The following is a 60,948-nucleotide window of genomic DNA, read 5'->3' on the forward strand; positions in this document are numbered from 1 at the left end:
TGTCTCTACAGGAAAACACTCATCTTTGAAAAATTCAAAGGACCCTGGATGTTTGAATACTGACAGATGGAAAAATAACTACCCAATATGGATTATCAAGAAAACTGAATAGGTTCTGTGAGTATGAAGCTCTGGAATATATTAAATCATATTTCTGAATTTACAGAGCTGGTTTTGGAGTTGGACTCTTGGCTCGGTCCCTCTCTAATTCCAAACCTGTTGTTAAGAGAAAAAAACCAGAGTTTCTGGAGTTTCTGTCTTATGTCAAGAGCCATGATATGAGACAGAAAGAAATAGGAGTTTAGAAAACATCTTTGCTTTTCTTCATATCTATCATACTTTTCATTGAATATGTCTATCATACCTTTCATTGAATATATGTTTGTATATGTCTATATAATTAATGTTTAAGTTTTCCACAATGAACAATGAGTTTTTCGTGCACTGACATTTGAAGTTTCCAGGAAGAAGATGGGACCCCCATAACAACAACTCCACTCGGTTGATATGATGTCATGATACTGATAGTGCTACTACAAGTCCTCTTTCGGGTATCAGCTGCACAGATGGTTCCAACTTGGTTAGCTGAAATGGTGCAAATCTTGAACAACATTCTGGCCAGACCTCCACAAAATACTCAGAGACTGTTTGCAATTTTAAAAGACATTGATCTTGAAATTTAACCATCATTTTACTTTCACAGGATCCTCCAGAAAGAGCCTCACCCCCATGACAGCTGGAAGTAATTCTGAGGAGTTTGTCCTTAGGTTTAGGAACAATATTTAGGGATTGATTATAATGATTATAATTAGTATACGGTTGAGTGTTGGGAAAGGAATTTTATAAGCTCAGGGATCTTTTGAAAGAAAAAAAGGGGGGATAATTGGATAGATAATAATGGTATTTGTGAGTTATTGTTTATAGATAATTACATCGGCATATATTGAATATTGTATGTATGCATGCTTCTACCTGTTTAAAACATTTTTATGCATTGATATATATTATATTGATATATGTATACCATATTGCAGTGTACATTTCTACCTCTGATTAAGATACTCATATATTGTTTATGTATTGATATTTATTGTTTACATTTGGAGGTCATTGTCCTCATTTATTGCACAATTGTTTATTCTCTCAGTCTTTAAGTTAGATACATGTTAAGAATTGTAGATCAATAGTCATCTATGTCTGTCATATTTATGGTTAGACTAATCAGGTTCTTTAGATACATAGAGATTATATATAAATAGTCTTCAACCTCTTCGAAGAGCTGTAGAAAATGGCATTTAATTTAATCTTAGAGTTCTGTGTAGTGAGACACAATCACTCCTGGCAACACCGACCTATTCCCGAGAGATTGTTGAGCACCAAAGACACTCCACTTGGAGCTTGTCTTCTTGACAAAACTGGCCTCTGGGTAAGGAACTGCCCATACCTCAACTACTGACAAATACACAGTATCCGGAAATGGATAAACAGAACTGTCAAATCTTGCCAAGACAGGGTAAGACAGTTTTGAAAAATCTCTTGCCTGTTAAAATCCAGAAATGGATAAAATCCGGAAATGGATAAACAGAACTGTTAAATCTTGCCAACACAGGGTAAGATGGTTTTGAAAAATCTCTTGCCAGTTAAAAATAATCTGTCAGTTATTCTAGGCCTTAGTCAAAGTTGGTTGCTTCAACGCTGCAAACAGGTCTTTGGTGATTGCCCAGGTAGCCAGTTGTCTCTGTGATTTGTTGCATGTTTTGGAAGTTCTTTGATTGCACTTCCTAATTACTCAGGTAACATTATTTCCCTTCTCGGATCTTCTATGGGGTTGAAGACTAGATAAATGTAGCTACTTTCCTCTCATGACTTGGCCAAGTTATTTATTATACAAGACTTTAGCTAGTTAGAATAGGATATTTGTACTTATTGTATATAATTGTGTAGGTTTGTACTTACTATATATAATTTTGTAGTAGGCTTAGAACTCTCTTACTTAAACAAAAGGGGGAGGTGCTGCGGGAGTACCTTCCGCTGCTTCAGCCAATAGTCGCTGAAGCACGAGCCCACGGTGCTGCAGGAGTGCCTTCTGCTCCGTCAGCCAATAGCCACTGAAATACCAGCCCACTGGGGCATGGTATATTTCTCTTTTAAAAAGAGCTGCAGGTCTCGGCTCGGGCCTCTTGGTTCTGGCACTTGGTTCCGGCTCCTGCTCCCGGCTCCTGCTCCAATGACTAGGCTCCCTTCCTGATGGTTTATGGTGTATGTAAGTTTTACCCCCCCAAAATAAATACCCCCTTAAAACACAATTGGTGTGGGATTGATTCGCCATTAGGAATACACTGTCTCAAAAAAAAATTAAATTAAAAAAAGAAAATGAATTCAAAACAACCCAAACAAACAAAAAGCATTCAGAACTCTTCTACCTCCTTCCAAACTCAATGTTAAACATCTTCAATATAATTTTCTCAGGTGTCACATATCAGAAGAAGAAACGCAATTAGAAAGTAAGTAGCTGATTTAAAAGTCAACAAACCCAACTTCATATGAAAGAAAATTTGCTGCGAAAAACAAAAAAACAACCAAAAAAAAAAAAAAAAACCCTGAAGGTATCAATTGCTTCCATGGTTACCTACATCTTTTCAACCTAACTCTCAGCCCTCAGCTTCCTCCTGAAGGAAAATTTCCTGACCTTGTCTGGGTCCAGGCCGTTTGACTGTCAGACTCCATGACTCTGCTCCCGCTGTCTTTGCAAACAAGTATCCAGGGTGTATCATTTCTTGACAGCATGAGGTAGGGTTTAGTTTCTCTTCCCCAGTGTGACCCGAAGTCTGTTTCCCCTCAGAAATGGTTTTATTTTTCTCCATAGCGCCAGCCGACTTTCCTTCAGGTAATACTTAGGAAGGCCACAACAAGCAAGAAAGATTATTATTTTCAGGGAACCCACTTGTGGGGAGTGAGATGCACAGAGGCGAAGCTGGCTGCTAAGGAAGGACTAATGAGGGTCAAAGATGCTCAGCCCTTAGAGTACTCGCCACACAAGCGTGAGGACCTGAGTTTGGATCCCCAGCACCCACACAAAAGCCAGGTACTATGGCACATGCCTGAAATTCCTGTGAATAGAGGTGTAGATAAAAGGACCCCTGGGGCTCAAAAGCCACCAGTCTACCCAATCAGTAAGTTCTAATTGCAGTGAGAGTCCCCCTTTCAAAAGAGAAAGTGGGAGGTGACAAGAGATGGCTGCTGTTGACCTCCAGCCCCCAAGGGTGTCGCTGGGAACCTGAACAGCCGTGTCAACTTCCCAAAGTTTAGCAATGGCCAAGAACAAAGCAAAAGGACAGGAATGTATTTCACAAAGTGCTGGGGCCCACAGATGTGAGTCCCTTCCACCCTGACAAAAGGCCAGAGAGTTTGAACTTGTCCTTACTCTCTCGAAGTTGTTGACAACAAACAGGAGGTCTGACCTGCGGTGTGGTTAATTAGTGTTTTGAGTATAGAGGTGGATCTGCTCCACCTTGACCAAAGGTTGGAGAATTCAAGTCTATTCTTGCCCCTTCAAGATTGGCAGGAGGTTCCAGGGAGTGGGTGCCTGCAGGATACTTAGTCTATTCCTTCAAACAGGTTAATGAAGTCTGTTGCCTCCCCGCTCCCTTTTTTGAGTGGGGTATATAATATATAAACAGGTGGGAAATAGCCATGGTCAATTTTCAATATTTGCTGAATTTCCCTTTCAATGCTGTTCTGTGTTTCTGTCTTTTATTTTTCTCATATCTCTGGTGTGGGAGAATTGTCTGTATTCTGTCAATCATGTATTTTAATACAACGCTGATTGGCCAGGCAGGAAGTATAGGCGGGTCAACCAGACAGGAAGTAGAGGCAGGCAATGAGAATAGGAGAAGGCTAGAGAGGAAGAACCTCCCTCTGTCATTCCTGCCCGGATCACCAAAGAAGCAACATGTGAGCTGACAGCTGGAAAAGGTACCAAGCCATATGGCTAACGTAGATAAGGATAATGGGGTAACATAAGTTATAAGAGCTAATAAGTAGCCTGACCTAATGGGCCAATCAGCTTTATAACTTATAGAGATCTCTGTGTGATTGATTTTCTCTGGGAGTTGCCGGCTGTGGGGTACTGAATGGGACAGAAACCCCAACAAGCCGGCCCCTCATGCTACATATCTCCGTTCCTTTTGCTTAATAATTCTAATCCTCATGCCCATACCCTGGAATGTGCAAATCCCGTCGAGGCTGGACACAGACAGATGTCACCCCCAAGCTGGGGTCACAACAACATAAGTCAACCCCCCCCCAAAAAAAGAAAGAAAGAAGAAAAAAGAAAAGAAAAAACTTCAAGGCTAAAAACCAGGTAAAACTAGTTACTACTAATCTTAAACTTTATAAATGATGAAAAAATTAACAAAGTAAGCAAAACTTTTACAAATAAGCAGAAAAAACTTGCAAACTTTCATAAGATCCTCTCTTAAATCTACGTAGAAAGAGCTGCACTATGAAAATGAACCAGCTAATGTTGACAAAGTGACAAGATTAACGGCTCGGCTGTAATACAGTGATGTGGTTCTCATCCCTCCAAAGACCAATAAATTGAATGTTTCATACAAACAAAAATAACATCATGAAATTTGAAGACAAATGGAAGGAACTAGGAAAAAATTGTTGAGTGAAGTATAAGGGTTCCTTTCCGAGTCAGTGCAGGACACACCCAGACACCAAGATTTCAGCACAAAGGAGATTTAACACCCTGGAGAAACTGGGAGGGGAGGGGCTGCCTCTGTATGGCAAAGGCAGGCAGCAGGAGTCTCTGCAGGAATCAGCTTTTAAGGAGAAAGAAGGGGAAGGTTGTGCTAGGTGAGTTGGTAGTCCTGATTGGAGAGGTTAGCCAATGTAGCCAAATAATGAATTTTGATTGTTGGGCCTTGGCGTTTTGATAGTCAGGCCTTTGTGTTCAGTCTCAGGAACAAGTCAGGGGCCAAATAAGGGGAAAGACAGTGTGGGCTAGCTTTAGGAATACAATCTAACAGGTTAGCAAGGGAGAGGAAAGCCGAAAGGGCAAAACCTGCCAGTGCCATGTTGGTAATGCTTGGGTCTATCAGCCCTTCATGAGGTACTCCAGATGCAGAAAAGACAAATAAGATCAGTGTTTGTTAAGCCATCATCAGAGAAGCTTCCTCTTGAAGAAGGTGGGAACAAATGCAGAGATCACAGCCAAACATTATGAAGAAAATGAGAGACCTTGGAACACTCAGACCCAAATGGGAATGCCTCCATCGAATCCCTCCCCTCAGAGCTCAGAGAACCCCACAAAAGAGGAAGTTGTAAGAGCCTAAGAGCCAGAGGGGACAGAGGACACCAAGAAAACAAAACCAAGAAAGCCAAGCGGTGGTGGTGCACACCTTTAATTCCAGCACTCAGGAAACAGAGGCAGGTGAGTTCAAGGTCAGCCTGGTCTGCAGAGTGAGCTCCAGGACAGTCAGGGCTACACAGAGAAACCTTGTCTTGGAAAGAAAAAAAATAAAGAAAGGAGCCACAGCAGCTAAAGGTTGGTGAAAGAGGTAGATTCATTTCCCATTGGTGTGTTCGTTCTCCTTACTCAACCATTTCCCATTGGTATATTGCCCTCACTCAAATAAGTAATCTCCCACCCATGGTCACGCAGGCAATCCTAATTAAATGCAGGTCACAGAGGGGGAAAATGAACATGACAGGAAGAAAGAGACTTGAGAAGAAGGGATCTGGTCTGGGAGGAAAAGGAGAAGACAATAATGGCTCAGGGAGGATTTTGATAGAGCAGTACACATGCCCACACCTACTCCACCCTTTCCTTTCTGAGCACTCACTATGGTGTGCATTCATTTGTCTTTGATCTATGCTTTCATGCAAGATATTTTTATCATGTTATATTCTCCCCAACTCTTTCCAGGTCCTCCCACCTCCCTACCCACTCAATGTCGTGTTCTCTCTGTAATGATATGCGGAGTGAGGTGGGACCATGGATCTTACTGCAGGGGACAAATGTGTCATCAGACAGGGCTTACATGGAAAGGAAGTTTATTGGGAAAAGGAGGGGAGAGGAGAGGAGAGGAGAGGAGGGGAGGAAAGGAGAGGAGGGGAGGAGAGGGGAGGGGAGAGGAGGGGAGAGGAGACACACACACACACACACAGAGAGAGAGAGAGAGAGAGAGAGAGAGAGAGAGAGAGAGAGAGAGGTGGGATTCCCCTCTGTATGATGTAAATATGTTTTATTGCCATTGGTTAGTAAAAAAGTTGCTTCAACCAATGGCTTAGCAAAGCAAAGCCAGGTGGGAAATTCTAACAAAGATATAGAGAGGAAGTAGGCAGAGTCAGGGAGATGCCATGTAGCTGCTGAAGAACCCTAAACCTTTCTGGTAGGCCACAGCCTCGTGGCAATACACAGATTCATAGAAACGGGCTAATTCCAGATACAAGAGCTAGCTAGGAAAATGCTTGAGTCATTAACCCAACAATGCTGTAATTAGTACAGTTTCTGTGTGATTTTTTTTGCGGGGGGGGGGGTTCTTGGCAGCCGGAAAATGAAGAGCAGTCTTCTGTAAGAGAGAAAGAGAAAAAGAAAGAGAAAGAGACAGACAGTGACCTGCCTCCTCAGAAAAATGGCAGAAAGAAGAAAGCATGAGGCTTGTCTCTTAAAGGAACCTTTGCCCATGCATACAGACTACATAGTGACAAAGCAGCCATAGGACCCTGGGTGCATCCTGCCAGGTGACAGGGACCAACATAATGCCTGAATCCTAACATTCCCACCTTTTTCTCATTATAGAAAAGGGATAGAAGGTGGAGCAGGGATGGGGCTGTCGAGTTCTCAAGACTGCTTCTTTGAGTGACCTGAGAAAGCTAGGATGCTGGCCAAGTCCTGGGGTAGTTGCTTTTCACCTCACCATCCAGATCTATGGAACTCTGACTCCTCTTGGACCTGTTCAAAGTGAATGCTCCAAGTCAGCTCTCTGAAACTTACAGGAATTATTTGAGTTTCTTAAAACATAAGTTTTAGACATATTAGTATTTCCAGTGTTTATAATCTGTACCGAAATTTACATTGTATAAACAGCAGTATATTTATGCCAGAAATTCCTGAATCCTAACTCTCTCTTTCTACTCTTTCTTTCTTCTCTCTCTCTCTCTCTCTGTATGTGTATGTGCATGTGTGTGTACATATGTCCGTATACATGCATGTAGGAATTTATTGAAATGAATTACAGGCTGTAGCCCTACAATGGCTAGTTATGAGAGGAAAGTCCAAGAATCCAGTAGCTTCTCAGTCCCAGGTGGTCTTCAATATATACTGAAATCCCAAAGAAGTTGGCTCTAATGCCAGTGAAGGATTAAAGGTCTGCCTTCCAGCCTCAAGGTTTGGATTAAAGGCATGTGTCATCCAGCCTCAAGGTCAGACCAAAGACATCTTCTTGCCTTAAGATACAGGTCACAAGTGTGCCCTCCATTTCTGGATTATAATGTATTCCAGATATAGTCAACTTGACAACCAAGAACAGCCATCACAGACCCGATGTCTGTTTGTCCTTCTCAGTGTGGGGACCCTTCCATCTGGCTTGACCCCATGCAGATCCTGTGCATTCTGCCAGTCTCTGCGAGTTCATATTGCACCAATCCTGCTGTACCTAGGAGACGCTGTTTCCTTGGAGTCATGCATCACCTCTGACTCTTACGACCTTTCTGCCTCCACTTCTGGACAGATCCCCGAGCCTTGAGGGGATGGCTTTGCTAAAGAGATCCCATTTAGGAGTGAATGTTCCGAAATCTCTCTTTGTCTACACACAGTCTAATTGTGGGTCTCTGTGCAGCATCTACTACAAGAAGAAGCTTCTCTGATGAGGGTTGAGCAATGCACTGGTTCAGAAAAACAATTAAAAACTGAATCATTAGGATTCAGTTTGTTGCTATTCCTTTAGTAAAATAATAGGAATTTTTTTTTCCTAGACCCATGCTCTATCTAGTCTCAGGTTCTTGGCTACTTTAATAGCGTCACGTGCCTTTCTCCTCTAGTAGCATAGAGTGCTCCCCAAGTCCTTCCATAAAGGTTGGTCAGTAAGGGTGGTACTTTTAACACCAGTTCAACTTCTCTGTGTTCAGTGACATAAATAAGTGTCATCCTCATCAACAGGTATGGCGCCTGCACTACGGAATGGTTCGTGAGCCGGGAAAGGGGCCAGAGATTTAAACGCATACACACAGAGACAGAGACACTGGGACATGGGTCATCCTTGAAACAAGAGTGCCAACTTTATTGTGTTCCAGGGAAGCTTATATAGCGATCCTTAACTGATAGCCACGCCCCAGCTCTTGGGATTTTTAGCTGTAAAACCCACCAGGAACCACTCCCCTGCCATCAGGAACTGATGAGGGCCTCGTGCTCAGAGCAGCTGCAGGCACAGGAAAACAAGTTGTGCTCCGTTCACTCCAGCAGGCAAAGGGTCTGAGGCAGGCAATGAAAGTCAAGGGGCCAGGGGTCTGCAGCCCCCACCAAACAGGGCCTTTCCATCAGGTCATGGAGAACAACAAAGAAGCCTCTGATGTTTGGGCAGTTCCATGGGGCTCCTTTGGCCAATGACTCACAAGGCATATAACCTGTTCCTGGCACTGGAGGTTTTGTTTGGAGGCATATGATATCTAGTTGGGGCATTGTCTCCCTATTATACGGTGACTCCATTCAAATTCATATATGTATATATTTTAGGAAGCTGCTACAGTAGTAGGTTTCCATGTGGCTTTTTGAAAGCCTTTAGCATTAGTTGCCACTCCTCCATCCCCTCCTTTACCCTGCTCTCCCATCTCCCTCCCATGTAATCCCCCCATTCTGGATCCCCCTTTATCTCTCCTTGTTAGGATGAATGAGCAGAGCCACCGACAGTAATGAACTATTTGCTTTAGACAGGGAGACTTGCTTAATAACATCAAAATATAGTTATGCTGAAGAATTTTATGACAACTTAACTTACTACTGTTGTCTAGAAATCAGATAAATTATGATTCACAGAGATTTGTATTTGCCCCCAAATTCTAATTTTTTTATCAACCATTTCTCTTTTGAAAACTATCAAACCACGTACTGGGCTGACACTAAGAGCATCAATCATTAACATTTCAACGAGCCTGTTCTTGAGTGTTTCTCATTTGCCGTGGAAGATCAGAGGGGCATATATTCAATTTTCTTGTGACATAAACCAGAAGTGCACCCTGCCTCGCTAATCGCTGCATCCCACATCCATCACCATCTCCTGCATTGCCTGGCCCCGACAGCCTCTCGGACTTATCCCTGTCAGTACCCACTGCATACTCAAGAGTTTTAAATCGTTTCTGATGATCATTGCCGAGAAAAGGGCCTCGCTTGTGCTGACGTCATGGAAGTGAGATCATGGGTCAAGCCATACTGAAGTCAAGGGTCTGATCTCCTGGTACTTCACTAGCCAGAAAATTCCCATCATCCAGCCAAGAGACTGATATCCTGGTCCCAACAATATTGTTGCTTCTCTCAGAGTTCCTAGAGAGAACCAAAGCAACCAATCCCAGACTGTATCTTTGTGAGCAGTCTATTGATTGCTAATAGATTTTCCTGCTTCTCCTTGTGGCACACATAATGAATGAGCACAGTCAATATTGCTAAAAGCAATTTCAAAATAACCGGCAACTCTAATTTGCCCAGACATCACAATGTTAAAGCCTCATAATTCCTTTTCAAAACCCCTCTTTGTTTCTCCAATCTGCTACTTTGCTGTTTCTTGCTGATCCCTTTTTAAATTTTCTTTATCCCTCCCCCAGCAAGACCTTTTAACCATGCCCTGCTTCCCACTTCCTTCAGATTCTCCCTTAGAAATGCCCGGATCTTGCATGGAAGATAGATTACTGTTCAAGGCAGAAGGGTGACACAATGTAGCCTTTCAACTGTGATGCATTCCCTAGAAAGTCGAGTAACCAGACCTCTGCTCCACTGTAAACAACAGATGATGGCAACCTTTAAAAAAAAAAAAAAAAACAAACTTTTTTTTGATTCTTTGTGAATTTCACATCATCTACCCCAATCTCACTCATCTCCCTGTCCCCTCACTTCTGCCCCTCTGCCTTGCAATCTCCCTCTAAAACAAAACTTAAAAGTAACTCCCCCACAACCATAACAACAAGAACAAAAAAATTTTTTTAAAAATCTGCATGAAAGTTGTCATGTGGCCTAGTGAGTCACACAGTTCACCCATTCTTTGGTCCATACATTTTTATTTGTTCATTTCAATGACACACTGGTTTGGTTCGAGGCCTCTGGCTTCTGCTACACGCTCAATACTCCACCCTCACTGGGACTCCTCTTGGATATCTTATTATTGCCTTGTATCATGGAGGTCGTGTAGCTTTAAATCTGCAGGTCCGGTCTCTTCATGCTCCAGCAGCTCCTAAACGAAGTGAGTGTTTGAGTGGGCTACCTTGCAGTCCTCATTCTGATCCCCCATCATCACCACCTGGCTGAGCCTCCAGCACCGCCCTGGCTAGCTCACCCAATATAGCTGACAGCAAGGAGTCTGTTCTCCTGCTCTCACCCCTCTCCGCGGGTCCAGATCGCCGGCACTCACGCCACCATGGCCAGCTCTACTGTTATGCCCAGCTGAGGTGCGGGGCCCTCTCCCTGGATTGCTGCACTTGGCGAGGGGCAGGGCCAGCAGTTCTGTTCCCGTGCCCCCGCGTCTGCTCTCCCACCTGTCACAGGAGGCAAGGGCTGGGAAGAGGACGTAGTTCCCTTCTCTTTGTTATCCCATGACATACGAGAGAAGAGGTGGTGGCAGCGCTCCTGCTCCCATGCCCCCCAGGGCCTGCTCACCTGCATCCCTGCCAACAACGTTAGCTCTACTGTGCTGCCCAGGCGAGGGGCAGAGCCTACTTTCTCAAGCGCCGCTGTTGGTGCGGGGCAGTGCCAATTCTCCCAGTCTCGTGACCTCAGGGTCAGCTCTCCCACCTGCCATCCATAGGCAGGGAGGGGCTGCCCCAGCTAGGTACAGGGTCCACTCTCCTGAGTGCTACTACCAATGAGGGGCGGCATCAGCTCTCCCACTCTTGTGACCAGTTTTTCCCACCCGCAGCAGGTGGCAAGAGGCCAGGGGCAAGACGGTATCTCTCCCACGCCCTCGCCAACGCGTGACAGACTGTGGGGCTAGCTCTCCCACTCTCCACTCTCCAGAGGTCAGGGCGAGTTCACCTTTACCCCACTAGCTCCACTAGCTGCCCTGGGGGAAGTGTAGGGTGAGAGTGTTGCAGTTGGTGAAGGGCAGGGCCAATTCTCCCTAGTGCTGCAGCTGGTGACGGACCGGGCCAAATCTTTGCAATTCTATCCTCGCTGCCACAGGTGTCAACACAGACCGCAGCTGCAGCAGGGCCGCGGATCCAAGGGCAACCTTAATTCAAACTATCCAATATAAAATCAACATACAAAAATCAGTAGTTTTTCCTCTTTGTCAATAATGACCATGTTAGGAAAGAAATAGGGAAAGGAATATCTCATTCACTATAACTTCAAAAAAATAAAATAAATGCCTAAGGGTAAGCCTACAGAAGAAGAATATTGCAATAAAACTTTAAAACATTGAAGAAAGAATTTGAAGAAAATATTAGGAGGTAGAATTCTGCTCACCAGAGCCGGGCAGTGGTGGCACACGCCTTTAATCCCAGCAGCACTCAGGAGGCAGAGAGAAGCGGGTCTCTGTGAGTTCGAGGCCAGCCTGGTCTACAAGAGCTAGTTCCAGGACAAGCACCAAAGCTGCAGAGAAACCTTGTCTCGAAAAAGCCAAAAAAAAAAATGCTCAGGGACTGACAGAAATGTTACAAAATAAAAGGGAACAATGGGGACTAATGCCTAGGTGAGGCTACCATGTCAAAGTCAAGCAAGACGATTCCTTTAGTGACAACTTCCTCCCCGCATACTGTACCCATTGCATTAGACCTAGTAAGTGACCTAGTAAATAGGCTTTGTCTCTGAGGACAAAAGTGTTAGAATTTCATTCTGAAACCCACCAGACCTTTAGAAAGTAGCCCTGTAAGTCGTCAGCCCAGAACTGCACACCCAGCTATTTAAATTGAGGGTTTTGAGGACTACTGAGCAGAGTGCAGAATTGCCAGCAAGAAAATAAGCAGGATGGAGATTGCACAGTGATGCAGAATGATCTTCGCGGGGAGGGGAACATACACCTGGAATGTCAGCCACATTCATCTCTGGAGCTGGATGCCCTTTGATTTTCATTTGTTCCCTTCCGATTTGCTATTTTTGTCCTAAGTTTGAAAAATCAGTGCGCTATACCCAAGAGAGTGAGCAGTTTCTCAGTGGCCATACTTACGTAATGGTTTTTGTCATTAAAGGTCGTCTGTAACCTGACTTGCTCTCAGATGCCCCAGGGTGTCCCGTGAGGTCCTGCCTTAGTCACAGCCCACTGTGGAAACTGTGCTCTGCGTGTGGCACTTGCTCCCATGACCCTAACTCTGTACCCTGGACGTCAGCAGATACAGACTGCAGGGGAGGCTGAATAAGCAGCAATTACACCGAAGGTTAAGGAGGGAAAACAGAAAGCAGGTGATTCTCCTCTGTATAGAAACTGACAGCACCGTGTTCTAGGTCACATCTGCTTCTGGGAGGTGGCAAAACCAAACATCTGGAGGAACTTCAGGCACAAGTTCCAGGGCCGACCTCTGCGCAAAGCTAAATCTGGCTGCTGTATTTCCATGGGAACAAGCATTGTCCTTACTGTCAAGCCTTTATTTCTCTCTATATAAAGGGCAATTTTTCAGGCAATGTAATCATTTTCAATGTCCCTGAGGAAGTTTTTGGAAGTCAAAGACAGTGGCCAAGAGATCTGTATGGAGCATCCCAATGTTGGGTCCAAAATTTCATCTTCTTTAAAGGTTTGAAGCTCAATTCTGTCAATTCGCCAGACAGCCCCATCTCTGTGGCATGCATACATCTACACGAATAACTTCATAAAAGACCAAAAAGTAATGCCACTGCAAACTTACTGTTTGAAAACTAAATTATAGCATTACCATAGAACCCAGGAACTACTGAGAGACACATTCCAAGGAGAATGGAGAACACGTGGACACAGATGATTGCATTGTCATTATTTGTAACTGTCAAACATGGAAACACTCTAAATGTCCATCGGCTGAGGAGATAAATTAAAATGAGGTTGACTAATAATATTTCTAAGACTCTCAGAGTGAAGAACCAATAACCTGCTCTGAGGTGAATAAAATTTGAAAACTTCAGAATAATTCAAAGTAGTCAGACACTAAGTATCACATTCTATTACCCTCCTGTGAAATGTCCAGGGTAGGTAAATTCATGGACAGAAAGTAAGACGAGTCGTACCCAGTTTAAGGGGATCAAGGGGCAGTTAGGGGAAACCGCTAACAATCCCGGGCTTCTTTGCGGAATGGTGAGGGTGCCCTGTGATTAGCGTGTCATTTAGTAGTGCCCTGTGCCCTTTAAAGAGGTGAGTTCTGTACTCTATGTACTTTGATCTCATCTTTTAAAAAACATTAAAAGAATGGCCAGCTAGAGGAAAGAAGACCTGGTTAGCTCACCTTCAGGACCCCAAATAACATCTGAGTCATAACCAGACTATTTATTGGCACAGTGTAGATTCTGAGTGAGGGGGTGTTTGCAGGATTCCAATGGTTCCTAGTTCTTTATCCCACCCTTAGTGAACAGATACAGAGGGCCAAGCTGAGATGTCTGTTTCCATTTGGCATGACCTCTAAAATACTGCAGCCAACTGGGCTTATTTCAGTTTTGGAACACGGCAGAACCTTTAGGCTCTGCTATTGTTCGGTGTACCTGTACAAGATGGAGTGGTCGCGACCCACTGGAAAGTGGTGTGATCCTGAGGACTGGCTAGCAGGACACCTGATAGTCAGACTAGCACTTGCTATTCCTTTGAGCATCTGGACTCTAGCAGGCAGCTTTCTAAACTCTCATAATCTCTTAGTACACAGTCACACATTCTACCTGAGCACCTGGCTGAGTTAGAGGTCCCCCGTTAGGCAAGGACAAATCATCATAGCACCTCATGCTCCCGTTCCCAAATTAGCCCCAGTGAGTCATTTGCTTGCTGACCTTGTACAACAGCTAAAGAATGATGGATACAGAGGCAGCCGCTCTGGTTGCTTCAAGGGCAACTTTCTTTCCTAAGTAATGGATATGTCATCTCAACATTCTGGGCAGGTCTCTGACCCAACTAGAGGCATAGCATCAAAAAATAGATTAACAGGCTAAGTCTAGGCAAGACGGGTGCGACATTTCCCCATTAGATGGTCTTCCTCATGTGGGGAAATTCACCCTTCCTTTTTTTCTTTCCCCTTTTTCAAAACTTCAGTTCTTATTGGAAAGAGCTTCTGTCAATGTACACATCTCTGTTCAAGCAGTTCTGTACTAAACTGCTTTGCATTCTGCTGCCGAATTCGGGAATTTCCTACCCTTCTCTGTAGCTCCTCCGACTTGACTACATCTTTTCATCTTCTTGACCTTGTCCATGTGTCTTTCAATGGAGAACATTTATGCAGCCAATAGGATCTATATGACTTTTTCAATGCCTTTAAGAATTTCCTTGGTTTCTTTTATTTTTTCTTCTTTTCTGTTTTTTAAACAATTAAGAAAATGGATTTCTTAAACAATAAAAAATGTTTTTATAAAAATCTTTCATTTTAAAATATTGATTAATAGAAACTTTAAGAAACTTGCTTAACTTGGCCACCAGAATCATTTAAAGCAAAGCTGGGGAAAAGGGTGTCATTTCGTTTTTCTATCAACCTCTATGCCTGTTTCCATAATTGTTAGCTGCTGGTTGGAATTTTTATTTTGAAAAAAAAAACAAAACAAACAAACAAAAAACAGCAGTCACCTTGAAAGAGAATGTCATTTTAGGCCATTTACAGAGAATTTAAAAACTGCAGGCATTTCACACTGCCTATATTAAAATATTTTCAACTCAAACCCATCTTGTATCTCTATAACAACTTAAATCCCATGACAAGTCATTAGATTGATGTTACAGCAGAGGCAAGCTTACCATTAGGGACTTCTTGTTTTGTTTTTGGAGAAGGGTTTTAGTCAAAGGCATACATCCTCGCTTTTAAGTTGATGCTCTACTAATTCACATTCATATATTTCAGAGCTGAATCCCCTCTCAGTTTTCCCTTACAATTGTTAAAAACAGCCGGACAAAGCAGACACATCTCTGCCAGGCTAACAAGCACACATGGCCATGTCGGCCTTCGTCCTTTAACCCTGACGGAGGTGGCTGCCTCTCAGCCTGCTGAGAAGGGCTTGATTTCACAATCTGGCTTGATGAGCTCAAAGGGAAGGGGGAAATATGAGTCCTTGCCATGCTAACTACCTTTGGTAGGGGAGAAAAGAAAAGGTTGTCATGAGTAATGAGAATCAGTTATCTGTCCTGCAGTCACCCAACATATCTAGGACAAAGATCTGAGAACAGAAAAGGGCTCTCCTCAACAGCCTGCTCTGTCCACTCCAGCACCGTTTGTGTTCTCGGTCCCTGTATTCCAATGACTCCTTCGCCTAATTATCACTCCCAGTAGACGGATATACTCTCGTGAGGGCAGAAGCCATTTCTGATGTGCTGTCTTCATCCCTCTTCCTGGAACACAGAAGTGTGCTCCATAGACATCTCGCATGGAGCAGAAGAAGTCTTGGGTTAAAAAGAGGGAGGTCCCAAAATTGTAAGATAAAACTCAGGTTGCTGAAGTGCCTGTTAAGCAGATACGCCCTTTGCAAAAGCACAGCCCAGAAGACCTGTGTGACTCCTGCCCACCTGATTCAAGGCCACAATGCGGCAAACCAATTACTTGCCTTGCAGTTTAGTTTTTTAAAATTCCTACCTAAAAAGATCTTATGCCCCAAATAGTAAAATGAGCATGTGTTTACCCATTAGATATAGCAAAACATTGAGCACGGTTAATATTCAGTCATATTTGTTTTCTCAGGATCTGTGAAACATGGAGACATTTTTGTAAATAGCTGTCAAGTCTAATAAAAAAAAAGATAGTCCACAAAAAAATAAATTTGAAGTAAAGCCATGAAAAAGAGAGGTCCCACTGACCACGAAAAAGAATTAGAGTCACTTCTGGTGACTGGCAAGGCCGTCTCTCATCTAGATCTTAGCCACTTCTTTTCTGAGTTTATCTGCTGCTCCTTCTTATGCCCTGACCCAGCCAGGCTAACCTGCTCTAAATTCTAGGAACAGCGCCCAAAGTGCTGACTCCTCCACTCCGGGGCTTTGCGCACAGCTGTTCCACTTGCCTGGTTTCTACCTTCATCCTTCTTCATCTGGCTAATTCCTACTTTGCTCTTGGCCCCATCCTTTCTCTCCTCTAGAAAATATTCCTGACACCCTCAAGCTGTTTACAAGCTTTGACTTCCGGCTTTGATTGACCCCATCACAGCTCCTTCCCAACACTTAGCTCTTCTCTACATCCCAGGCCTTTTTCTGCGTCTCCAGGAGATTCAATAAATGGTTGTTATAGAAACAGCATCCCTCCTCAAAGGTTCTCACGTAGGAGCCAACCAAATAGGCAAGTCTTGGTGTATCTGAGACAGGGGATGAATAAAAGCTGAGTCATAAGAGGAAAACAGGAAGTAACATCAAAACAACTCTATACCATTTATTACTACAGTACCTAGCACCGGCTTTTCCAACGCTGATGTGAGTAGAGGAGATTGACAACCACTGTCCCTATTTCCTCATTGAGGGAAAAGAAGCTCCACTCTGAGAATTAGAGGATTTTCTGGTTCACAACGTGATACTGTAACTCTTAGAATAAAATTGAATTCTATTTTAGTTTCATAATTCAGTCTCATTTTCTTTTTTGTTATTGATTTTTATTGAATTCTACATTTTTTTCTGCTCCTCTTCCCTCTTCTTCAACCCTCTCCCGTGGTCCCCATGCTCCCAATTTAGTTGGGAAATCTTGTCTTTTTCTACTTCCCATGTAGATTAGATCTACGTATGTCTCTCTTAGGGTCCTCTTTATTGTCTAGGTTCTCTGGGGTTGTGATTTATAGGCTGGTTTTCTTTGCTTTTGTTTAAAAACCAGCTTGCACTCCCACCAGGTGTAACTGCATCAGGGGTCACTGCGACAACACAGAAGTATATAAAGATATAAACCTTCTAGAATCAGAGAAAGTACAAGTTCTAGGGTCAAATGGATCAAAGCTCAAGTCTTGAGCCAGGCTGTGATGGAGCACATCTTTAACATCACCACTCAGGAGGCAGAGGCAGGTGGACCTCTGTGAGTTCAAAGCCAGGTTGGTATACAGAGCAAATTCCAGGACAGCCAGGAACACACAGAGAAACCCTGTCTCAAAAACAAAACAAAATGAGACAAAATAGCTGGTCTTATTCTCAACCTCAATTTTTATACAAACTGGTAGGTTAATTAACCCAAGTTTAAGCTTTAATTTCTTGATCTATAAAATAATGAATCACAATTATTCCTTCGTGACAGGGCTGTTGTGATAATTAAACAAGATAAGGTACATGAAGTACTTAATACTACGTCCCACTCAGAGTAAGGTCCCGTTAGCTGCCAGCCACTCTTAATCTCCTTCATCTCTCACAACGATCCCATAGGACTGTGTTCTAATTTTATTTCTGCTGCTGTGGTAAATAACCTCACAGAAAGCAACTAAGGAAGAGATGACTTATTTCCACTCACAATTCCAGGTTATAGCCCACTGTAGCTAGAAATCGAAGTAGTAGGAACTGAAAATATCAGCCATATCATATCCACACTCAAGAACAGAGAGAACTGAATGGGTCCATGCTCATTTGTTCATTGCTTTTTACACTCACAGAGTTGACTCACAGCCCGTTAATGGGTACAGCCCGCATTTAAGGTGGCTCTTACCACCTCTATTAATCCAATTAAAAAATCTTTCACAGGCATGCCCAGAGATCAATTTGATCTAGACAGTTCCTCATGTTGACACGCTCCAAGCTATGCTAGAGTATGGCAAGCTGACTATTGAAACCAACCATCAAAGACTGGTATCATTACATTTAAGAAGACGGCACTGACTGAATACGGTGACCCACACGTTCAATCCCAGCTCTCTAGAGGCAGAGGCAGGCAGATCTCTGTGAATTCAAGACCAGCCTGGTCTATGTAGTTTTGAGGCTGCCCCGGTCTACATAGAGTTCTAGGACAGCCAGTGCTATAAAGTAAAAGTCTGTCATTGCCCCCCACCACCAAAAAAAAAAAAATAAGATGAAGAAGTGGAGGAAGAAGATGGGAAGGAGAAGGAGGGGGAGGAAACGATTGCACTGGTTTCAGAGAATAAAAATCATTTGCCTAGAGTAGCAATAGCAATGTTAGTAGTATCACTACTGATGTATGAGCCAACCCTTCCTCAAACCCTGAACATTTAGTTCAAGATCTGTCTCCTGTCGTTTCCCACTCTTCTCGTGTCTAGTACACAGAAAGCTTTCTCTGATGGCCCGCTGTAGCACATTCAAAAGAATCAACTGCCATTTTGTCTTTTGCTTTAAGGCTTCCTAAGCTGTGACCTCCGCTGCACACTGAGATGTGGTAGATGGGGAGGGATGTTTTTCATTTTCAAGATAGGGATCATTTTCATATGAGAGCCATATAGGATAGAATATCTGATTAGAAATATTATATTTAGAAGGAAATTAGCTCCAGGCAGTCTTTTGGACTAGCAGAGGAATAATGAGGAAAACCAGATGCATTGAAATCAAACACTGAGCTGCTCTCCTGCAGAGATGAAATTTAACATTCCAAACTACCTACTTCATTTTCTCCAGGTTCAAAACAATTTGAATCTCTTACCTACTAAGAATGAAGATATTTTTATAAGCAGTAAGTTGATTTTGAGAGATAATTGCTCTTGGGAAGAAAAGATTAGAGCACCCACATACACTTTTAAAATTAAGAGAGATGCTTAGTTCACCACAATTGATAAGCAGGGCAGGAGGCCTCGGTCATAGACACTGAGCTATGACCGAGGCCTTGGGTCTTTTACGGTGGTGCAATATTAACAGTTTGAATTCAGAGTGAAAACCCTGGACTCCATTTCTAGATTTTATTCTATGGCTTGAATATCTGCATTTCAGCTTTACAGCAAAGAAAGGAAGGACAAGGAGACAGACAGGCAGGCAGGCAGGCAGGCAGGCAGGCAGACAGACAGTATTGGACTCTGATCATTTACGTCTTCTTTCACCAAAACAGAATTTTGAAAACCTGTCATTAATTCTCGATCCTCCTGCCTCCACTCCCCTAGTGCTAGTATTGCAGATATGCCCACTGTACCCGGTTTGCCCAGTTCTGAGGACCAAACCCAGGCCTTCTGTACCCTTCATTCTACCAACTCTACATCCCCAGCCCACACTTTCTAAAAACCCTGCCCAGAAGTCTCATTTGCAATAGTCAGCCTGTTAAACTGTATTATTATACAACTGTTTATATTTTAAACTGGCACAGGCAGCTCTATGAGTCCTTTTAATACGGCAGAGAGACTCTCATCTATTTTTCAAATCTATTTAAAGAGGGCATCCCAAGAACATATTTATGCCTTAAAAGGACATTTATTTAGAATCTTTGCACTTTTCTATCTCCCCGGAAAAGATGACTTCTTAAAATGTTGGGTGGAAGAACCAAGAAGAAAGGCGAGAACATAGTAAATTACTATATTGTCACTTCACTTATTTGAAGCATAGAGTGACACCTAACCCTTCTCAGCTTTCCTTTCATTTTCTCTCTTGCCGTTCTAGGCACCTGAGAAACCAATTCTACCTTCAGACCCTTGAAGGGGTTTGTGTTCCCAGCCCAGCTGTACTTAGCATTTCAAATGAGATGCTGTCTTTTCAGAGAACGTGCAATTGTTCTTTTATCAACTCTTATGATTTCCTAATGTCAGTCATTCAGCCAGCCTTTATTAGGTGATTTCTATTCTTGGTAGGCTGTTCAGAGAGGAGAAAAAGATAATCACTCAGATATGGAATTAACAGCCTGGGCTCCTGGCAAAGTCTCCTGCTAAAAGGGGGAGGGTGGCTCTGACTCCTTAGAGTCTGCCTTGCAGTTTAGAAGCCACTTTGAGTTTTTAACCCTGAAGACTCATCACAGTACTGAGATTTATAGTGTGGACATTTGTTATTAATATGAGCAACTTCTTCAAAAATATTGAAACATTTTATAATCCCCTCAATATATGAGAGTACTTATATTTACCCACCCAAGTTTGAAAGATTTTTTTCCCATCTCATAATTGAAATATCTTAAAGATGCTTTTTAAAAATAACTCTAGGCGCCTTTCTTGGGTTCTGCCAAGTGTCTATTTTGTCTGGAACCCAAAGCCATAGCTTAGTGTCACGAGCTCTTTTCCCCTAATAAGTGGGGTTTTCCCACTTGAGAACAGACAATAGTTCTCAATCTTTTCCTTTTAGATTTCTCTGATGACCCTTTAATCCTGATCATTTTCATCTCTAAGTCAACACATACTCCCTGGAACAGACATGTTTCTTTTATGAAAATATAAGAACATCACTGTGACTCTTTGGACAGTAGCTAAACTTCCTAATAGTGGACTCGTGGGGCCTTAAATACTCATCTGTAACTGGGTGGGTGTGGATGACGATCCCACTAGTGAGACTCAAAGTCAGAAAAAGCACGCTTCCCTCAGAAGCAGGCGGGAAATACGTGGGACGGGGAGCAGGCCACACTGTTGGGTAGTGTGCAATGAAGCAAAGGCTTCAATCAGGAAGGAGCAAAGACATTTTAAAAATATTTCAAAGACAAATGTGTTTTTCATCTATTCCTTATCTTTTCCGAATGACCTAGATCTGAAAGAAAACATCTCTTAGATTTACTCACCTCAAAATCTCCCTCGTTTCTTAAACCTATAATATAGTAAAACTGGAAGGAAAGAAAAGTTTTTAAAAAATTGGAAGAAATGTAAAGTTAAGCAAAGGGGGGAAAGAAAATTAAGTAAAAAAAAAAAGGAAGATTGTGAACAGTTAGGAACATCTACATAAACTACTTTTGAAACATGTGTTTTGGGTGCCATGACATGTACGTGGAGGTCAGAGGACAACTTGTCTGTGTCATTTCTTTCCTTACAGCATGTGAGCTCAGAGGAGCAAACGCACATCATCAGACTTAGTAAGCATCTACACCCCAGGCCATCTTCCCAAACCATACTAGTTCTTTTTAAATACCAGCCACAATGGATTTTAAATTTTTTTATTTTTATTTAATAGTTACTTTAAACTAAATATTACATTTTTATAGTCGCTATTACTGTATGTTTTTTACCCAGGCTGTAACTCGTCTGTTACAAACTTCTAATCCCTAAAAGCCAATTACCACAATGAAATATTCTGTGTCTTTAATATTATCTCTTCCAATTTTTGTAACATCTTCAGAGAAGCCTTACCGTCCTTATTAGAGCAAGGTGTCACAGGTCACTGGCTTACTCTAATGAAATTCATTGTCCTGTTGTCCTAGAGCTCAGACACCGTGGTCATTTCTTTCTCCTCATCGTCTCCCTGGGTCTCTACAGATTTTCTTTCATATGGACATCAGGCATATGGGGGGAGGGGAGGCTAGAGACTAGCACTTCGCCTGTGACTTGGGAACTAGCTGGGGGTCTGACCCCAAAAGGTCTTTATTTTGTTGATGAGAAAATAAGGGCTCCAAGCAGTTAGATCCCACCTCGAACATTACTCAGCTGATGACATCAGAACTGAGACTGTGATCCAAGACAGCCCATGACCTTTCCACAAAATGAAACTTTCTGACCACCCCAAAGCATAACATGAATCAAGGACACAAAGTCTAAAATCAACTACTCAAAAGTCAAACATTCCAAAATGTACTGCCCATTTCATAACTATATTTGTTGAAATAGTTCAATAGAAAACAATCTGGGTGAGTAACCAGAAGGTTAATATTTTTAGTGGAAGAATATTGATGGACTCCTGGGCCAGGTGGGAAGGTTAAAGCCATAAAGATCACAAAATAGAGCAGAATTGAGGAAAATCAAGCATTCTGAACAGCATTCAAAAGGAAGTCCGGTCAGCTTACTGCCCTGACCCTGCAACAACCACTGTTGCTGGATGCCAGGGTCACCACCCACAGTCCACCTCAGGAGCTCTGTCTCCACCTCTCCACCCCCGAATTCAGAACTCTTCTCCTTCATCTTCTTGCTTCATCTTCACAGCCCCGGGATGAGGCACAGGGTTAACCCAGCCTGGACCACATCAATGCTCTGGCCACCCGGGAACTGGGAAAGCCGGAGGCTCCCTCTGAGGAGGCAGCTGGGCTACAGGTTAAAGATGGGAGTAGTAGAATTCTGAGACAGCAAATGACACTTGATCTCAACAATTTTGGATGGTCAAAATGGACTAGAAGCTATGTGTTCAGTGTAGGACTTTCACAGTGGAGAAAGAGTAACAGCTTTGAATTTCATTAATTTGAATTTCACTTGTGTTACCAAAACTCAGCATAAACATAGGGGCTATGATCCTGAAAGAATGCCATGTGAAAGCTGGGTCTATATTTTTAGAAACCGCATTATGCGATCTGAGTTCATATTCCTTGGTCTATTTGCCTATCTAATACTCAGAAATCTGTGTATTTCAGAAGCCATGTTTAAGAACATTAAAATTGTAATCCCTCTTAAGCAATTCATTAATTGATATGCACGAGCCAGGCGCTAAAAATAAAAACAGCGTGAGGCAAGCTTTCCCTGAGGAGAGGTTAGGATCCGACGATCCAACGAGGAACACGAGGAACACGACTAGGAGGCAAAGTACAAAAGTACAGCGTTCGAGTGGCAGAGACCCGATCCAGACCAAAGGCTTAGGAAGAGCCCCTGGGGACCTGGAATGGGTGGCAGGAACTCCAGCAGCGCGAGTCGAGGAGGAAGCTTTTGAACTTGAGCTGGTTCTTTCCACAGACTTGAAGGCTACGGAGAAAAGTTAAGGCTGACTTCTGAAACAAAACGAATAGCCAGGCCCTTCCCCCAATCTGCACGCTGAAACCTAGCTCCTACCACTAGGGTGTTTGAAGGTGAGGCCTTCGGGATGAGTAGCATGTGGAGAGAGCCCTGCATGAGACTGGTGCCGGTCTAAAAGAAGTTAACTGTCCCCCCCCAACCCCCGTCCCCGTCCGTTCCCCCCCCCCCCCCGACCCCGCCCGGCACCTTCCACTGTGTGAAGGCACCGTAGCAAGATGGCCGTCCATGATCAGGAACTTAGTCTTGAATTTGTGTACTGTCAGAAATTTGTGTTATTTATAGTCCATTCAGGCTGTGGTACTTGGTTTGTTCGTTCACTTGCTTGCTTGCTTGTTTGTTTGAGACAGGATCTCACCTTGTAATTCTGGCTGGTCCAAAGCTTACTATGTAGAGCAGGCTGGCTTCAAACTCACTGAGATCGGCCTGCCTCTGCTTCCCAGCTATGGTACTTTTTATATAGCATTCCCAGTTAAAGGTGTGGTGGCACGCCTTTCAACCCAGCACTCAGGAGGCAGTGGCAGCAACAGGCCGATCTCTGAGTTGGAGGTCAGCCTGGTCTACATAGTAAGCTCTAGACTATTCAGGACTGTAAAGAGAGACCCTGTCCAAAAGAAACAAAAACTGCAAAAAAAAAAAAAATGTTCAGGATATTCCACCTAATGATACTACCATCTAGGTAATATTTTTGTAAATTTTAAATAATATTAAATATGAAAGTGTATGTGCAAGTTAATGTTCTTCCCAGCTTTGAAGTTCATGTTTCTTCACTATAACACAAACTATGCAGACTAAATCTATTGATATCTGAGGTCCCTAGCTGGTGGCGACTTTTCACAAGTCTACCTCTCAAACCTTGTTAAAATATTCAAATTCTCACTTCAATTCAAGCCATTCAAATTTTTGCAAATTAAGTTATTATAAGCCAAGGATTCCAGCTGTTGAGATTCTGGGCGATGGCTGATTTCCTGCTGTCTTGAGTGGCTGAGCCCGTGTCTATGAAATATCAAAACAGCCATTGAGTTCTGTCAAACAGCTCATCAGGCTGAAGGGAGGGAGGGCAGTCGACTCCCCGAGACTGCAGGGAACAATCATCTCAGTCAAAAACACATAGCCTACCATCTCAAGCAGATACAAGTCTCGCTGGCTGTGGCTTTAGCGTCTAAAAGTCACAGTCTCAACGTCCTCTCTGTTCACAGCGAAAGAAAATTTGGTAATGTAGCTTGTGAAAGCGGTCGGCATCCATAATAGGCTATCAGGATGCAAGCTTCGATCTCATCTGCAGTCACAGTGGTGCCCTAGAAAAGTGACTGGGGAGAGTGTAACACAATTTATAAGACAGGATTAAAGGGCATCCTTAGGTCACATCTCTATGATGCTTGAATGAGCTTATATTATTTGCATACCGGAGAGCTAAATAAAAGAAGAAGATCAAGCATGCAAACCCCCTTTGGGGTGTCAGGTTGCTGTTGTAATAAATCAGGAGTTAAATGAAGTCCTATGCTGCCATCTACTCTGCAGAAGATAATAGCACAGCCATCTAACATTGACGCGATTCATTCACGTATCACACCGGGATGCAGCTGTCTACTGTGCAGAGCCAATGGAAGAAACTAAGAGGCACATCCGAAAACACAGCAGCCTGAACGACAGCTATTGTTATATCAGTCATTCTTCTCAGCAATCATGATATTTTGGACTGCACCTTTGCTTTCCCAACTTTTGAATGGCACAGCACAATCCCAGACTGGTTAAGCAAATGGTTTCAGATGATGCAGCTAACCTGCAGGTGTGTTTCCCACTGCCCTGTTGTATGTTTATGCTTGATACGGATATTTGTTTGCACAGAGCAGACGTGTCATTCGCGTCACACTTTGCTGTACGGTCAATAAACACAATCACGAAAGGAGAAATCCTGGATAACAAATGTACCAAACACAAAACAGCTGTCACCTTCTTGGGCAGCAGTAAAAGAAAGAACCCTAAAGGGGCTGGAGAGATGACTCAGCAGTTAACAGCCCTGGCTGCTCTTCCAAAAGATCCAAGTTCAATTCCCAGTACCACACAGCACCTTACAACCATCTATAACTCTGGTGACGGGATTTGACGGCCTCCTTTGGCACCAAGGCCTTTTTGTCTGTCTGTCTTTCTTTCTTTCTTTCTTTCTTTCTTTCTTTCTTTCTTTCTTTCTTTCTCTCTTTCTGTATGTCCTAGTTTTCTGCTTTCTCTGTGTCTGTCTGTCTGGCCCCTTATGGCTTCTTTTCTTTCTTCCCCATGCCTAAATGTCTCCTCCTACTTACACTCCCTGCCTGAATGTCCCGCCTACTCCTCCCTCACTATTGGCTGTCCAACTTTTTATTGAACTAATCAGGTGGCTCAGGCAAGCAAGGTAAAAACATTTTTATATAATTAAACAAATGCAACACATCCTTACATAACTAAACAAATATTCTGCAGCATAAACAAGTGCAACATTTCTTTGCATAGCTTTGACTATTTGTTCATAAATATTCCACAAGAAGGAAGAGGAGGAGATGGAGAAGGAGAAAGACGAAAGAAGAAAGGAGACGAAGTATATCTAAAATTTTTAATAGTTGTGATTTAATAGCTGTGATAATATCTCTGATGTTTCATTCAGTTTAAGAGAAGTCCAAACCATTAAGATTCTTTAAAATCCCTTATTCAAATTTTACAAAGTAACCCAGACTAGGAGTGAAGGTAACTTTCCAAAGTCACAGAGTATACTTTCTTCTGAGTTGGCTATTGAGTATTATCTTTATTCTGAGCTCGTTATTCTGAGCTAGGAGGATGATATATAGCTCACACAGGTAACAATTCTCTCCCTAACAGTGTACACAGTGCCATGTTCCAGCTAGCAACCCCAGGGATGTCCTCAAGATTGAATCCCGGTCATCAGGCTTAGTAACAAGCACCTTTACCCTCTGATCCATCACAGCGGCCAGTGAGTCTACATTAAAACTCCCGTAACTTCCACCTGCTTTTTATTTGGCTCTTCACTGAGGGAGAGGGCTAACGCGCACATCCAAGTTCCTCTAAAAATGGCGAGCACTTGGATTCCTAAGGCTCAGTGTGTTTTCTTAGGAGCATGCTGATTGCATTTACCCAAGCCATGCGCTCTGGTTCCAGTTGAGCAACATACGCCCTGAAACGCTTCTGCCGTGGGAAAGAGCAGATGGGGGAAATGGGTAAAAGAGGAGCTCCCTGAGGAAAGCAAGCTGGCATGCCAACCACTGAAATCCCTTCTGCGCAGATCCCAGCGCAGAAGTACGGCACCAGAAAACTCTGAGCTCAAGCCAGGTAGAAAGAACTCACAAGTGCTGCACAGTTATCTTTCAACAGATACGTGCCACTTCGCGGGACTGGAGCACGGAGGGGCCTCTGAAGTGGCCCCTTCCCTTGAAGAACCAGAGCTGAGCCGGGTGGGAGTTTTAGGCAGCGCTGTAGTTATAAACATGGTTGCTATTGTGTGCAGTTGTCCCATGTTCCTTACTTCTAAGTCTCACAACAATCGTGTAATAAAGGTAGTGTGCTTATTCCACGTGCAGTGGATGTGAAAAGCCAAAGCTTGGCGAAATCAAATGTATTTGAAATGACATCGCCTAAGGACCGACAACTGGAGACTGGTTAAGCGCCAGACGACAAACTTGAAACTCTGAGGACTGTGGGCTCTTTCCACTTCCCTCATGTTGACTCTCAAAAGCCTCTCTTCACTCGTCTCCACACTGCACTCTAGAGAATATAGCCTCTGTAGGAAGTCCAGCTTCAACCAACGAGTCTGCTGAACAAGGTTTAAGGCAGCCGTTCTCAACCTGTGGGTCAAAGGACCTTCTCACGGGATCACCTAAGACCACCTTGCATATCAGACATTTATGCTATAATTCATAATGGTAACAAAGTTACAGTTACGAAGTGGCGATGAAAATAATTTTATGATTGGGGTCACTACAACATGAGAAACTGTACGGAAAAGGCCGCCGCGTTAGGAAGGTTGAGGACCACTGACTAAGGATACTTCCTCTCCCAGAGATGTTGTCATGTGTGTACTGATGTTCTCTGAGAGTCTTCTGTAGACTGATTGATTAAAACTTCATGGCCATGGAGAGATGAAATGGTTACATATCCAGAGCCAAAGCTATCTTTAATCCCCTTTGTAGACATTTTTCATCAGCTTCTTGTAACTTTTTGAAGGGCAAGTAAATCTTCTGCGGTGTATTAATTATTGTCAAACCACTAGTTTCCACCGTCCCAAAAGCTAAGAATGTCACCAGAAGGTATCAGACCTATAACAGAGGTTTCTGATTGGCTATAACCCACCTACCTGACGGAATTCTCACCAATGTGTTTACTGAACGTACTGATATATTTTTGCTCTGTAGCTTTAAAAGTTTAAGTGACCACTTCTACAATAAGATATATCATTTAGGAAAGTCAAAATTGGTGTTCTCGGGCCATTGTCACTCATGTTTGGCATTTTTAAAAAATTTTTTTATGATTTATTCATTTTTATTTTATGTGCATTGGTGTGAAGGTGTCAGATCCCCTGGAACTGGATTTTCAGACAGTTGTGAGCTGCCATGTAGGTGCTGGGAATTGAACCCTGGCCCTCTGGTAGAGCAGTCAGTGCTCTTAACCGCTGAGTCCTTTCTCCAGCCCCTAAAGCTGCATTTTATAGGTTTTATTTGTTCTTTGAGAATGTCATACATGTACACAATGTATTTTGATCATCTTGCTCCTACTCCTCCCCCTCCAGCTCCTCCTGTAGGCCTCCCTCAACTCTCACCTCCTAACTTCATGTCCTCTGTTTTCCTTTACTAACCCAGAGTCCAGTTAGCAGAGACCTGTGTTTCCAGCGAACAGTTTTAGTGAAACAATGTAAGGATCCCAAGAATGATCTACTTACATCTAGGTCCCTTGGATCAGTGTCAGGTAGCAGTGCAGGCCTTCTGTGACCAACCACGCATGTAGCCTGCTTGGCGGATGTTGACTTGTTCTTCTTGGGACCAGACATCTCCTTTGTTTCACTGATGGAGTTTTGATTTATTCTGAGCCACTGATTGGGCATCGTCTTTATTCTGAGCTGGTTACTGGACATCACATTATTCTGAGCTGGTTACTGGGTGACAACTTACTTGTTTCCAGGTCTTTGCATGAGAGCATTCATTGGAAGCTTTGCTTGGTAGCACCAAGCCTTTTTCTACTGCCGCTCATTCAGTGTTTCATGCCTTTCTATTTGTTCCAAGCTTGGCCCTTTTAATTTAAAACTCTATAAACACAGTCTCATAAAGATGCAAGATATAGGGTCTTTGCTGGGGTCATCAGTGGAGAGGGTGCCCAAACTGGCCTTGTCCCACTATTTTAAATATCACCATAAAACCTTCATCCAGCAACTGATGAAAACAGAGGCAGAGACCCACAGCGGAGCCCTGGACTGAGCTCCCAAAGTCCAGTTGAAGAGCAAAAGAGAAAATGAGTGAGGAGGTCAAGACCATGATGGTGACACACACTGAAACAGTCTACCTGAGTTAATGGGAGTTCAACAACTCCAACCAGACTGGGAACAAACAAGCATAGGACCAAACTAGTCCCTCTGAATGTGGTTGACAGTTATATGGCTGGGGCAGACTAGGGGTCACTGGCAGTGGCACCAGGATTTATCCCTACTGCTTGTACTGGTTTTTTGGAATCCATTCTCTTTGGATGGATACCTTGCTCAGCCAGATATAGTAGGGAGGGCCTTGGACCTTCCCCAAAGCAATGTACCTTATCTTCTCTGAGGAGTGAATGGTGGGGACTGGGGGAGGGTTAGGGAGGAGAGGTGGAGACAATGGGAGGAGGGGAGGGAATGGGAACTGGAATTGGTTTGTAAAATGGAAAAAGACAGCTTGTTTTCTTTTTTTAAAAAAATAGCCGGGCAGTGATGATGCACACCTTTAATTCCAGCACTCAGGAGGCAGAGGCAGGCTGACTTCTGTGAATTCGAAGCCAGCCTTGACTACAAGAGCTAGTTCCAGGACAGGCTCCAAAGCTACGGAGAAACCCTGTCTTGAATAACCAAAATAAATAAATAAAAATTTTAAAAAGACCAAAAACAAAACAAAACCAAAAACGGGCATTTGGTTTCCTCCCAGATATTAGTCGATATGATATTTGGAACAATAATAAAATAAATGCATACACTTCTGGAAAAAAGAGATTCGAGATATAGGAGACACTTGTTCCTCCAGTCCAAGGGTCTCCATAAGAAACCCAGGAGTAAGTTGTCTTGGAAGGAATTTTATTGGCTGAGTCAGAAAAGCACACCTAAGCAATGATCGCTCTGTACTTCCTGTCTTTTACTCAGGATATCCTTCTCAGATCTCTGATGGAGATGAAGTCTAGATAGTTATAGTTTTCCTTATTAACAAATTCAGAACAGAAACTCACAAAAGAAGTGTGAAGTATATAAGGTTGAGAGACATATAGGTTTGGGTTGATAATACAAGTTAGGATAGAAAGTGAGTTAAGTACACTTTGGACTCACCAAGATAGGATATGGAGTATTTTCTCTGAATTTGTCAAATGCAAATGGACTAGACATTATTAATGTAATTATTGCTTGTATATATTTGTATATAATCATTGTACTCATTGTATATAGTCTTACTATGTGAGCTAAAACCTTTGCTTTTTATTTAGACAAAAAGGGAGAAATGTTTTTGTGATATTTTGATTGTGTTCTGACAAATAAAGCTTGCTTGGATCCAGAGGGAAGAGCTAGCCACAAACCAACCAGAGAGGTTTGGAGGACTACAAAGAGAGGAGACAGGAAGTAGTAAGGCAGGGCAGAGAAAGAGGATGTTGGCTCTCTTGGCCAGAAGAATGAGAGAGGGAGGAAACAACTGGCAGCTGCTCCCTGTTCTGATCTTTTAGGTTCTTATCCCAATAGCTGACTCCCTATCTTTTATTTATAAAGGTTAAAGCATTATGACACCAATTGACCTACTAGCATGGAAGAGGGGAATTCCACAAGATCCCACCCCTAGATAAAGAGTAATTAGTGCTCAATAGAGAGAAGGGAAGAACCAGATCCATCCACAGATGAGCTTGGCATACTTTGGTCAGCCCAGGGCATATGTACATACAGGCAAGGTTCAATGGATTCAGCAAGTTGGTATGTATGTGAGTGCACACATACATACATACATACATACATACATTCATACTTACTTACATACATATGCATATATGTGTAAGAGTAGTATTTAAAGAAGGGGTCATGAATTTGGAAGGGCACATAGGGGAAATAAGAGTGGAGAATAAGGATATTATTTCTCTTTGTGTGGGGCGATGGGAGATTAAGGTTCCTGCTAATATAGCTCCTGGCTAGCAGATGTCCCACCACCACCACCACCACAATTTTATCTTCACCTAGGAAAGAGGGGAAGCTCAGGACCGGAAAGATTGCTCAGGGATTGAGAACTCTAGCTACTCTTCCAGAAGACATGGGTTTGATTCCTAGCACTGTCATGGCAGCTCACAACCACATGGAACTCCAGTTCCAAGGAATCCAACACCCTCCTCTGGACTCCTTGGGTATCAATCATGCATGTAGTACACACACATACACATAGGCAAACCACCCAGTGCATAATGAGCTCTAGTGCCTGCTTCTCTTATCAGGTCACTAATTCTATAATGGCCTGTTCACTATCGTAAATTCATCTAAACATAATCTTTCTATCAAAGGCCTTAGTCCCTAATTCCATCACACTAAGAAGTTGGGCTTCAGCACTCGGGTTTGCAGAGGATAAAAGTTCAAAAGATTTAATGTGTAAGTTAATACTCCACCACTGGGAAAACCAGTTACACTATAAATGAACCTTGCCAACATCATGCTAATAAAGGAGCCATGTATAGAAGACCACATAGTATATGATTCTGTTTCTATGAACCACATAAAATGGGCAAGTCCAATAAGGAAGACAGCGAAAAGTGACTTTCAGGACCAAAAAAAGGGGGAGAGAGACAGGAAGCTGCTCCTTACTTAATACTGGATCTCAGTTTTTGACAAAAAAAAATTAATTCATTATATATTTGGGGGCACACATGTCATGGTGCATTGCAGAAGCCTGGACAACTTTGTGGAGTTGATTCTCTCCTTACTTAGGTTCTGCGGATAAGACTAAGGTTAGTCTGACTTGTGTGACCAGCCCCTTTACGCTCTATGCCACCTCGCTGGCTGAAAAATTGTCCTCTTCTCAATTTCAAAGCTTAGCCTACAGTAACACATTCCCAAGATTACATGCATACACAGTACCAATAAATAGATTAAATAGTTTTTAAAATTAAAGTTATCTCTCGGGTTAAAACAAATTGAAAAAGTTCTGTGGCTTTTTTTTTAACCACAATCAAATACTATTACTCTTCTTTATTTAAAAGGCATTCCTCAGTAATTGTGCCCAAGAAGATGGATTTTAATTGCAAATTTAAGATAATAATGGAAAAGGAGTTGTGTTTCTCTCCATGGGTGATAGATGAATTCTGATTCATTCATATTTTTGAATATTAAGCAACAGAACATGATGAGAGTTCACTGCAGTTTTATTCACAATAGGGCAACTTAGAGATAACCAGATATCAGTCAACTTATTTTTTCTTAAATATGGTATCTCTAAACACTGTCCCCACTTGTCCCAACATGCCAAGCAACCCTCAGTGCATCCTGACCCATGGAACACACTTTGAGGGACCTCTGACAATAGATATGATGGCCCTCCTGCCTAAGTGCCTCTAGCCTCTCCTTTGTGGAAGCACCCGTCTCTCAGCCCCGCTTCAGCCCTCAGATAGCACACACTGTACACTGTAGTCCGGAGCATAGGCCTGAGAAGATGCCCGTGCAGGAGCCGGACCATTGGGGCACAGGGTTCTGGGGTCCTGGGTTTCCAGGGCTCTAGAGAGTTCACTGGTGGGGAGGTCCTGGATGTAGGAAGTAAGAATGAGACTCTCAAAACTGTGGAACACATCAGACCTGGGGAGCTCAAAGCTGTAGGTGGCACCAGATTTAATTAGCTATGGCCCATTGCTCACCAGATCTTACGGTCTCAGCAATAAGACTCGGATGCTCAGCATTTTGGCCCTCTGTAAACCAGCGAACTTAGTGCAGTCTCTCTGAGTGGCTGGTTTTATAGGTTGCCTTAGGAGTCAGAGCAGCAGAGACGGGCAGCTGTTCAATAGTGCTACCCATGGTGTTCCATTAAAGACCCCTAAGGAAAATTCTGAAAGCCAGACCCCCACGTGGCTGTTGGTAATGACAGCACTCTTATTTCTGGAAGTAGCCGTGTCATTTCTCCCACTACTCAAGTCAGCGCTTCTCAGACTCCCCGGGTAACGACAGCTGCGGCTGACTGTACGGAACACTCCCTCTCAGCTCCTTGCTCTCAGTGAATCATCTTATTTACGGAATGTCTCTGGACCTGAAGCCTTCCTTCAACAAAGATCAACCTCTGAAGCTGTGCATCAAAAGTACCTGGGGCTGGCTAATTCCTCCATCAAAAGACTACTCATGACGAGTCCTTAACAGGGTGGGGAAGGCTTCAGACACCCAGATCCCTCTCTCAGACATGTGTATTTGCAAGGTCAATGATGAAAAAGGCAGAACAGTGTCACTAGATGGTTATAAAGACCTTAATACATTATTGTATCTCCCTGAATTTTCATATCTTAGACCTGCAAAGCTAGAACACCCTTTCTGTGACATTGTGTGCTCACAGTTTTGACAGCTACAGCAAACTCCCCTTCACGTGTTCTTCTACGTTTTATAAGAGATTTCATTTCATTTCTTCTGCTGTACTTTGGCTTAAAAATCAGACACTAATTCATTAAGTGATCTCTTCCTGTGTTCGTTGCATTTCTGTTGCTGCAATAAAACGCCTCCACCAAGGCAACTCTCAGAATAAAAAGTTTATTTTAGCTTATGGTTCCGGGAGAATCAGCATCCCTAATGGCAGCGTGACAGACAGCAGCAGGCTTGGCCCCAAGAGCAGAAAGCTGAAAGTTGAGCTTTGTTCTATTCTACAGGTGCTAAGCAAAGAGAGAGAGGGAGAGGGAGAGGGAGAGGGAGAGGGAGAGGGAGAGGGAGAGGGAGAGAGAGAGAGAGAGAGAGAGAGAGAGAGAGAGAGAGAGAGAGCGCTCCACGGGTATATGTCTTCCAACAATTCATCTCTTAAACCTCCCCCAAACAGCACCACCTACTGGGGACCAAGTGTTTTATTGTTTGCGGGGAGAGGGGAGGACACCAAGTGTTTAAATGCCCAAAGATTATGGGAAACATTTCTCACTCAAACCACCACAGCTACATTACAAAGTTTAACACTGTAGAATCAGACCATGGAACCACATGCCTGTCATCCCAGAACTCATAAAGCTAAGACAGATGGTGGATCATGAGTTCAATGCTAGCCCACAATGTATAACAAATTTTGTGCCAGCCTGGGCTACATAGGCGGACTATGTCTCAAAAGACAAACAGGCAAATGAATGAATGAGTGAATTTTTATTCTATAAATTTCATATTATTAACTTACTTGAACATGAAAGAATACTTTTGGGGTCATTTGCTTCTTGTACTACATTTCTTCCCTAAGTTCAATTTAAGCCCCTCCTTTGAAGGTCTTTTACAGGGGGTCTATGACTGGTAAATTTTCTCGGCCTTTATTTGAAAATTTCCCCCTAAATCTCCAGTGAAAACTTAACTAGAAGCATAGAACTTGGAGCACTAAAGATCTTTATCTCTATCTCCCGATCTTCATGTTTTGTTGTGAGAAAACTCGTTTCTCTTTCTGCTTGTGCTTAAGATTAAACTTAGCTTTTCTTTCTGTCTGTTTTTCTTTATTTTTCTCATTCTTTCTCTATTTCTTCCTTTAAGCTCTTCCTTAGCCCAAGATAGCTTCATATTGGCTATGTAGCCAAAAATGATCTCAAATTCATGATCCTCCACCTCTACATCCCAAGTACTTGGATACAGGCATTTGTCACCACGTCAGGCCTTTGGGCCTAGTTAGAGGAAGCAGGTTGCTGAGAGCATGCCTTTGAAGGTTACAGTGTATCTCTGACCCCTTTCTCCCATGTTCTTTCTGTTTCCTGATCCCTATGCTATGAGACCTCTCCCCCACAAAATGCCCCTTACCATGATATTCTGTCTTACTGTGACCCAGAAACACTGAAACTGACTGAAGCCTCTGAGACGGTGAGTTAAAACATAGTTTCCTCCTTAATGGGATTCTCTGGTGCGTCTTGTCACAGCAACGGGAAGCTAGCACAAGCATTTAAACACACAAATAGACCAGTAAGTGTATTATAGATTGAATAGTTAGTACAAAGACAGCAAAGCGGTCGCCGAGATTGAATCATTTGCGAACACACGTAGCTGCACAATTCAAAAGTATATGCCCAGCATTTTCAATGCCAAATTACCTGGGTGCAGAGACACTGTAATGTGCTTCACAGGCAACAGTGCAGGCCTACACAGTAGGTGGCCACATGATGTGCAGAACTATTAAGATGAAAACTTCCTGTTCTTGCTGACTTTATTCCTAGTTATGTCAGGACTTTCTTAAAAATGATCTCGTATGGATAAATGGATGAAGAAAGAGGCTGTAAAATAGCCATGGGCATCAACTTTCGTTCCCCCGAGACCTGGTTTCGAGTACAGTCATATTACATCATCCCGACTTCTCATGACTCAAGAGCCATGTATCAGTGGCATTTTGTATCTCATAGTCATGATAGCCACTTGGAACCAAGGAGGAGAGAAGGCCCTTGAAAAGTACATGGCTCCCTAACTATTGACAATGAATGTTATTGGCAACTTTTTAGCGACAATGTAGGGACCTACGCATTTTAATTAAAAGTCATTTTGAGTTCTTTGTGCCCTCCGTTTCTGGTACATTTCACCATGGAGCCCTTTGTGTGAGAGGGTAGGGGCCAAACAGCCGAGTGCTATCGTCAGGATGGAAATCAAGACTGAGAACTGAACCCAGACACAGGTGAACCGGAAGAAGTCACTGTTAGTCCCTGAATAGTAAACGGCTAATTAGATTTCTGAACTCAGCATCAGTAGCCCCTAAACTGCAGACTAATGTAGAACTTCCCTGAATATTGATTCCGTTGTTCTGAGTCGAAGGATGAGCTGGCTGAGACTGTGTCCCTGGAGGCTCAGTTGTGCAGGCTATTTTCCAGCACTGGTCACATTGAAATGTCATAATAGCCTGTTTATAGAGGTCGGAAGCTTGTCCTTCGAAATTACCATTTGAAACTTTCTTTTATCTAGGCCTTGGGAAGGTGTCAGAAACAGCTAGAACTGATCCATAGTTCAGACAAGCAAACAAAGTCTAGATTAATTAATACATTAGTGTGGTGATTCATTGGTTAAAAAGCCGAAGCCCCAGCATCAAGCAGTCCTCAGTGAGCATGTGGCTTCTCAGGGTCAATAACGGGTCACTGAAAGCAGTTTTGAAAATTGTGTTTTTCAGGAGAGCTTTGAGAATTTTGTCATTTCAGGAGAGGAACCTAGAAGGATCAGAGGAGAATTTCATGATGGCGGGCCTCCTGGGAGAGAGAATAGAGCCAGCCGACGGTGAGGGAGGTGTTTGCCTGTGAGACGCACAGCAGAGGGAGTGTGCACTTCTAGAAGTTACCATAAAAAGCTGAGCCTTCCAAACACAGCAGATGCACCGAACGACCTGAGAGGGACTTGGATAGAAAGTCAGAGCTCAGAAGAAACATTTTCAGGAAAAAAACTATTTAGATGTGATTTTTTTATTTTAGCTGTCAGGGAGACACCTGCCTCCCAACATCATCTGTGTTTTGGAGAACAATGGTAGTTGGCTGGATTGGAATCCTTCACCACATTCTCCCCGACGCTCAAAAGTAAAATCAACCAAGGGAGTAAAACCATGCCTAAGTTGGTTCTTCACCATTGCTAGGAGGCAGAATATTTTTATATTCAAGTTGTGTGATTAGAAGAGGGGGAAAATGTAACACAACCAACACACTGGCCTGCTAGTGTAGAGCTGGGGAGGGGTGTTCTGTATCTGAACTTTGTCTCCCTTTTTGCCTCTTCCACCCAGGACATAGTCTTTCAAGTTTCCCCTTTCCAGGAAGGAATTTCTAGCCCCGCAGCCTTCTTCTGGAAGGAGGCATCCTTCCAGACTCATGGCAAAGTCTAGCTGAAGAAATTTGTGAAAAAGAAGCAGAATCAGTAGGAAGTAAAATTCGTAATATTATGTTTTATACATAAAATTAAACATCTAAGGAGCTAAGCTAAGTGCTTATGAGGTGCATGAGGAGCTCAGAGGAGTCATGGGGGTAACCTGTGCCCTGTGGGTAGCAACATAAACTATCCCAGCCACTGTAGAAATAAATAATATCCAAACTAGAGGCATCAAATGATCCCGCTGCACTACTGGGGAAACCCAAGGAATCGTAGTCATCATACAGTGGGGAGACAGGAGCATTTATAATAGCTAAGCTGTGGGATCAACCTAGATGTCTACCCTCAGACGAATGAATAGTGAAAATATGGCCTATACACACGATAGAATGAAATACCGACATTTGGAGAACAGTGGGTGGGTGAAACCGGGAAAACACTATGCCACACAGGATAAGCCAGCCGCAGGAACACAACTACTACGTTTTCTCTTATACACAAATCTAACTTTTTTTTCAAAGCATGAAAGAAAAGGAACTATTTGGGATGAGGAAAGGGACTAATATAGATGAGAAGGAGAGAGAAGAGAGGTTAATGAGAAGTGAATGATTCAAGTACTATGCGTGTGTGTGTGTGTGTGTGTGTGTGTGTGTGTGTGTGTGTTTGTAAGAAACTCACTATTCTGTGAAAATAAATATATACCAACAAAACATATTTAAAATACAAAAGATTTGACAGGGAAGAGACATTGTTCTAAAAGCTGAGATAGTTCAGGGAGGTGACAGGAAGTCTAGGGATTTGTCCAGGTTTTCAAAGTCACTGGACCAGCAGAAGAACGTGAACTAGGATTCCGTAGGGGGGAAATGAGGTGAGCAACAGCTTGGCACATGTGAGATGTCCCACCTGTCAGCTGACATGAAGCAAAGAGTTTGTTTAGGGAAGGAGTACAAGACAGGATGAGATAAGGCTAGCAATAGCATCGTGGGCTTTGAATGCCAAGAACATATCACAAATATTGTCTTTCACATCCTCAAAGTTCGCCCAGATGGGCAGACAGTTCCTGTATCCTCATTAGACAAACGAAGACTCAAAAGCACTGAGAGATTAAGCACCCGTGGCCAACAGCCAGTTGGTTGCACATTTCGTTGCCATCAAGTCTAAATTTTCACACTGATAAAATGAACTCAGAGCTGTTGGCCAAGTTGCTTTCCGCATACCAGGCATTTACAGCCTCATCCCACACCCTGAGTTACTCCCTTAATAGACATAAGAGAAACTCCTAGTTTCAACAGTTGAAGCAAACCGACTCTCCCTCCCTTCAATCTCCAAAGGACAGAGGTGTATAAAGTGAGGGTTTCAGCACCAGACATATGAAGTGAGGACATGACTGCTCCAAGGCATGATGAAGGGCAAGTTTTCATTCTAGATATGAGGGACACTACAGCCAGAGGCATCTGCAAGAGTCCAGAGCAGGGAGAGAACATAATAGACTAAATATTAATAGCAGGCTAAGCTGAGTCATGGTGAACGGGGGAGCAAGAGAGGAAGAGGAGAGAGAAAGCAAAGAGAAGAGAGGGCCAAGAAACAGAGAACAAAAAGAGTGTATGGTCAAACTGGCAGGGTTCTGTAGATATGAAAGGGGGAAGGGAAACCTGTGAGGTGAAGTTTAGGGGACAGGATGGGATGAGAGGAGCTAAGAGGAGCCAGGAAGCCAGTGTGGACTCTGTAACAGGTAGTTAAGATGCTGAGGGAACCTAGAAGCCAAGATGCACTTTGGTATGCTAATAAGCACCACAGGGAGCCGGTTTCTTTTGGACCTGACCGTGGGTTGCTAAGCAAAGTCATTTTCCGTAAGCCACAGGCTCAGAGGACACAGTCACATAAGGTAAGGCAAAATCGTGTAAATTTGCAGTTATAAGTTTCATTCAATATATTTTGAAGTATTAAGAAATAGCTTCTTTGTGAGTTCAGGTCTTAAAGGGTCTGGCTTAAAGGATCTGTCTAGAGTTGCCAGGCAATCTTTGCTGGAGGCCATGGAACAAAACCAGATGAAATGGAGCCCAGCAAAAGAAAACACTTCATGTGGGCGAGATACTGGGCACCTGAGTGGAGGGTCAGGTACTCAGAGGGAGGCCAGCTAACAGAAGTACTCCTTCAACCTCACGCTATGCGGTTCATCAGCCTCAGGACGACTGAGTCTCTCAATATGATGCTGGTGCAGGTTAACATCTCCACTTTGAAACCTCACGCAGACCTAGCTGTCCTTGAAACGATAGCACTCCACGTTTCTCTTATCCTAATTACGGTTCGTGCGGCACAATTAGGTTAAGAGTGTCCTCTTTCTATTGTAATCAGTCTCTAGACTGCAGATGTAGGGTTTTTTGGGGTGTTTTTTTTTCACCTATTGTTTGCTTCTCAGGATCTATTTTTAACCTTTGTCCCTGAAACTTCTCTCAGAAAATGGAGCTGCGCTCTCAAATGACTCCCCATTTTAATGTCCGCTGGTTCTCTTCCTTTTTTATTATGCAATCATAGCTATCAGAGTAAACCCCTCTTTCCAAATAACAATGGGTTTAGACACTGAGCAGCACGTGTTAAGTGTCAGTTGTTTTTAACAAGCATACAGCATGAGACAGTCCCCCGGGGTGCTCCCCAGTGCGGGTTATTCTATGCCTGGGTGTTTGTGTGAGGGCGATACCCTAACTGGTGACTCCCTCCGGTTCTCACATTTGGATCAGGTTAGCTTCATCTGGGTTTGAAGCAAAAACTGCTTTGAATATACCCAAAAGCTTCCATAAGTGTCCCCAGAGAGATAAATGCTTTCTTGTCTATGATCTAACCATACGTTTTTTTTTTATTTTTGTTTTTCACATTGTCTATGTGACTGTGTGTGTGTGTGTCTCCGTGTGTCTCTGTGTATGTCTGTGTGTATCTGTATTTGTGTATCTCGAGAGAGAGAGAGAGAGAGAGAGAGAGAGAGAATCTGGACATCAAAAGACAATTCATAAGACTAGGTTCTCTCTTTCCCCTATGTGGGACTTGGGAATCCAGCTAAGGTCGTCAAGGCTGACAGTAAGCACCTTGACCCTCTGAGTCACCGTCCCAGTCCCTAACCACACTTTACGTAGTCCCTCCTTATCCACAGGTCTACAGTTCTAGCTGACCACGTTCAACCACAATCTGAAAATACTAAACGGAAAATTGCAGGGAAAAAACTCATTCACTAGTTTTAAACTGCACTCTCTCAAACATGGTAACACTGTAGCGCTTTGTCACACCCAGGAGTGATCATCACTTTATCTAGCACACCACTCTGAATATACTCCCTCCCCCTCATCTGCATAGTAGTGATCTGAGCACAGTGCTTGTGTTCAAACATCCCTATCTTACTTAGCAACAGCCCCCAAGGGCAGGAGCGGTCACGCTGCTAACTCAGTTCTGCTGAGCTGATGTTAAAAAGCGCCTCCTTTTGGTGAAAAGATATAAGTCCAATAAAACATTTTGAAAGATAGAGGTATTTGTATAGTTTTTATTACAGTCTATTATAATTGTTTTATTACTGTTGCTGATAACCTGTTACTATGCCTAATTTTCATATTAAACATTTTAGAGATAAGCAAGCTTAGAGTTTGGTACTCTCCGGTTTCTGGCGTCTACTGGCTCTTAGGACATATTCCCCTCTGGCGAAGGAAGATGGATGTAAACTTGCCACTGAGGGCAATTTCCCTACTGGATTCTAATTGTTTGCATGTCTGTTTTCAGGGGCCTGAGATACTGAGAACGGAGCTTTCCCAAAATGAAACCAAGAAGACAAGGAGGTGGTCCTCAACTTATGATGGGGCTATATCCCAATAAACCTGTTAGAAATGAAAATACTGTAAATCAAAGTGAATTTAACACACCTCGCCTTCCAAATCGCATAGCTTAGCAATGTAATTCGTTTTCCAGCATGCTCAAGACACTGTATTGGTTGCTTACCCTTATGACTGTGTAAGTAACAGTATGTATGGCAGCCACACACACTTGGACAACAGTGAGAATAGTGTGGTATATATCAGTAGCCTGGGAAAGGAGCAAAGTTCAAAGTCCATCTGAACTGTATGTGGATCTCCTCAAGATCATCACAGGGCTGAGAAATTGTAAATCAAGCTGCCATGTCAGGTACTGTGTGTGTGTGTGCGTGTGTGTGTGTGCTCATTTATTCAAGCAACCGCTCACACCGTTGTGGAGAGTCTCGGAATCTAAGATCTGCCAATGAAGCCCAGCAGGCTGGTCTTGGAACGGTTAACATTCCCACCCTGAGGCTATCTGCTGGCAGCCTTCCTTCACTCTCTTCAGGCCATCACCTTGTATAAGAGATCCACTCACATTACAGAGGATAACCTGTTTTACCCAAAGTCCATTTATTTAAAGATAAATTATGTCAAGAAACACTTTCACCGAAATACCCAAAGTAGTGTTTGATCAAATATGTGGACACTGTGGCCCACCTAAAGTTGACACAGAAGATCCATACTGTGGGCTTTATCTCTTTGCTCCCGACATCCTCAGCACCCAGGAAGGACTTCGTTAAAATGGCAGCTGTTGAATGAATGATGTCCAATAAATACAGAAGCGTCCCTGGAGGACTTGAAGCATCTAGTCTGGTATGGCGTGGGCATTTTCTTTCTTGATTTGTCAGCGTAAATCTGAAAGCTGGTAAAACGGTGCCAGTGTTCCAGTTAGAGAGTAATGGATAAATAATGTGGGTCCATTGTGGGGGAATAGCTAAGGAAAAAAAAACTAGTAAAGAGAAAACTAAAGAACTGGGAGATGCAAGTCCTTGCTGCACACCTGATGACCTACGTGTGATCTCTGGAACCTATGTAAAAAGCCAGATGTGCTGGCACACATCTGTCACCCCAGTTACAGGCAATATGGGAAGCAGAGACAGACAAATCAGCCAGAAGCTCAGATGCACAGTACGATGGCAGAAACAAGAGAGACTCTGCATCTACGCAAAGTAGAGAGAACAGACTGAACAAAGGTTACCTTCTGCTAGCCACATGCCCGCATAGGAGCTGCCAGTAGGGAGAGGGTTAAAGCTATAGGCTACCCTATAAAAACTACGTGGGCGCTCTGATAGAAAGGATGCAACGAATAATCTCCACTCAACAGGAAGTCGAGATATTACCGACTCATCTCTAAATTTGCAACCCTGGCTTAGTGAGCCTATCAGACAACTTATGAAAAACGCTAAGAAGAAGGCAAAGTCTTCTTGTTGTCTGCCTTGTTGGCTATGCTACGACTCTAACAAACACAGCCTGAAGATGCAGTTGCGGAATTCAGAAGTGTCTCAAGTTCAACACTTACATGGTAAGCGATGCCACTTTCAGTATTTAGGAAAGATGGAGGTGTGACAAAAAAACGAGCAGTTGATGAGAGAAAAACATTTAGTCACAAGGTTGTGATTTTATTCGCGGCCTGTTTTTATTCATCCATCCACCTGCTCATTCCCTTGACAATGTTTAAGGACTATGGTAGGCACTATATGTAAAAAAATCAATTCAAAAATTCAAAACTCTTGATACAAAAGGATATGAAGAAAAGAACCAATGACTACCTGCAATGTCATACAGACCACAATAAAGAAAAAGTGTCACCTACCAGACAACTCTAGAGTCACGAGCCAGAGCGACAGGTGAAACGTGACTACTGCTCCCAGAGATGTCCTTCAGATGTCCTTCAGATGTCCTTCAGATGTTCTTCAGCGGTCGTGATGGTGCTGATGTTATCAAGGAAGACCTGTTCACAGACAGAAGAGACTCCTTTACACGATGGTGTTAACCTGGGTTTTAGAAAACAAGTAGAGCTGTCTGAATGGAGGAAGGGAAGAGAGAGATAAACTCCATTGGAGACGTGTTGACCATCATTAAATAAGATTTATTCTTCAGCTAGAATTACTTAATCACAAACATGCTATGTCTCCTTTCTGTCAGTGCCCGTCATTCTTTTTAGATATTATTTTAGGTTTTAAATTTAGATCTAAATATTTGATATCTAACTATTAGATATCGTTTTTTAAGATATTAAGGAAACTCAATTTAGTGAAGAGAAATTGTCGTGACTCTCAATAAACAGAACACTAGTACTGTATTCATCCTGCGGAATCTACAAACTGGAAGTGTAGGTGAGAACAAATACATCTTAAGAATCATAAATATGGGGCTGGAGAAATGGCTCAGCGGTTAAGAGCATTGCCTGCTCTTCCAAAGGTCCTGAGTTCAATTCCCAGCAACCACATGATGGCTCACAACCATCTGTAATGAGATCTGGTGCCCTCTTCTGGCCTTCAGGCATACACGCAGACAGAATGTTGTATACATAATAAATAAATAAATATTTTTAAAAAAAAAAAAGAATCATAAATATGGCTTCCATGACCATCGTGGACAAGGTACTTTATAAGTAATGTCATGAGTCCCTAGAAAAACCTCACTGGTGTTTCTATGTGCAGAAGAGGCAGATGAGATTTCCTGCCCAAAGTCACAACGACAGTAGATAGAAGACTTGTATCTGTCTAATAAGAAGGCTTTGTCTTGAGGAAATGAACCAACAACAACAACAAAAAAAAAGCAGTAAAACTTTGAGAAATTGTGCTAAGCTCTCTGGCTTCTCTTCCACTGGTTCTGCAGGACAGGCTCCTCTAACTTCCCAGGGTCCAATTGCTACTGCGGAAACTCCCACCCTCCTCAGAAGAAATGACACCGCAGCCCTGAACTTGGGTCCTTCCATGCCTGTCTCATGAGGCACGTTTCCTAGACACATTTCCAACACCACACACACAGACACGCACTCATGTGATGAATTTTATTACTGGTAAGAATTACACAAGTATATCTCACTTTCCCTGACATACAGTGCAAGCCTAGCGGGGAAATAGTTCAACAATTCGAAAGCATGAATAATAACCTTGGTATTGGACCACAACCCCTCCGGGCATAAACAGCTAAAAGAAACTCTTTCTGTAACCTTTTTTTATTTATTCTTTGTGTCTTTCACATCATGCATCTCAATCCCATTTATTTTTTGTCCCTTCATGTCTGCCCTCTGCCCTTGCAACCTCCTCCCCCCGAAAAAAGTAAAATAAAATAACATTTGATAGAGGAAAAAGAGGAAGGGATAAAAAGGAAAAACCTCCTGGAAGCGGCAGTGTGACGCAGTGAGTCACGCAGCAAACCCTTTTGTCCATATATCTTTATGTGCAAGTGTTCATTGCAAAGAGTCATCGGTTTGGTTCAGCCTCCGGTTTCTGCTGCACTGCTGGTGTGGGGCCCTCATTTGTACTCCTCTCCGTTATCCTGTTGTTGCCCTGCGTCATGAAGATCCTACAGTTTGGGGTGTGTAGGACCAGCCCCTTCATGTGCTCCAAAAGATCACAGATGGGATGGATGTTGGGGTAGGCCAACTCACAGTCCCGGACCTGGGTAGTTGCAGGATTGGTCAGTCAGTCAGCTCTCCCCTGTCTTCACCACCAGGGTGATCTCTCCTGCACTGCACTTGCTAGTTCACCCCTTGCAGTCAAGAGCAAGGGGCGGGGCCAGTTCTTTGGCTTTTATGTCCTTGTGGGAGGGGGGTGTCGCTCTCCCCCACACACACATTCAGGGCCAGCTCTACTGTGTAGCTCAGGCAAGGTGTAGGTGTTGTGGAATATTACTTTAACTAGGCAAATATGTGTTACATTTGTTTATGTTGCAGGATATTGCTTGAATTATGTAAAGGTGTGCTGCTTTTGTTTATGCTGCCTTTGCTTAATTATGTAAAGATCCACTGCTGTTTCACCTTGTCTGCCTAAGGTACCTGATTGGTCTAATAAAAAAACCGAACGACCAATAGCTAGGCAGTACAGTGTAGGTGGGGCTGGCAGGCAAAAAGAATAAGTAGGAGGAGAGAGAAGAAGAGAGAAAAGAACAAGAGAGAAAGAGAGAGAGCGGCCTGGGGCTAACCAGCCACAGTCAGCCAGACACAGAGCAAGCAGAGAAAGTGGGCCATTCAGAAGGAAAGAAAGGAAAAAAGCTCCAAGGCAAAAATGTAGATGAAGAGAAACAGGTTGATTTAAGTTAGAAGAGCTAGCAAGAAATGAACATAAGATAAAGTTAAGCATTCGTAACTAATAAGAAGTCTCTTTCTCTACTTTCCTGAGTGCTGAAGCTGGCAAGGGGCAGGGTCAGCGCCCTCGTCCACCTCAGATGTGGGTGGGGGGAGGGCATCTTTTCCTCACCCTCACCAACACATGGCAGATAAAGGAGGTGTGGCCAGTTATTCCTCTCTCAGACCCTCGGGGGGCGCTCACCTGATCCTCTGCCGACAGGATCAGCTCTACCCTGCTGAGGAAGGGAGGAGCAGGGTCCGCTTTCCTGAGTGCTGCAGCTGGTGAAGGGGCGGGTCAGAGATGGGGCAAAGCGTAAGGCGCATCTCTCCCAGGCTCACACTGCTGCTTGCTCTCCCATGCTCACAGCTTCGAAGCTGGCTGACCCACACTTCCGTGCAGTGACATATTGTTTGTGTTTTAACAAGTAAAGCTTGCTTGAAGATCAGAGCACAGAGCTAATAGCCAGACCGGTGGTGACTTATACCTTTAATCTCAGTACTTGGGAGTCCCACGCCTTTAATCCCAGTGCAAGGGAGGTGGAGACAGGAAAGACTATAAAGCAGGAGGAGAGAGGAGCTCAGATGTAGTCTGAGGTGTGGGGGAGACAGTTGCAGACTGAGAATGCTCTCTGAGGTGCAGTCTGTGCATGCAACCTGAGGACAGGATCGCCCTTTCAGCCTGAGGATTTGGTGGAGGTCCAAGGTCTCTCTAGTGACTGACTGAACTGCTTCTCTGATCTCTCAGTTTTCACCCCTAATATCTAACTCTGGGTTTTTATTATTAATACCTATTAGAATTTGTGCTACCTCTCTGTCAACATGGTTGGCTCTATTGTGCTGCTCAGGTGAGATACAGGGCCTGCTCTCCCGAGGGCTGCAGCTGGCAAGGGGCAAGGCAGCTCTTCCACCTGCCTCAGGCATTGGGGGTAGGAGAGGGATATCTCTCCTGCCAATGCCACCCTTGGCAGATAAGGAATGGGGCCAGATCTCCCCTGCTTTTGTTCTCCTGCGCCCCCTTCAACAAGGTCAGCTCCATTATGCTGCCCAGAGAGAAAGGACCTGCTTTCCAGAGTGTTGCCCTGGAAAAGGGGAGGGCCAGCTTCTTCGCTAGCTGGAGACATTAGGGGCAACGGGGGACATCAACGTTCCCTCACCTCCAGCACCACACCACAGATGAGGGAGGCAGGCACCAGCTATATCCCTCTCACTCCTCAGCGCAGGCTTGCCCACGCCCTGTCTACAGGGTCAACTCTACTGGGCCGCCCAGGAGAGGCCCAGGGCCCATTCTCCTGAGCGCTGCAGCTGGTGAGGGGTTGGGTCAGGTCCCCCACGTGCTGCAGGTGTTAAGTGACACCAGCACATGACAAATGAGAGGGATATGACTCGCTCTTTCAGTCTCACACCAGTAGGACTAGCTTGCCCATGTCCCCTCCCGACAGGATCAGCTATTGTCCTGCCCAGGTGAGGTGTGGGACCCTTCTCTCCCGAGTGCCTCAAGACGAGTTCTTCCTAGTAGAGTAGTCAGTGGTGGTGGGGCTAACTCTGTACAGCCCCATCCCCTCTGCTTTCAGCTCTTCAGATATGCCTCTGTCTACAGGAAATGAGTCTCTCTCTCTCTCTCTCTCTCTCTCTCTCTCTCTCTCTCTCTCTCCTCCCTCCATCCCACTGTACATTTGCACATTTGCTCACCATAATAGTGCCCTGTCTGCCTCGGCAACTTATGACACGGGTAAGGTCTATGCTTTCTTCTCAAAGCACCGGGCAGGCCTTTGTATGGGTCTCTTTGGCCCATTCTTCAGTTAGTCATGGCAGTGAACAGGAGCATGCTTCCTCGTTGCCTGAAAGAAACTCTAAAACAAACAAACAAACACCCTGAACTCTTGCTTCAGCAAAAGGAACTCTGAAGTGCAAGCTTGGACAAGAACACGCCCTCCCAATGAATACCCATAAAGAGATGTATTTTAAAGAATGCGTGAGACCAGTAGGCTGGACACCAGAATAGAATTGACGCACCCAACTTAAGTGATCGTTGGAAGGTGGTTGGAAAATACTTAAGAAAGGGATGGGAAGGCAGACATCCTGTTTCTTTGTTTTCCTCATGGCCTCCAACAGATTAGATGAGTTTCTCATACTGCAAAGGGCAACCTGTACTCTAAATCTACCAAATTAAATGCTATTCACATCTACAAAGTATCTTCCCTTGAAGGGACACACAAGATCTCACTTCTTTCTAAAGATCCATAAGCAGTTAGTGCTTGAGTCTTTTCTTTCATGGTGTGGCCTCTAGTAAATTGCCCGTATTCCTGCAAATAATCTCTCATTCACTCCTATAAGCTACCCTAAAGAAACCTGTTCGGTCAAAAGCCAAAACTCCAACAAAGAATGCATGAAAACAGAAGGGGGACAAGTTGGGACAAAGGAAATGAGTTGATGATAGTGGAGAGGGACAGTAGGGTAAAAAGATACGAATGTTTAAAAATATATGTGTATGTCATAATGAAACCCCTGTCATATATAATTAATATGCTAATGAATGGCCCTGGGCAAGGGCCAGCATAGAGGCACAAGCCTCTTGATCACTGGACTTGGGAGGTACAGAGAGGAGGATCTCTGTGTACTGATCTACACAGAGTTCCAGGCCAGTGGAGCTCCACAGTGAGACCCTGCTTCAAAGGGAAAACATTCATCAATAGAAAGGGGGACAGGCTACTCCTTCCCAGAAATATGCATATTAGTATTTGACCAACAGCTAGATGTTACAGTTGGACTAAGTGAATTGATTAAACTTACTTTCCTACCCTCTATATTGTAAATCTCAATAGAGAACAGTTTGTCCTTACTTGTGCCCCAGTAAAAAATGCAGACACTTCTGGATCCTTTTTCCTTCTTCACCTACTATACCAAGTCCTAAAAATATTGACAAATATTTCTTTTAAGATATTTATTTATTATGTATGCAACGTTCTGCCTCCGTGTATGCCTGCATGCCAGAAGAGGACAACAGATCTCATTGAAGATGGCTGTGAGTCACCATGGCAGCTCAACAGGCCTGAGAGTCTTTTCTCCCCAGTTCTTAGCACTTACATAGCCTTGGGGAAGAAGGGGGCCTTGTGAATGGGTAGTTTTAGGGGCTTCCTGTGACTTCTGAGTTGTTTCCTTCCTGAGTTTTAACAAGCCTCCCTTCGGTGGAATATTTTAACTTAGTATTTCCTGAGCCTTAACCAGCCTCTCACCAAGCTGGGTTGTTTCAGCTTGGCAGGAATTGCTGACTAATAACCACCTACCATTGTACCTGACATATAAGGGGCATCCAATCTGAAGATCCGTTGCATAAATTATCATTTAAGCCATTAAACTTGATCCTCACGTCAAACATCCTCTCCATTCTTCTTGTACTTAAGGTTTTCAGCTAGGTAAATAAATTCTCTTCGGCACAATCTTCTACTTTTAAATATTTCCTTTCTTCCACAACCATCCCTACCCTAATGCTTACGTTGTGAGTATGTTACATCAGAAACATAGACAAACACATTTGTGTCTTACTGGTGTGTTAGAATCTACTGAGTAACAATAAATTCACAATGCATGATAGCTTTGATGTCAGCAATTTGCCAGGTACTCTTCACTTTCCTTGGGAATCGGAATCAGCCCAAGACAAACAGGTTCTTTTATTCCAGTCTTAATTACTAATAATAACGCTGAGATCACATATGACATAACACATAGTAAATCCGAGTGTGTGTGTTGGGGCGGGGGGTTGCAGAATGGCTCTCTAAGGGGTTAAGAGGCTACCACAGACTTGGAGAGGTTTTAGAGGTCCTGAGAATTATGGAGGATGACAGAAATACAGAGAGAGTTTATATTGTTAAGATTGGGAACCACAGGGAACTGGGGGTTTTGCCGAGGAAGCTGCTGCAGCCCTGCCATAAAGCAGGGTTGCAGGGTCAGAGTTAAGCTGGAGGGTCAAAGTGAAGCAAAGAAGAAGACTAGGTGTGGACGAACTAGTCGGAGGACCAACCAATAGCAGCTCCAGACTGGCAAGTAGGAAGACTGGCAGATAGCAATTCAAACAGACAGTAACCAAGCCAAGCAGAAGCACCTGGGAGAGTCAGAATTCTCTGCCGTAGGTTTCTTGATGCCAGGGGGCAAGGGGCAGGTTGGTAGTGGCCATCACTATATCACAGCTAGGTGCCCTCCTCTTTGTGGGGTCTGGGTAAGGCAGTTACTGCCTTTTCTTGGTCTGCAGTGTCTGCTAAGTTCTTGTACCTGATTTCCTTGGCACTTTTTTCCCATGACAATATGCCCCTACAATTCCAATTTTCCCTGATAAATTTAGAGAGTGACACACTTTCCGCTCCTAGAAATAAGTCATTTATCAGTCTGTGCTATACGGGTGGTACCAGTCAGGTGATGCCAATTACCTGTCGTCCAGAGCCATCCCCTATCCTCAAAATGTAGTCAAAGCTGCTTATAAAATGAAGTCCCAGAGTAAGCTCAGGCTGGAACACCACCTTTAAACACAACAGGACTCAGCCTGATCTCAGCGCTTAGCCCGGTAATAACTAGGTTCTTTTGCTTGTGAGGTTCTAAAAATCTGAATCAAAGCTTTTCCATGTCCAGACTTCTCCCTAACCCTGATGTAGTGAACCGTGAAAATCACGCGGAGCGAATCTGGGTCGACTCTGCCCAGGGGCAATGGAGCGCTTGTCTTCTGTGATTAACCTGCATCCATCTCAGGCAGGCACGCATCCACACTCTCCAGGGGGATTATACTTTCAGCCGTATGATCAGAAGACGAATGAGCACAGATGCGTTAGATGGAGGAAAGCAAATCCTGAAGTCGGAAGTCCACGGTGTCCCGTGAGACCGGAGTGAAGCCAGAACTCGCTGGGATGACTTAAGTCAAGAGAAACTGGTTTTCCTCCACAACCAAGAAGAAACGGCTCACACTGAGCTAAAAGCTCACGGGTGCCTGTTAAGTGAGAAGCGCCTTTACATCAAGGATCTTTACACAGAGTTCTGGGCTCCATTCACAGTTAAAGCCCGAAGTTCCCTGTGAAGTCCACCAAAGTGGATCTGTTCCACCTTGAGTAAAGGTCAGAGAGTTCAGCCCTATTCTTGCTCCTTAAGGTTATGACAGGAGGTTTGGTCCAGGGTGTGGCTATTAATAGGATGTTTTGACTTAGGCTGTGGTTACTTTATGTTTTGGGTATTCAGAAGGTAATTACTTTGTTGTCGTTTGTATCTTGGTAAAGAAGTCTTTTGCCTTCCCCCTCCTTTTTGGATTGAGGTATTTAAAGGCATGAGAAATAATCACGAGGCCGATGACAGTATTTACTGGACGCCCTGGGGGCGAGGCCGATGACAGTATTTACTAGACGCCCTCCGGACTCTATGTGTTGTCTGTTTCTTTCTTGATCCACACTCTGCCCCCCAAGCACCAACAAGTATGTCAGGTGGGACTCAGCAAGTCCCACAGCTGAATTTTCACCTTCATGCCTTATTTCTCCTTTCCCTTTGATGGTAACTTGCCTTTAAATCCAAGATCAACTGCCTAAGACTGAGGGACAAGTGTGGTTTCCAGGGTGACCTTTGGTTCCTCTTGGCCTTCCGGAATAAGCATAAGAATGGAACAGCACAGGCTTTGGAGTCAACAGGCCAGGGCGTGAGTCCCACTCACCAGCTGAGTTGCCTTGGACAAGCGGCTGAAATCTCCAAGCCTCTGTTTCTTAATGGGTTTAGTATCTAAGCCAAAGAGGTAGTTTTGCTTATTAAAGGAGGTTTGTTTTTTTTTTAAAGAGTAGTATTAGCAGTATGGTTCATCCTCTTTCCCTAACTGTCCCAGAAAGTCAACCATACCCTCCACGGTATCATGGCTCAGACTGGAAAGTGCTTAGCTTGGGTCCTTATTGACTCCTCAGAGAGCACCATTGCATTACGCTCAAGAGAGTTTCAAGAGCTTGGGCACTTGTGTCTTCCTCTCTGAGCGCGCTATTCACCTTAGGGCTCTTGACTGCCAGATGAGGTCCCTACCCTGATTTGACAGATGAGAAGGAGATATCCCCCTCACAGACAGTTGAAATCCAGGATTGATGGATATCTAGTGGCCATTCTCTTGATGTTGTTTAAATGACAGCCTGGAGAGTCTTCTCAAGGTTTCTAGTGATAAATCACAATTTTTAAAAAGATCAATACTCAGGGAAGAGGTCATGACATTAACCATTACTTTTCTCAAAGAGAAAAATGGTTTCTGTATTGATTCCGGTCAGTGGGCTCTTGTAAAAGCGGTCTAAGATCAATTCTTTCTCCCTATCTTCCTGTGCCATGGAAATATTTTCTACAACACTCCTGTTTTCATCTTTACATTGCTTTTCATAATTCAGCATAGTATTCAAAGGATTTAAATATCGTGTGATTTAACCCAAATTTGTATACCAAAAGAAACTGAGATTCAGAGAGAACAAAAAGTTTGACAGAAGGGTATAGCTGTCAGAGCCAGATGGTCATAACACCAGACAAATGACAAACAGGTATTTCTTTCTTTTTCTTTTAGGCTTTAGGGGTGTGTTGCTTTGAATGAGATGTCCCCCGCAGTCTTGAGCATTTGAATATTTTGTCCCCAGTGGGCAGATTTAGGAGGTGTGTCTTTGCTGGGGAAAGATGTCACCGAAAAAAAGTCATTGATGTCTCAAGTCTATTCACAGTTCACTCTTTTTGCTTGTGTTTATGATTCAAGATGTGATCCTTCAGCTTCCAGCTTCCAACTCCAACTATCATGTCTGCCACCTGCTGTTGGAGTAGGGAGCCGCTTGTTAGGTCCTGGCTGCTTAGCCCCAAAATAATCACAAAGAAACCATATTAATTAAATCACTGCTTGGCCCATTAGCTCCAGCTTCTTATTGGCTAGCTCATATTAATTTAACTCATTTCTAATAATCTGTGTATTACCACGTGGCTGTGGCTTACCAGCTAAAGTTCCCAGCATCTATCTCTGGCGGCTCCATTGCTTCTCTCTAACTCCGCCCTCCTTCTCCCAGCATACAGCCTAGCTTTCCCTGCCTAGTTCTGTTCTTCCCTGCCATAGACTCAAAGCAGTTCTTTATTCATTAACCAATAAAAGCAACACACAGACGGAAGGACCTCCCACATCCACCTGCTGCTATGCTATCCCCGCGGTTATGAATCCTAACACTCAAGTGCAAGCCCGAATAACCCTTCCTTTCACAAGCTGCCTGGTTCATGATGTATCACAGCAATAGAAGAGTAACTAATATGACTTTGTCTTCTGCTGTCATTTTTGGTTTGTTGGTTGGTTCATATATTCATCCATCCATTCATTTGTTCATTTGTTTTGGTATTAAGGATGGAACCAGGGTCTTGCCCATGCTGGGCAGATGCTCTACCACACATCTACATCACCAAATTCAAACATCTCCTACCAATGTGATAACACCACACTGTAGAAGCCACTAAATGGTACTATGATACTATACTTTAGACTTTCTTTTGTGTAGAATCTGTCACACATCAATTTCCCTACTCCTTCAAGTGGGTCCATGGCCAGCAGCCTCGATTCTATCAGAGAACTTATTGGAACTCAAATCTCACATACCATCCAGAAGTACTAAATTAGAGACCCTTAGCAACATAAAGTATGATAACTGTACAGGTGTGGTGGCACACGCCTTTAATCCCATCACTTGGGAGGCAGAGGCAGGTGGATTTCTGTGAATCTGAGGCCAGCCTGGTCTACAGAGTGAGTTCCAGAACAGCCAGAACTGTATGATGGAGAGATTCTGTCAAACAAAAAATAAAGGGGTAGAGAGAGAGAGGGGAGGGAGGGAGGGAAGAAGGAAGGAAGGAAGGAAGGGGAAGGGGATGGAAGGGAAGGGAAGAAAAGGGAAGGGAGAGAAGAAAGGAAGAAAGAAGAAAGAAAAACTTAGTCCTTGGGAACTTCCTAAAATCACATAGTTGTTCATAATAAGCCACATTCAACTCTTATAAACTATTCTATGGTCACATAGTTCAGGTCACTAGTTCCTTTAAACCAGGTTTATTCTTTCTGATAAGTAACTGATCTGTTGATTTTGTTTATGAAAATTCACTCCTATCATGCGACCTCCATAGAAAGCTTTATTGATTCCTTTTAAAATCTCACTCTCTGCCCTTCACACATACCTTCTAGAAGAAAATTAGCTCTCCCTCATTAACCAAAGTCTATCACCTTAGAATATAAGGTGATATATTATAGGAGGAGGTGACCAAGGTTTGATACGATCACTCCCTCGAGAGAGGGAGCAGAAAGACGCCGCCTGTGGATTGTGAACACCATGTGATAATAATCACCCAGGTCCCGTCTCTAAGCAACAGAGAGCACGGGGAATAATTACAGGCTCTTGCTTTCATATTGCATTCAACACTTTTCAAAGCATAGCCACATCCTACCAAGTCTTCCAACCATCTCAGGAGGACAAGCAGAACAAGAGCTGTGATTAATGGGAAAGGCGAAATGATTTTTCCATAGTCAAAAAGTTTGTGAGTAGTAAAACTAACTACAGTCTGATATTCTCCCCCAAAAAGCTTAGGCTAGGGCATGTCTTGTGCTATTCTTAGGGATGTTCTGCCCAGCAGTCAGTGCCTGAACGCGGATGAGCTGGAGGTCAGCTGAGAACAAGACCGGCACACAAACCCATCAGCGTCAGGAAGTATGGGGAGGACCAGATGGAGAAAAGGGTGGGAAAGGGTTCCCAGGTCAAACACATACAACTCCATTCTTTTTTTTCTTTTACCTTTTTTAAATTGATTTTTATTGAGCTCTACACTTTTCTCTGCTCCCCTCCCTACCTCTCCCCTCTCCTTCAATCCTCCCCCAAAGTCCCCATGCTCCCAATTTACCCAGGAGATCTTGTCTTTTTCTATTTCCCATGTAGATTAGATCCATGTATGTGTCTCTTAGGGTCCTCATTGTTGTCTAGGTTCTCTGGGATTGTGATTTGTAGGCTGGTTTTCTTTGTCTTATGTTTAAAACCCACTTATGAGTGAGTACATGTGATATTGTCTTTCTGGGTCTGGGTTACCTCACTCAAAATGATGTTTTCTAGATCCATCCATTTGCCTACAAATTTCAAGATATCGTTATTTTTCTCTGTTGTGTAGTATTCCATTGTGTAAACGTACCACATCTTCCTTATCCATTCTTCATTTGAGAGGCATTTAAATTGTTTCCAGGTTCTGGCTATAACAAAAAATGCTTCTGTGAACTTAGTTGAGCACATGTCCTTGTGGCACGATTGAGCATCCTTTGGATATATACCCAAAAGTGGTATCACTGGGTCTTGAGGAAGGTTATTTCCTAATTATCTGAGAAATCACCATACTAACCTCCAAAGAGGCATCCAAACACCAGTCTTTTACTGACTAAATTTGAAGACTCAACGTATTTTTGTTGTTGTTGTTGTTGTTGTTGTTGGGGTTTTTGTTTTGTGTGTGTGTGTGTTTGTTTTCCAGACAAAGAGAAAATTTTAATCAGGTATTCACAAACGCACTGAAATTCTCAAGAACAGCTGTATAATTTTCCACACCTAATTTTCTGAGAAATTGCCATGCAGCCATCCAAAGGGGCTGGACCAGCTTGCATTCCACCAGCAATGGGGATGAGGCCAGACTCTGAGACCCCACCCTTCCTCTGCTTTCCAGAACTGCATGGCAGTGTGTGAGTAGGCAACCCAGAAGCTGGCCAGAACCTACAAACGACGGAGTGGAACAAGAGTAGTTAACTGAGCCAATCTGATTTTCTTTCTGGAACTAGATCAGAGAACAATTTGAGAAAACGAGGGGATGTCATGCTGTCGAGTCGTCACTTGCTGTCACCTTCATCCCTGACTGAGTCTCCGTTCTTCTCTGCCCTGATTTCACATGTGGGTGCACCACTAGGGTGCCTTACTCTCTGGCTTCTGCCTGGGTTCACAGGCAGCCAATGGACAACTGGCAGGAGGTTGGAAATGAAAGAGAAAAAATCCATGGTATTTATTCTCTCACAGCCCCCATCTCTCCCTCCTATACGCTTTTTGGCACTATCACCCATCCGCTATAATTACGGTTGTCCTTGGGTAGCTCTAGGCTCTAAGATTGCCATTTCCATGGGCCCAGCAGTGATAATTGCTTGCAGGTATTGCCAGTGCCTTTGTCCACACTTCTGCAAGCAGTCTCTTCATCAAAAGATGCTTTTTAAACCCCAGGTGAATGGCTCCATGGTTAAAAGCAGCTGTTGCTCTTGCAGAGGACCCAGGTCAGTTCACAGCACCCGCCATTCATATTATCAGCTCCAGGAGATCCAACCTCCTCTTTGACCTTCAGGGGCACCAGACAAGCCTGTGGTACATATATATACATGTATGCATTCAGGTAAAACACGTGCACATATAAAATAATCTATAAAAATCCCAGCTAAGGAATGCTATTGGGATCTAAACTGATCCAAACACAAAGAGACAGGGAAAAGTCAACGTTAGTGGTGTAACAAAGCCTGTCTCCTAAGGCACTGGATTCTCCGGGTCTCTGCATTTCAATTCTATCCTACTGATAAATCTCTCTCATCCACAAAATCGGGCCTTATTGTTTAAGTTCCCCCTGGACTCCAGAGCTGAGATTACTACACAGCTGTTTTCCTTCTGGTCACGTGTCTCTTCAATAAATGTCCCATGATACCTTGGGCATGGAGGCACATACCCGTGATCCCAGCACATGGGAGATTAAGCAGGAGGGAAGTGAGTTTGAGGCCGACCAACACTACAACACAAGACCATGTTTCTTTCTTTTTTTCAGATTCCTGTTCTCTCGTTCTCAACAGCACCTGCAATGGCTTGAAGCTGGCAGGCAGGTGCTTACTATTGGTCCTGGCCTAGAGAGCTGCCACACCATTCGGGAAGGCTTCATCGCAACCTGAACTAGCCTGGTGCTCGCCTCCATCCGAAGGAAGAGAGGAGCTCTCTCTTTGGATATGGACTCAGCTGTCAACCCAGAAACACTTCAGAATCCCCAGTTAGGCAAAACAAATGAAGGAGGGGCACTATATATCCCTTTATTATAATGGAATCTCTTACAACCTCCCTTTGTGATGTAAGGAGTAGCCTCACTGTTCCTCTTCCTATGAAGAGAACTCTCCCTGTAATGTCCTTCAGAGTCATATTTTTCCACAGCCTCGCATACTTGACACACAGACTAAACTTCTCAAACTCCTGTGGTTCTTTTGTGTCCTGATTTCATTAACATTTTTAAACTCCGCTGTTACTAAATTTTCTATTCTTACACCTGTTCGCATATTTTATCTGGAAGGCAACCTGCCACTGAGCATTGACCTGGAAAATGAAAGCCCAAAACTAAAAAATAAACTAAGAATCTGGAAAGAGCTAAAAATAATTTCAATAGCTGTTGAGAGGTATTTCATCATCACAGGGGGACTAGCCACCTTCTCAGTTCTTTCTAGTTTTAAGACTCTTTGGAAGGCCCTGAGCAGTGGTGAACGCCTTTAATCCAAGCAATTTGGGAGATTGAGCCTGGTAGACCTCTGTGAGTTCAAAGCCAGCCTAGTCTACCTATCAAGTTCCGGGACTGCTAACGCTAAAAGAAGCGACCCTGTCAAAAGAAAGAAAAGGAAGGAAGGAAGGAAGGAAGGAAGGAAGGAAGGAAGGAAGGAAGGAAGGAAGAAGAGGGAGGGAGGGAGGAAGGAGAGGGAGAGAGAGAGAGAAGACATTTGCCTGTCTTCCCAGTGATGGAGATTGAGAGTACCGCTAGACTCCTACTTGACACATCATCCTCGCCTAGTCTATAAAGCTACTTGTCCTGAGACAAGAATGGCATTTTCCTTCTAACCACCCCTGTGTTATTTTGAGGGACTACCAGTGTCCCCAAGTGCAGGGACTCCTGGTTCAGACCCTAAACACCACGATTCATCCGGGAACCATTGCTGTATAAGGAAGCTTGAGTTTTCCCATGTCTTTCCTGCAGGCTTCCCGGCAGCTCAGCTGCGGCACACACTGGGAAGTACAGCCCAGCTGCGGCACATAAGAAAACAGCTCACCCAGGCTACTCTTCCACATTTGGTATAGAGGACAAAGGCACAATTTCCCAAACCTCCAGTCACCTAAACCGTGAGCATGATTTAGCTCCGCTAGTCAGATGGGATGGTTTGAGACCTAAGTTCAGAGCTGAGTCGGATGGGGAAAGAGACGCAGCATGAGCCCGCAAGTATTTCATATGAATCAGAATTGAGCTTGCTTCCAGACTGGGTGAAAGCCATAACTCTGCAGCGCGATTTCAAACAGCCATTCCTAAAAGCTCAGTTTACCTTCTGCTTCTTTGTTCCTCCCAGCAGTTCTGTGTCCATAAATGCTTTTGCACAAGCTTCCCACTTAGAAATACAAGAATCTGTTCCACGTGCCTAAGTGCACTCTCTATATGATGCCTCGCAATCTCTCATATTGCTCCCACCTTGGACCTTGCAAAGTTATTCCCACAAATAAAGACTCCTACATGCTTTCTGGTGACTCGATTTACCTACGTTCGATTGTAAACTTGTTCTGCTTCGGGTCCTGGGCTAGAACCTGGAGTTATTGTCACGGATGGCTCCTTTCCCTTTTAGAGAACAACAGATACACAGTTAATGTTAGCCAGGGATTGCTAATCTAACTTCAGGTGGGAGGTGCTTCTGTTGCTAGGTTTTAGGGGCGGGGCGCTCAGATTTGGGGAGGAACACTCGACAGACATCTGTCTCGTCTCTGTTTCACGCTATCCACCGAGCACTACTATGAACATCTCCTGATTAGTGAACCAAGGACAAGTGAATGTTCTCAGAAGTGATGGATTTTAAATCTACCATGGACCAAAAGCATCATGCATCACCTGACTTCTATGAGAATAGCAAAATGCATGAGGGCTCCATTGACTGCCTGTCTCTTCCTAACAGATGTGGTCAAGCCCTGCTTACAACAGATCAAGAAGCAGTAAAATGTTACCTGCAGGCAACTGTTGGCGAGGAGAACGCTGTTTATCTTGGGAATTGTGGGGTTTAATAGCTTTACAGTCTTAGCTCTTGTTAAGGGTGACCTTCCCATATCCTCTAACATGGCATGCCGTGTCCTCCATGACTCCCTCCCTCGGATCCTCCATACTGATCCAACATAATAACACTCGGCGCTTATGGCCTATTTTTCTACCAACTGGAAAATCACAGTCTGAAACACAATAATAAAAATAACAGCATTAACCCTGATACTTTGTAGAAATAGTCTCTGTGTCAGACACCATACTGAGCCTCCAGGACTCATTTAGTCCTTACGACAACCTCAGAGGTTAGTGATCTGCTCACCCTTGTCTAAAGACAAAGAAACGGACATATGAAGCTTAAGTAACTTATTCGGCATCCCACAATTTATAAGAAAGGTTATCTGGTTCCAGACCCAATCATCTCAGTTATTAATACATCAGTTCCAGAGCTGGAAGGCAGAATATATCAAAAATGGGAAATAAGAATAATTCTGGTTACATTTAAGTCCCGTTTCCAGTAACTCCGAAAGGTAGAATGCAACCACACTGTGCAATGCAGACTCGGCTCACAAGGCCAGTTTCTATCTAGCAGTTAAACAGCGGTTGGTGAAAGGGTCTAAGCATGTACCATGTTGACCACCAGCCCCTTCCTCCTCTCAGCCTGCTCTCCCATCTCCACTGGGTGGCCAGAACAGCATTCCAGTTCCCACAGACACATCATCAAAACCCTCTAGTTGTCTTCCTCCTGCCCACAGAGAAGGTGCAGAGTTCTCCATACAACCCAGAATATCCTCCTCTAGAGTCTAGATCTTGCTCTTTATTTCTCAGTATTATTGTCCATCCTCCTCCTCCCCGCCTCTGCCTGCCAGCCTGGTTCATTCCCACAGGGCTCTACAACTAGAGGGACGGAGATGCATTCCTAGAGTCCCGTGAGCTCCTGCCACCACCTTCGTCCACGCTCTCCCCAGCTTTTCAAACATGGGCCTCAGGACTGGGGTCTGCCATAGTCCTGCTGCTTTGGTCTTTCCTATTCCCCACTCCGGAGGCAGAAACCACGACGCGGACTTCAGCATAGCCTCAAAGGACCACTGCCTACCTGATTCCCTAACACATCTTTTTGTCCCCTTGGCTTCAACTACCCTGTTACCTAACTGAAATGGCGTGTGGGAAATGCCTGCGCAGTGTCCAGAACAGAGTCATTGCTAAGCAGAAAACATAGTGACATCTCAGCACCCATTTGATGGACAGAGCAAGATAAGAGTGTGCCTTTCACAACCTTGAATATGGGAGAAATGCTTTATTCAATCCTATTTATACGGCAAGCCATATAACTGGTATACCTATGCTGGACTACTCCATCCTACCTGCAAGATTCAAGATTTGGAATCTTATAATGACTTTAAGAACTTGAGAACAAACAAGCCCAAGCTATGGAATGGAGTTCCTAAGAGTCACTGAAAACTTTTTAAGCTTGTTTGTCTATAAACTCAAATGCAGTCATAGAGCATGGTAGAAAGGCTATTTAGGTAAAGCCCTTTGCTCTAAACATGTTTCTGCAGCGTTCCTGCCGCAGAGTGTCTTCATGGATCGTCCTAAATCTACATACAGATCCTCCTCTGGGCCTCTACAAGACCCTTATTCTACACATCTGCCTTTAAGACCTTTTAGTTTTGAAGTTTAGAGAACTCTTAGTCTTTCCAATTTGTTGTTCTAAGTCCATCCTTTAAAGGTTTATTAATCAGAATATTGACAATCTGTGATTCTGGTGATTGTTACTCCCAATAAACCAACACAAAGATCCACACAATGCTTGAAGAGTCCACAGTCCTGCTGACATCCCTGTAGCTTCTGGGAGCTACTCCTGAGCCTTGGCGTTCTGGAGAAGAGAGCACCGCTTCTGAATGAAGAAGGGCTACCTTCAGGAGTGTCCACAAAAGGAGTATCCACAGAAGAGAGAGTTTCCTGTCTCAGGATACTTTTAGAGTCTGATAAATATTAGCCCCTCTCCTCTTCCCCGTCCATAACAGCTGGGAGCGCCATGATTTTCTACATTTCTAAGTCTCTTGTGTTTGGTTTCTCCACATCCTCATAGAAGCTGATAATGGAACGTTCTTTGTCATGTTTGGGTCTTCCATAAGCAAATTCTTTCTATAAGGAATTCCCAGTCCACTTCCTTCCATATCTTCTCAGGCTGTATAATTTGGCTCTGCCAATAACCATCGTTATCAGTTGAATGTTAGGTGGCAAATCTGAATGAGTCGATCAGAGTCCCTTCCCCAGCAATCTAGGATTGGGATTAAATATCATCTGAGCTAAGTGCTCCCCAGTACAATGTTCTAGTTTGCTTCCTGTCTCTATGATAAGACACTGACAAAAACAAACCTGGGACAGAAAGGGTTTAGTTAGTTTACGGCTTACGGTTTATCATCAAGAGAATCCACGGCAGGAGCTTGAAGCAGAGACCATGGAGGAAATCTGTTTATTGGCTTTCTTCCCGTGACTTGCTCAGATTGCTTTCTTATACCACTCCGGACCACCTGCCCAGGGGTACCACCATGTCCAGTGAGCCGGGTCCTTCCCCAGGCCAATCTGATTGGGGTATTTTCTCAGTTGAGGTTTCCTTATCCCATATGACTGTAGGTCACTGTAGAAATCCTAAAACCCAACAACACAGTGGGCAGCAACAGGATGGAATGTTCTTGAGGATGTTCCCACAGAATAGAAGGGAGGTCTTTCCTGTGGTCGGACAGCCCACGCACAGAAGTTGTGTAGCACTAAACAAACACGTTGTCCTTTCGGGCTTCAGTTTATGCATCTATAGAGTGGGAGAAATCCTGGCTACTAGGCATTGTTGTCTTGGAGATAAGAGTCCATATTCTAAGAGTTCCCAGCTTCTATTCCTTTAAATCCCCATGTCAATATTTGTCCCAGTGACGTAACCAGAATTAGTGAGGTAACTATAATTGGCGGGGTAACTATAATTAGTGAGGTAACTGTGATTGGTGAGTCAAGTTTTAAAGTTTCCAAAATAAAGCTAAAACCATACGAACTATGTGGCTAAGAAAAGGCTAGCTTTGGGCCAGTGAGACAACTCAGCAAGGAAAGGCACTTGTTGTGCAAACCTCTGACCTGAGTTTCATCCTGGATCCCATGGTGGAACGAGAGGACCAACCACAGAGTTGTCCTCTGACAACATACGTCATGGCACATGAAGCACACGCACACATATGTACACCAAAACAAAAAATAAATAAGCCAAAAAAAGGTTGTTTTTCTGGGAGGAGGAGAGGGAGTGGGGGGAATGGGAGGGTATTGGGAGGAGGGGAGGAAGTGGAAATTTTTATAAATAAATAAATAAATTTTAAAAAAGGTTGTTTTTCTTCATTATCTAATATCCATATATCCCCAATAGCAACAGCAAAGAGAGCTAGATCTTTCCTCAGAAAGTTTAACAGAATTATCCTAGAACCTCACAATT

The 60,948-nt window shown here is 43.6% G+C and overlaps 2 long non-coding RNA genes across 2 annotated transcripts; one reads left to right on the top strand and one right to left on the bottom strand.

Annotated features, from left to right (window-relative positions):
- Window positions 1–40,675: 40,675 nt before the first annotated feature.
- Window positions 40,676–49,319, bottom strand: LOC125400998 (uncharacterized). Its single transcript, XR_007232171.3, has 4 exons — window positions 48,848–49,319; window positions 46,116–46,276; window positions 41,943–42,080; window positions 40,676–40,991 (listed from the first exon to the last, which is right to left on the bottom strand). It is a non-coding gene; the product is annotated as an uncharacterized LOC125400998 (long non-coding RNA).
- LOC146889866 (uncharacterized) lies at window positions 49,083–56,976 on the top strand. The gene is made up of 2 exons (XR_014999606.2): window positions 49,083–49,522; window positions 55,251–56,976. It is a non-coding gene; the product is annotated as an uncharacterized LOC146889866 (long non-coding RNA).
- Window positions 56,977–60,948: the final 3,972 nt, after the last annotated feature.

The sequence above is a fragment of the Myodes glareolus genome, chromosome 24 (genome assembly GCF_982192425.1).
Source record: "Myodes glareolus chromosome 24, mMyoGla1.1, whole genome shotgun sequence".
In the NCBI taxonomy this organism is placed as follows: Eukaryota; Metazoa; Chordata; class Mammalia; order Rodentia; family Cricetidae; genus Myodes; species Myodes glareolus.